The sequence below is a fragment of the Perca flavescens genome, chromosome 5, assembly GCF_004354835.1.
Source record: "Perca flavescens isolate YP-PL-M2 chromosome 5, PFLA_1.0, whole genome shotgun sequence".
Lineage (NCBI taxonomy): Eukaryota > Metazoa > Chordata > Actinopteri > Perciformes > Percidae > Perca > Perca flavescens.
This window is the reverse complement of record NC_041335.1, coordinates 13,638,805-13,709,057: the sequence shown is the minus strand read 5'-3', so window position 1 is coordinate 13,709,057 and position 70,253 is coordinate 13,638,805. Positions and strand designations below refer to the sequence as shown.

Here is a 70,253-nt window from a genome sequence, read left to right as displayed (position 1 = left end):
CTCTCCCACTGTCTGATGGGAGTCCTTATGGGTAATGTAGGAATCAGCAGCATCAGGGAAAAAAAAAAAAAAAGAAGCCAAATGCTAAAAGAATGTAAAAAGAAAACAGTCTGTCTCTGTATCCTCTGGTTTTTCCACGGCTTCCTTCACACTTTATTCCACTCAGCGTCTTTGTTTGTGAACAGGTGACCTGCAGGTAGGCAGGTTGAGTAAATTCCTCTGTATTTGGACCTCTAATAGCACAATAGTCCACCTACACCTTCTATAAATACAGATGGAGACAGACGATGGGTCAGCTTTCACTTCATCTACAGGTTTCTGTCTTCCTAAAGTCCCATCCCTTCATTAACCCCGGCAGACTCAGACCTGTCTGTCCCCCTTCCTCTGACGACGGAGAGCTCAAGCGGTCTGACAGGGTTTCAGGAAAGGGGGGGGTAAGGTCTTTCTGTTTACCTTAATAGTTTCAGACCTGCTTTCACTCTGGAGCAAATGATATTTGGGTCAGAAAACGTTTTTGTTTTGTCTTGAGGATCTCAGGATCGGGTCTCCGCAGATTTCAGCTTCTAGAAAAAGTTTTCCAACTCAACCAGCAGTGGTTTTTTTTCCCGATTTTAGCCAAGTTTTTGTGTATTACCGCCACAAATGTTCCAAAATAGTATTTCACAATACAGGTTTAAGTTATTCCATATAACACAGGATCCCTGGTCTTCTTTGGGGCCCACAAACCAGTTTTGTGTCGGAGGAAGCATCCAAACATAGTCTAAAGAAATCTGGACAATAATGATGGATTATAAGATGACTGGATACACCTGAAGACTTGGAGCTGGTTGTAGTTTTTTCTGTCTTGGTGAGGGGCTGGGCTTCCATAACTGAATTTGTTTTCTTGTGTTTAAGGCGAAAGAGTAAAGAATGATATTGTTTGTCTCAGGCGTCTCTGTAGATCGTGGATGTTTAAAACCCTAGCCGTAGTTTTCCTTCACTGGGGGATTTCGGTGGGGTTATTTCGGTGGGTCTAAGCAGGTCTCAGTAAGTCTTTTTGGGGGTCCTGGACCGGCTTTCTGATCTTAGGAGGTCTTGACCAGGTCGTAGACGTAGATGTGAAAGTCGTCGTCGAACTTGATGAAGTAGACGGAGGGCTTGGCCTCCACCTGGTGGATGACCATACCCGACCGCTTCCCGCCGTCCTCTTTGGCGTACTCCACCTGTTTGCCCACCAGACTGTCGACCACCTCGCCGGGTTCCCGCTCCGCCGCCACGCTGTCGTCTGCAGAGAGGAAGACAGAGACAGAGAGAGAGAGACAGACAGAGGGAGAGAGGTGATGTGTCTGGTAGTACTAACTCATGTAAAAACATTAGTTATAAAAACCTCTCGTTTCAGAGACAAATGACTAACTCAAAAACTAAAACTTTAGTTGAAAGACTAATAGTGAGCCTAAATGAGGTGCTGAAATGAACACTGGTGCCCAGCAGAACCAGTTCCAGTCCGCTGCCACTCACTGGAGTCGGGCATGATGCGCAGGTCTCCCTCCTTGTAGTCGTCCAGCAGCTGGTACATGTAGAGGACCGGGTCTTTCTCGTAGGTGATGTAGAACCAGGCGGTCATGATGGGAGCTCGAGCCAGCACCATCCCCCTCCACTCCTCCTTCGGCCCGTCCTCCGTCTCGAACATGTGCTCCACCGCTTTACCGATCATTGTTTCAGCCAGCATCGAGTCGCTGACACGGGCCGGAGCTGAGCCAATCACAGAGAGCGGGGTTAATACTGACATCATCAGAGTCTGTGCTCACTCACTCAACTCAACTGTGATAAGAGCTAAAGCGATTAGTCGATTGGGTTGTGCCGATGGACGATATCATCGTCGTAGTTTAATCTCAGTAATGATGGTATATTAGGTTATTACGGTCGCTCTGTTAAAAAACGCTCCACTGTACTGTTGTTACGCAGATCACGGAGATCTGATGTAGTTTAGACTTTACGGCACCGTAGTTAAGTGAAAGTGGGTCAAGTTGTAATTTATTGCCCCAACCAGCAGGCGGCAGCATAGCCATGTAATACTGTCTATTTACAGAGGGCATTTAAATGTATGTCTGATCTATGTAAACTGTTAGCCCATAGTAGTAGAAAAAAATATTTATGTAAAAGAGATATAGTAAAATAAAAAGTGCTTACCACCCCCATATATGAAATTAAATAAAAAATAACTAAGCATTTTGAAACCAGTTCCATGTCGAAAAAAATTGCTAACTATCAGTTAGCAAGAAGCTCATTTCAGTCCAACAACAAAACTGCGTCAGAGCTTCAGTGTGTTGAGCTGCAGTTCCTCCAACATCCACTAGATGCTGCCGTTATCAAAATCTGACTGTTTATCTATATAATAAAGCGGGACGCCTCTGTGCGTGTGCGTGCGTCTGTCTTTGAAATATCTCACGAACCGTTCATCCAATCTACTTCACACTCGGTTTCCGGGTACCCAATGAATTTGGGGTTTGGAGCAATTTCGACAGCATTGGAGATTACATATTACAACAATAAGCTGCTTGCACGCAGCAGACACGCTCTGGGCAACACACACACACACACACACACACACACACACACACACACACACACACACACACACACACACACACACACACACACACTCTCTGCTGGTTGATTAACGCAGATATATGCTGATTAGCTCTCATTACCGGGCGGGTAGCACACCGCCATGAGTCCATGAGGTAACTGTCTGATTAGGTACTCCACATTTTCATTGTGATATTTTGTGATTAAATTCTGAATCTTCCACGTTCTCTGTCAGGTAAATATGGTGGTACCATGTCCTCCTCTGATGTAGAAGTAGCCTACACTGTAAGTCAGTAGTAGGCTATACAGTGGAGTTGCATATTAAGTGGTCCGGGGTCCATCTGTAAGTAATTTTGGGGTACAATCTGGTTTTGGAGAAAGCTTCAAGCAGCAATACCACAGGCCAAGTAATCGGCTCGTAACAAACAGGCATGTTTTGAACGGGCACTGTACTAGTTGAAGTGGATGGGAAAAACCCCAAAAGTCTGTTCAGCGTGGTAAGAAGAGAACAGTGTTCCTCACCCACTCTGTCAGGAAGGACCTCCAGCTCCACCACCCTCTCATCACTGTGCAGCTCCAGGCCGTAGATGCAGTCGAAGCCGTCGTATTTGATCAGGTAGAGGGACGGGTTCACAGGGACCTGGTCCAGGACCGTCCCCTTCCACTGGGACGACTTACCTAAGAGGAAGCAGAGACACACACGCAAAGATGTATTAGCTACACAAGAAACTCTGAACCTAATCGAGTACTTTCTTTTGTGACAACGTATGTTTGTTATGAAGTTTGAGTGTAAACTAACTATATATTCCCCATCATGATCACAAAAAGGCTAAACTGAGAATAAAAAAAATCTAGATTAGAAGCACAACATATTGTCTTTCAATAGCTGATGTCAGACCCCTAAAACATCTCTTTAAATCAGACTTACTGCCCTCCTTCCAGATGTGCTGGATCCTGCAGCCCACAATATTCCTTCTGGGCTGAGCCAGAGTCTTACTGGGACCAACACTGGTCCTCTGTTTCCTGCAGGGAGACAGAGGAAAACACAGCAGGAGAGATATATTTAGAGATAAAGTCATATCTGGCCTCTTTTAAAAAAAACACTTTTATAATGAATGTACAAATGAAAAGGAGCTCAGAAAGTCTGATTACATTCATCGGACTTACTTGTGTGAGTTTTTCTTCTTCATCATGTTTGCAGACACACCTGAATGTCCTGAAACACAAACACAAACATTCAGCATCCCTCATACAGACGAGTGGTGCGTTCAAGGACATCGGAGGTCAGCAAAACATGAAATGTTCTAATGTGAAAAACATTATCATTTTTTATGACATCCATGTTTGAATATTGTTTGACATCCAAAACACGATTCTTTTTGTTTTTCAACTTTGAGAAGAAATCGGTCAGTGATCCCCAGACTGACATCGTCAAGTGTTTGATGTGTTTTGTAACTCACCCCCGTCTGGTCGGGGGGGCCGTGGGGCCGCTGGGCTCTTGAATGGGGTCTTCATTCATCCACCTGTAGGGGGGCAGCCAGCCAGGCCGCCGGTCCGGGGTTAAATGCTGGTAGTGAGTCTGCGTGACACCAGGCCGGGGGCTGTTTGTGTGTGTGTGTGTGTGTGTGTGTGTGTGTGTGTGTGTGTGTGTGTGTGTGCGCGCGTGTGTGTGTGTGGGGGTGAAGATGGAGGGAGGGGGCAAAGGGGGGAGGAGGGTAGGGAAAGGAGGGAGGAGGTGGTGGTAAAGTAAGGAGCACCAGGAATTAGGCTGGACCCTGGACAGGCTGCATACAGGCCGGGTAGAGACTAAACCCTGGAGACTGAGGCGACGTCACAGCTGATGGACGCGATGAGGAAACCGTGTGTTCAGCCTGAGGAGGGAAACCAGACATGAATATTAACTTATTAACTCACCATTTTCATTTCTTTCATACCTCATCACCCATACATTTAAAAAAAAATTTTTTGAATTGATAACATCAATGATTTTATCTTCTGAACAGATTATGAGTAAATGTCTTTATTCTAAAAGGCAAAAAACAGAAAGGTAGTAAAGAAAAATGACACCACTTTATTCAAGCAGAAAAACTGTATTTTTTAATATTTTTAATGTAATTTTCTATTCTATATTTATGTGTCTCGTCTATGTACCAAAACATCAAAGCAAATGTGTTGTATGTGAAAACCTACTTAGCAATACATTCTGATCGGAGTTTGACTCTCAGCTTGAGCTCTGACTAACCTGATTTTTTCTTGTTTATTATAGTTTATTTCATTCTATTTTATGTTTGTATCTTTTTGTATGATCTTAAATTTAACTGGCCTAAAAATGTTTTCATCCAGGTTCAACCATATGGAGCACGTTGTAAGTTTGAAAAGTGCTGTAAAAAAGAGAATTGTTATTGATTAATCTGCCAAAATTAGGCCTTAATTATGGTTTAAAAATGCCAAAGAACAGTGAAAAATCACTATCACAAGTTCTCGAGTTGACATATTCAGATGTCTTGTTTATTATTATTATTATTATTATTATTATTATTATTATTATAACAGACAAACTGTTAGATGAGTTACTATTTTCTGATTAATCAGGTATCGGACAGATTTTTTCATATGTAGTTTAGTGAAACTACTAAGCAGGTGTCTGAAACATCCCAGCAGAACGTTTCTCATCACTAACTTTATGTAAATTATGAGACTCATTCTTAAAACCACAACTAATGACTCTATCATCATGTCTCTGAAGCTCAGTGACGTCTTTAAGAACTGATTATTTGCATTATAAAAGGTCACCATGAGGCACAGAACAGACCTTGTGTAAAATAACAGACACCAACATGTCAGTAAAAATCTGAATGAACTTGAATCCAACAGGCAGCAGATAACCACAGATATAAACTGTCTCACAAGGTCACAGATGCTGGCAGCAAAAACACAGAATTCTGGGAAACTGCAGACATGATAACAAATAGGGCTGCAAAATATATTGTTTTTTTTAATCGTCATCACATTATCAACTGCCGCAATAAACACATCACGAAAGGCTGCAACATATCGCAAAAGACACTCAGAGATTTTTTGTGTTATCTGAAAGAAAATATCAGTTTAGTGATGCCTTTTATTTGTTTTAAACTCAACATGCAAATTTTTTGTATTTTAGCAGAATACTGAAAAGACAGAAAAGCATAACGGAGTGCACTTTAATATCTGATTATTTATTGCAAGTAATGTAACGTTATCACATATTTTCCTCATATAGTGCAGCCCTAATAACAACACACAGAAACACTCCTGATGTTCACAGATAAACTGCTTTATGGAGATAAAATAACCTTAGAAGAGCTGCAAGCTGCACAACAACAACCACAACTGCAACACAAACCTGCTGCTGCTGCTGCTACATGATCACATACATGCAGCGCTGCAGAAACACTACACCGCTGCAGCACTGGCTCAGAACAGACCAGGATCAGACCAGGATCAACGCGACCACAGAGGCCACATAACCGCGTTTCCAACAAGCACTCCACTTCACTTAACTTAACTTCACTTCATTCCACATTAGAAGGGTTGTTTTAGCGTTTCCATTAGCAAAAGTTGTGGATTGTACCCGTTACCTGCTACTTCTTTTGTTACCACCTCGGTTCCAAGCAAGCTGAGCCGATAATAGTAGCTAGGGCTGGGCGTTAAGGCCAAAATCTTCTATCCCTATATACAGTAGGTCATTACATATATCGAAAACAATATATACCAAGGGCTGGGTGATATAGAGAAAATCAAATATTACGATTTTCTTGACCAAATACCTAGATGTCGATATTGCGACGATATTGTATGGTTGCCTATTGGTGCTTTAACAAGATGTTATTTACACAATGACTTTTTTTATAAATAGTTTCCAGAAATGACTTAATGACTTGTTGGGTAAAGGTAAATAATAGAGCTGCTAGAACAGTCTGGTAAGTTCAGAAAATGACATCACTTTACTGTAATGCAGCCTTTAAAACCAGGAAAAGACAACACTTACCATATTACGATATCCAAAATCTAAGACAATATCAAGTCTCATATCGCAATATCAATATAACATCGCTATATTGCCCAGCCCTATATATACACTATGGAATAGCATGCTTTCTGGTAATTCAATGAACCAAAAGCTTATATCAAACCACATGGTTAAGCCTGTTGTATACTCCTGTGTGAACTAAATAGTTAACAACGAAAAGTACTCAATATTTTCTTATTTTAATAAGAACATAACATGCAAGGATCAGAACTAAAGCCTCGTCCAAATGACGTAAATATTGGCGCAACATAGTTCGGTCGTTGGTTTTAAGACATTGCGATATAGAAACCATACAGAAAAAAAGGTATACAATAGACATTTTGATATTGTTTAGGGATTAACCGTTTACCGTTAACAGTCAATAGGAATTTTGACCGATTATCACACACATCAAAGTGGCTACATGCGTCCACGACAATGTACAGAACATCGTGGCTGTGCGACGACTACTGTACAAGTTTTCCAGCTGTCCTCGGACGGGGAGCGTGTAAAGAACTGGGACTTTGTTGTCCGCTTGTCGGTTAACGGTAATGATTGGTTAACGAGGGTCCGCTATCGATCTGAAAAATATATCTAAAATAGCATCACTAATGTCGTTGGGACGATATATATCGTCATATCACCCAGCCCTCCTAGAAGATGGAGACGGGAAACCGTACAGACCACTGATGGGTCAGAGAGAACTGAGGGGTATAATGGTTTTCTGACTGGAGAATTGGCACCACCTGCTGATTTTGATGAATCAACTACCAATAATCGCATAACGGCAGTGAATGGAAACAAGATTTAATATTTTCTTTTGCCGATTTTCTTGACAATCGGTTACAATTTGCACTACATTTGGATGGAAGCCTTATAATATTTACATGTATCGAGGTTATTATCTATTATTATGTGATGCGAACAGAAATTGAAATGAAGAGACTATTACTTCAGATAATCCTTTTTGTTGATAAGATAGATGGATTAATCTGCTCCTGTGGTGTAATAAACACCTGGAGCAGTGTCCACAAAACATCTAAAGATTTGCCAGCTCCTGACTGGCTGAGTTAGGAGAAACTCCTAAAAATAAGGGTAAACCGTGACCTCTGGACAGTCATCATCATCAGGAACCAAAACAACAAACAAATTGTATTACAAGTTGTGCTGTGTATGATCGTATATGTGACAATAAAACTTGATTCATATTTCTTCCTTAAAAAAGAACTGAAACCAATTAGGGCTGGGTACCGAACTTCAATACTTTTTAGGCACCGACCAAATTGCCTCCATAGTATTGAGTATCAAAAAAATGCCTTGTCATTCAATACCAAATTTCAATACCTAAGGAGTAAATCTCATCGGTGTCAGTGAGCCAAAAGGCATGCAGCATGCTTCTACCAAGATCTAATAATGCTGCTGATTGGCTGTCTACACATCACAGAGGCATGCAGGGATAACTCTACGATAGCACAGAGACGGGGCTCCCGTGTGTGTTGTTGTATTTTGAGAGGGTTGACTACAGTGTGCGTCATTTGTAGGCCTACCGTAGTTAAAATGATTTCTATAAAATTGCTATTAAAAAAAAAAAATATATATATATATATATATATATATATATATATATATATATATATATATATATATATATATATATATATATCGCTCAGGAACAAGTATCTAAGTCACAGTATCGTATTGGTGCCGGTATCTAAATCTTTGACCGATACCCAGCTCTTTTGCTGACTCATTTTCTGTTTCTGTTTCTGTTCAACTAATCGATTAATAACTAATCACTTCAGCTGGAAACTAAACTATTTGATTTGAGAATAAATAGACCTACTGTTCCAGACTCCCCAGGAGAAAAAAAATGTCATGGTGTTTTGGGAGTGACAACAAGTCATCTTCACAAAATGATAATCGGTAATGTGTCGGTAACATTTAGGTGTCACTAACCTCACCTGAGTTTACAGGACAGTGTCTTGTACTCTGAACACAAAGATTTGTGTCTTCCTACATTGTGTTTGTACATCGGACATGATCCTCTACACACTGACACATGCATTCAATGTGTGTGTGTGTGTGTGTGTGTGTGTGTGTGTGTGTGTGTGTGCGTTTGTTTGTTTGTTTGTTTGTTTGTGTGTGTAGATCACATTAAAGTATGCAAGTCACATTACAATACAGCAATATATCATTAATGTGTGTTTTTGTAAATATAACTGTGTTTTTGGCTGCTGCTGATGAAGATGACCATTCAGAGGTCACAGTTTACCCTCTTCCTCCTCCTCCTCCTCCTCCTCCTCATTAACTGACCACCACACAAACCTGCCCTGCTGTGACACTACAACATAACTAAATATGTGCAGAGATAATTGGTCAACCCCTCCAGACGGCCGCCATATTGCACCAGTATTTACAAAACCCGCATCAGTGCAAAAAAAAAAAGGCGCAAGCGAACAAAGGGAGAGGGAGGTCTGTGAGGAAGAAAACACAGGCGCTAAGCTAGCTGGTTTGCGGTAAAACGTCAAACCGGACAAACGGCCCATTAAACGGCTCGTTCGGCGGTGCCAGAAGCCGCACTTTCTTACCGATACAGCAATCAGTGTCGCCGCATAATCCCGATCAACCGCCGTGGCTCCAAATTGATCCGCTCTGCCTCCGTTTGGTTCTTCGCTGCGACAAGCTAGCTGCGCTAAGATGGAGGGATGACGGAAGTCAGGCGACGCGGCCTCCAAAATAAAAGCGCGGATTTTACTGCAATGTAACATTTTTCTTTCTTTTTTTACGAATTAAAGGAATACTAAGCATGCGCTTTATTCAGATCGAAATAAAGACATTTGTGAAAGAAAAGTTACATATGCATTTTTAAATAAGTAGCCTATATATTTTATTATTACTACGACATTATAAGTGGTGGAATCATAGACTGTAAAAAACGAACATATCAACAGTCAATGGGTGGAATGTAAGTTACTCAAATAGCCTAGAGTACGATTAGGGCTGGGCGATGTGGCCAACATCTTCTATCCTGATATAGGTCATTTCATACACGATATAGAATGTTTTCTGGCAATTTAATAAGTAAATAGTCCATACGAAATAACCACATGGTAAAGCCTGTTTATAGGCTAGGCCTTCTCCTGTTCCTTAGCCTAAATACTTGAAAAATGGTATAGCCTAGGCCTACTTAATATTTTCTCATTTTATTAAGAACTTTAGTGGAAAATAAACATAACATGGAAGGATCAGTAGGCTATGTAAAACATTGTCAAAAGACGTAAATATTGTTTTTGAACATCATGAAACCATTTTCGAGTTGAAGAGGAACAATGTGGATTCCGTCCTGGTCGTGGAACAACGGACCAGATCTTCACTCTCGCAAAGATCCTGGAGGGAGCCTGGGAGTATACCCATCCGGTCTACATGTATTTTATGGATCTGGAGTAGGCTTATGACACTTATGATACTGTGGGAGGTGCTGTGGGAGTGGGGTGACGGGGTCCCTTCTCTCTGTACGACCAAAGCGAGAGCTGCGTCCGGTTTCTTGGCAGTAAGTCGGACTTGTTTCAGGTGAGGGTTGGCCTCCGTCAGGGCTGCACTTTGTCACCAATCCTGTTTGTAATATTTATGGACAGGATATCGAGGCGTAGTCAGGGTGGGGAGGGGTTGCAGTTCGGTGGGCTGGGGATCTCATCACTGCTCTTTGCAGATGATGTGGTCCTGATGGCATCATCGGCCTGCGACCTTCAGCACTCACTGGATCGGTTGCAACCGAGTGTGAAGCGGCTGGGATGAGGATCAGCACCTCTAAATCTGAGGCCATCAGCAGGAAACCAATGGAGTGCCTATCCAGGTAAGGAATGAGTCCTTACCCCAAGTGAAGGAGTTCAAATACATTGGGGTCTTGTTCGCGAGTGAGGGGACAATGGAGCGGGAGATTGGTCAGAGAATCTGCGCAGCAGGGGTGGTATTACATTCAATTTATCGCACAGTTATGACAAAAAGAGAGCTGAGCCAGAAGGCAAAGCTCTCAATCTACCGGTTAGTTTTCGTTCCTACCCTCACCCTTGGTCATGAAGGCTGGGTCATGACCGAAAGAACGAGATCCAGGGTAGGCTACAAGCGGCCAAAATGGGTTTCCTCAGGAGGGGGGCTGGCACCTCCCTAAAGCTGCAGACACACTGACCAGATGGCCGACCCTCGGCAGAAAAGGCATTGGACTGTTCAGTCTCCCCGAGTTGGTCAAAAAAGTGCCTCGGAACACACCAAAGCGACGAGACGTAATACGTCTCCATAACAGCAGTCGGCGCTAATCTGTATTGTCGCCCAAAAATGAAAACCAGGAGCTGATTGGACGAACGTGTCACGTGGGTCTGGTTTCTCCAGAAATTCAAAGACAGACTGTCATGGTGGCTTGTTCAGAATACGATCTCATATTGTACTAAAATAGCTCACCGAAATGTGTTTCTGAAAACATTTTAAAGCAGTTACACACCAACCAGACAGCCGACCGTCGGCAGAAAAGCCAGTCGGACTGATCAGTTGGGTCCCAGAGGTCCAAAAAACTGCCTCAGAACACACTGAGGCGACACTGACTTGAGCGTACGCTCTGCGCGTACGCAAAACGTAATATGTCTCCATAGCAGCAGGCAGCGCTATACTCTGTATTGTTGTCCAAGAAATGAAAACCGGCAGCTGATAGGACAAATGCATCACATGGGTTTGTTTTCTCCGGAAATTCAAAGCCAGACTATCATGGCGGCTTGTTCAGAATACAATCTCATATTGTACTAAAATAGTTCACCAAAACATGTTTCTGAAAACATTTTAAGCGAGAAATAGGCCATACAGTTGCTGAATCTGTCTTCATTTCAGATCGACAAAGGTCAGTTTAAAAGATTTTCGTCAGATTTTGAGAGTGAGTGGGGTGAGTCACGACTGCTCTGTCTCCGACTGAACATGTTAGGTTGGCCAAAATGAAGGCCAACAGCCCCTCAGACGGACGACGGTACGGGACACACCGAACAGACTCTAGTCACGACCTCGCCAGACTGTCCAAAGGCCGATTATCGGGTTGGTGTGTCAGTGGCCTAAAGCGAGAAATAGGCCATGCAGTTGCTGACTCTGTCTTCATGTCAGATCGACAAAGGTCAGTTTAAAAGATTTTTGTCAGATTTTGAGAGACTCTAGTCACGCTCATTCCGCTCCCCGTTTCCGGGTTAGTACTCTACCAATCAGATTGGTAATTTGAGTCTGACTGCCGGCAGTGCCCGCCCCGCCGATTATACATGTCAAATCGGCCAACTGTCCAACGGCTGATTATCGGCTTGGTGTGTCAGAGAAGCACAGTCATCCGTGAGGAGCTCGGAGTAGAGCCGCTGCTCATTTGCGTCGAAAGGAGCCAGTTGAGGTGGTTTGAACATCTGGTAGGGTGCCCCCTGGGCGCCTCCCTTGGGAAGTTTTCCAGGCACATCCAGCTCGGAGGAGGCCTTGGGGAGGATCCAGGACTAGGTGGAGGGATTATATCTCCAACCTGACCTGGGAACGCCTCAGCATCCCCCAGTCGGGGCTGGTTAATGTGGCTCGGGAAAGGGAAGTTTGGGGTCCCCTGGTGGAGCTGCTGCCCCCGCGACCTGACCCCAGATAAGCGGACGTAGACGGATGGATGGATGGATGGATGGAACCTTTTAGTTTTTCATATTTTTTTATTGTATTTCTTTCTTTGGCAGTACTTGCTTTTATTTCTATTTTCTCTTACTATGTTTGTTGTTATGTACTAAAACACCAAGGGAAATTCCTTGTAAAACTACTTGGCAATAAACCTTATTCTGATTTTAAATGTCTTGTTCACTCTAATTAAAACCATCAAATTTTGTATCACTGTTGTCAAGTGTTGCAGCGCTTGTGAGGAGGCTTTTATTTTGTAAATTATAACCGGAAGTGTAATTTATTATGCTGGTTGCCTTGACACTGGTTGTTGTGCAGGTTTGCGTTGAAGCCAAAAATTCTTCAACGGCCGAGTCCCGCCTTTCTGGCCCTTGCTAAATAGTGATCCAAGAGAATGTTGGCAGCTTGGTTTGCTTCTCTGTCTTCCTGCCAAATACTGAGATCCTCGGTTAACACGTTTTTCTCACAGACGGAGGCGTAAAAGTACAATCATTTAACTGCAGATAGTATTTGGCTTTTGTTATGATATTGAATTTACGACGCCGTCTGCTTCATACGTTGCTAAATTAATCAAACACCATCTGCATTGTAGTGTGGACGGTGGCACAGCAGGGGGCGCTCTCAACTGGTTAAATATGGGTGGGGTATAAACTGACCCAGAGTTAGATATTTCAGCTTTTAACTATGTAATCGAGAATCGAATCTGAATAAGATCTGATCTGGGAACAGCTTACGTTTCACTGTCACGAAAAGGCGTTCGATTTTTTATCCGAGACGGTCCCGTAGGGCGGCGTTTAAAACACTTTTGAATGATAATTAACGGAAATGGGCCGACAGCGCCGCTCAGCCGGGGAACTCCGGTGAATAAAAACACGGTGACAAACTGTTAAATTACAACCAGAGCGGAGGAATTTCGGTGAAAAACAAAAGCGACCGAGCCTTTAGCTAGTTTACCGCTGTCAACGCTACAGCTGAAGTCGATAGCGCAGACACATAGTTATAATTCACACAGCGGGACACCCTGGAAGAGACGGAGAAACCTCAGGAGGATGCTGAGCAATACGAACTTGATGTGAAAATCGTTACGGCAAGATGTGAGATGAACCTGGAGAAAACTGCGACCGAGGCCAACGACATAATGTTGGTCCGGAGCTCGGTAAGAAGTGCGCTAGCTTGGCTGGTTAGCAACTGTAGGCTAATGTTGGTCTGTACGAAAACGTCCATTTGAATTGAAGCTAATCAGTTGATAGCAGCTGGAATGTGTGGACAAATAAACAGATGTCATGGCCGTTAACGTTAGCTAGTTGTAAATTAAACGCTGGTAGCTAGCTAAATCAGAGGGGTAGCTAACGTTAGCTATAATGTGAGTCAATTCAATCGTTTTGTCAGTTAATTTAAGCTAGCTAGCTTACTAGTTATGTCAACTAGCTAGCTTCTGTTTACTTCAGGTGAACCTTGATAACGACCAGCGCTGATTCACGGGTCCAAGCATTAACGTTAACGTTAGCTGTCACTCCTTTCTGTTCGGAGAAAGGAAGTTCATATGTTACCTCAAGGATTTAGCTCAGAAGGCAGCTATAAATGCTTCTGTGTTTGCAATGGTAAACCTACAAGACTAAACCGTGTTAATTATGTTTATGTAATGTAATTGATTCCTCCACAGCTCCTTTTGTTGTAGAATGTTACAGTTTTAGTACAGTGCAGTCTTTGTGTTACGTTACAGATTTCAGTTTGCCTTCTGCTGTATTGTGTAAGCTCATAAAGTAATACATATGGGGTACTGGCCTGTCAGTGAAGGCATCATGCAAATGACAGTAGGGTTAACCTGTCTGCATAGAATCATCTCATCCATTCCAGCTAATATTAAGACTTTCCACTGTTTGTTGTGAGATGCAAAACACATTTAGCTTCGCATGCAAAGAGTCTAGGGCTGCAACTAACAAGTATTTTTATAGTCCGTTATCAGTAATTTTCCTGATTAATCAAGTCCACGTCTTTAAATATCTTTTGTCCGACCAACCGTCTAATCCCCAAAGATATTTAGTTTGCAGTTATATAAAACGGAGAAAAACAATAAATCCTCACATGGATGCCGAAAGATCGGTTTGCATTAGGGCTTATATATAAGATATATGATAAGAGACTAGATATCGTCTTAGATTTTGGATATCATAATATGGTGTTGTCTTTTCCTGGATTTAAAGGCTGCATTACAGTCAAGTGATGTAATTTTCTGAACTTGAATCTGACTGTTCTAGCTGCTCTATTATTTGCCTTTACCCACTTAGTCATTATATCCACATTACTGATGATTATCTAAGCCTAATTTATGGTCCTGCGTTAAATGACACCATGGGTAAGTAGGTACGTGTAGATACGGACCCTACGCCGTAGCCTGACGTGAACCTAAAAAAAAGTAACTACACGTCACGGTGCAGCCTGCAACAGCCCTGCATTTCCCCCTACTCATTTCCGGGCTCTCCTTCTCCATAAGGAAAGGGAACTTTTCCTGCTACAGCTTTTCCACCATTCCACCGTCAGAAAGCACAGGGGAGATACTTTGTTTCTCTCCACTGCTTGGTATACTTGCTCAGAAGCAAATCCCTGTCACTCTCTCACTCGCTCTTCCACACACTTCCCACGCACACATACACACACATGCCGGCTCTGCTATTCTCTTAAAGAGATACGCTGGTGGCTGCGTCATTCTAGTGTATCTCTTTAAAGGCTGATTTATGCTTTTGCGTTAAATCGACGCCGTGGGTACGTACATCGAGATGCTGACCCTATGCCGTAGGCTGACGTACGCCGACTCACGCCGCTCGGCCGTGGCTTGGTAGCGTTGCATTTCCCCCTACTCATTTCCAGGCGTAGACAAAATATATGAAGATCACTGTAGCCTTTTTTAACAATTCAAATTGTGCAGAAAGAATAATTCCCACCGGTCATTCTGACTGGAGACTATTAAAATTTTCGGTCCTCATCACTTTTTCTCATTCAGTGATCGGTAATTACCAGACAAAGGAAACATAGATCTACATGTACCTACGTACGTACTTACGACATGGATTAACGCAGGACCATAAAATGGTCTTATGTTTGCATTGACTTCAGATACATTTTACAGATTTCTGAACTTTCTGCAAATTTACTCTACTGATGCAACCATATGATATTGTTCACTGTGAAGCTACACAGCTCCATGATTTATTATTGGGGAAAGTGAGAGGTAAAGTCAGGGTTTATTTTGTAGTTCAGGTGTGCCAGGGCTGTCTTTAACCGAACACACCAACACGTAGGAATAAATTCACCAACACAGACCTGAATAAGGTGAAACTGCTGTTTTTTTTATTTGTGTAACTTGTGTATTTTAAACGTCCTTCCTACATAGAACAGAAACAGCTCTACTAATCTGTTGTTTGGACTTGCTGGACTTGTTGTTGTCTGCACCGTGACGTGTAGTTACATTTTTTGAGGTGCACGTCAGGCAACGGCGTAGGGTCCGTATCTACACGTACCTACTTACCCATGGTGTCATTTAACGCAGGACCATAAATTAGGCTTAGATAATCATCAGTAATGTGGATATAATGACTAAACTTACTTGTTTTTGTAACTTTAGATTTTACGACCGTACCTGCATAAGCATTTGAAAAAACATGACCTGTAGAGGTTTTGTGAAACTTTTAAGTGTTTTTTTATTTTTATTTATTTTTTAAATCTATTAACCACTACATCTTAAAATGAGAACATTAATAGAAACTTTCTTGATCACCAACATGAGAAGAAACGGTAGAGAAGTCATCATGCCCTAATGTAACTGTGCAGTGATTATGTTGGAGTAAACTGCTGGTGGAAGGTATTGGGGGAGAGCGGTAGAAGACATGAGTTTTGATCAGATTGTATAGGATGTAAGGTTGAAGGTCTCATGGCACTTTCAGGTTTTTTAACATTAATATGCGTTCCCCCAGCCTGCCTATGTGTAAACCGAGCCCTGGATATCCTGCGCTGCCTTCGAGGAAAAAGTAAGCTCAGATGGGCCGATCTGGATTACCAGAAGGTTATCTCCCCACACCTTGCCCCCCTCTCTCTCCTCCTCAATAGCTACATACACAGAAATGGCACATCCTGAAAGCTCATTGTGGGACTGGCTCTAGTGGCTGGAATTCTGCACAAAGGCTGAATTTCTGGAAAGCGACACAGATACAGTATAAGGGGACCACTAAGGTCTATATAAAAGCATCCAATGAGCACCATGTCATGGGACCTTTTAATTCCCACAGATGAATAGTTAATGTTTTTGTCTCTCTTCTCGCCACAGCACGGCCGAGCCAGAGTGACTCATGCAGTGGTGGTGATCTTCCTGGAGTTCTTCGCCTGGGGGCTGCTGACCACGCCCATGCTGACTGTAAGTTAACGCACACAGAACATCAACACACACACACACACACACACACACACACACACACACACACACACACACACACACACAGACAGACAGACAGACAGACACAGATCACTTCTTAAAGTAAAGGTTCAGCAGCCAGTTTCACTGTTCTGCCAGTAGGGCATCGTTTGGATTTTAACGATTCTGATTCCAATTCCGATTCTTTGTTTCAATTCAGTGCTTGTCGATTCCGATTCTTTGAGGGGTAGAAGTTGAAACATGCCTATTTTTACAAATAAGAGGAAAGTTTTATTTTGAGTCAATGGTGGTTTGCAGTTTTACAGCTTTTTCAATGTAAAATAAAGCCAGACTAGAGCGCTGCTTACTGTGCTCCAAGGCTGCAAAACAACAAGCGCCTGGCTGCTTCGGAAACCAAAACTTGCACACATTAAATTGGGAAGCGATGATCGGATTTGAAACCAAATCCTCTAAACGATTCCAAAAATGTTTGAAACCATTCCAAGTAGGAATCGGTTCTCGATGCCCAATCCTATCTGCCAGTCAGCTGGGTGTTTGTAGTTCAATCTCTCTGTGAAGATGTGGACAAGGACTACGTTTACATGCACATAATATTCCAGTTTTTGCCCATTATTCCGACTAAGCTGTTTACATGGCTGAAAGTGAAATATTCAACTAATATTCCCGTTTACATGTAGCCGTGCTAAATACAATGTTTTCTAAGTTTACCAGCGGTGGCGGACTAGTTGGGCTGTGCGAACACAGCCTCCCTCTTTCATTCCTTTAACCAGCTTCTTCAAAGAAAGGTTGGCGTAGCACATATCCAAAAACCTGTTGGTTTGTTTACAGCAATCATAGCAACCCACAGAGCTGACCATAACCCGTAAACCGACAAGAGGCCGTAAACTGAGACGCAAATTCCTAATGCGCTGTATACATGTCCAAAGAATGCCTCTAAAACCTTAATAATACCGGAATATCCCACGTCTTAATCAGAAAAGGCTATATTTGGAAAAGGGCCTAATTGGGAAAATCCAACCGGAATATGCTGTTTACATGACCTCTATCAAATTATATATTATAATATACAATATTTTCATATTAGGAACAATAATGGAATATTGGTGTGCGTGTAAATGTACTCAAGGTTCTTCTGTCAACAGTCGTTTTCATTTTTCCCATAAACAATTGCCTTTCCTCATTCAACAGCTGAGTCTTCTGCATTTGTAAGTCCTTTTATTAAATAATAGATTCACATATTTCATGAGTGTCTTAATTCAGTGCTCACATGGCAGTATGTACATCAAAAAGGGTTAGTTATTTTTTTTTCAATTACTCGCTTCAACGACAACATAACCAATCAAGAACAGCAAGTTCCACAACTGTCATATCACAAGGATTTGTTTAACAGAGCTCTAATGGAAGTTATGAAGGCTCTCTGGACATGGGTCGTCCACCTACCTGATGGTAACAACTAGGTGTGAAGAGATTTCGTCCCCACGAGATCTCACAAGATTAAACCTGACGATATTTCTCGCGATATCAGTACACAAGTGCAGAGCAGCAGCCTTGAAATTAGCATAGAAGATCCCCCTCCCGTTCTCCAAAGTTGACTCTGAGTTTACTTTTGCAGAGCAATAGCGGAAGATAAAAGCTACATGTAAAACACAGTGTTAGAACGTTAGAGAGTACCGCCGCTCTCCCTCTTTCTCCCTCCCTCTCCCTCTCCCTCTCTCTCTCTCTCTCTTGGCCGAGACTCACGCGTCTGCAGCGTGCAGTTCACCGTAGCGCTATCTCACACAGACCACTGTTAAAATGAGTCGGAAAGCAGACAGCAAAACATAACTTTACTTTTAATGATAATAATCAAAGAGAAATATTCTCCCTTTGTCCTATAATGGTCATAAATCAATACTAGAGTAGCCTACTTCCTTGTTTATTGCTGCACTTAATAAAATGCAGAGGAGGAGAAAAGAGCATCTGTCTTCACAAAAATCATCTAAGTGTTTGATGGTAATTTATTAGTGTTTTAGAACGTAATCAATGTGAAACAATATCAAAATAAGCTTTATTTCTCTGTCTAATGTACAATGACAAATTCAAGTAAAAAACATTTGGTCTCAACTACTGCCAGAAAACACTTAGTTATGTTGTAACCTTGGTTCTCTGTGTGAATGTTTTTCACTCTATCATACACAGGCCTGAATTACACACCATACATTTGGAATAAGTAACAGTGTTAGTTATACAGAAGAGAAGCCAGTTATCGGAGTTTGTGGCAATTTTTGGGACTTTGATTGAATAAAGGACTATTTTTCCAGTCTTATTTCTTCATTGTAGTTTTCTGTAAAATAGTGTTAAAATATCGTCTCGATCATGTGAACCCAATCTCGTGTCTCGTGTCTCGTGTCTCGTCTCGTGAGCTGGGTGTCTCGTCACACCCCTAGTAACCACTCCTATTCACTATAGAGAGTAATTGGTTGCTGTAGTTCTTACTACTTTTAATCTAAAACAATTTCAATGGAAGTGGTGGATGATAAAATGTACAATCCTTGTTCTCTGTAACTTCTAAAGTCAGTTCAAAAGCTTTAGAAGTCTGACTCTGTCAAATCAAAGTCTTTTTAGTACAAAATTCACTCTTTGTGCTTCCACAGACGGCTTCCTTGCTAAGCCATGACAGAGGGACAGTACCTCTTGATGAAACCCACTTGATTTGTCTGTATCACTTTAGAAGTCTCATATTTGTTTTTAACAACATTTTGAAGTCATTTTTACACTGAACAAGAACTGTGGATTTTTGTCCCCAATCTCTTACACTGGGATTGCTTTAAGAGGGGATTGTTTTGTGGCCAGTATGACCATGAGAAACCATTACAGCAAACAATGTACTCGTGGGCATGTGAGGGTTTCAGACGGACTGTAAAAAATGTGAACCGACAGAACTGGTTAATCCATCACCTGACGTAGACTAGAGCTGGGCAACATGGAGAAAATCAAATATCATCATAGTTTCGACCAAATGCATCGATATTTTAGGGCTGACTATTGGTGCTTTAACAAAACATATACACAATGAGCTTTTTGATAAATACTCATTGGGTAAAGGCAAATAATAGAACAGTGAGGAAGACTGGTAAGTTTAGAAAATTACATCACTTTACTGTAATGCAGCCTTTAAAACTAGGAAAAGACAACACATGTCATATTACAATATCCAAAATTTGAGACGATATCTAGCCTCATATATCGATATCGATGTATTTCCCAGCCCTAATGTAGACCAGTAAAAAGGCGACTGTTCTGTTACACTAGCCTCGTGAGACCGTCCTGATCTCACGAGCTCCAGTTTTCCACTCGCAGATCAGTCTGGCATCTTGAGGCAGAGACAATTTGGAGCCGTTAGCCAAACGACCGGGCCAATCAGCGTTGGTTTTGAGGTGGGTTAGGTGGTGATAGACCGATGGTTTATCCAATCAGCTAACCAGTATTATCAGACAGCGGTAGCCCTAATTCTGTTAGCCGCTCGCTAATGCTTTTTTTTTCTTGGATCCTTCTTTTGGAATATGGTCCGGGAACCTGAAATGGTGACTTTTATTCCTAAATTCTCGTTACACAAACGGCAAATATCCTTTACCGACATGTTGCTTGCATGCTGAGCTAACGAGCTATGCTTTGCCTGCAGCAGCAGGGGCGGTCTTGTGGTTGTATTTTCATACGCTTTGTGGATCTGATTGGTTGATTTGGCCCGTCTATCACCAACATAGGTGATAAACAGATGGTTCATCCAATCAGCTAACCAGTATTTCCGCCCCTTCCCAAAGGTTTCCCAACAGAAAGTTCCCAGATGGATATGCCGAGCAAATGCGAAGCAATCCATCTGGCGGAGTCAGGTTACTGTTACGCAACTTTCAGACTAAAAATAATACCAAGGTACAGGTGAGAAGATAATATCTGATCCATGAAGTCCAGTTTGAGAGGCAGATCCATGAGTTTAAAGGTTTATCAAAGACTAGAACACTCATACTTAGTCTTAGTGCTAATGTATCAGTCACAGTATGTGTTAGAAATGTGTGTGACAGTCATCATAAATGCATTTCCTTGGTTAATTTTCTTAAGTCACACAACTGACCCATTAAGATGCACTTTAACATGATCCACAGTCACACAAGTGAATGAAAATATAAGTAGTCACAGACTGACAGATGGTTGATGTCTAAATAGTGAGTTAAATAAAAATGTTTAATTTATTTTGAAAGACCTGTAGACGTGACTTTCTGTTTGGTTGTTTCAGGTCCTCCATGAGACGTTTCCTCAGCACACTTTCCTGATGAATGGCCTGGTTCACGGGGTCAAGGTAAGCCCTCTCTCGGCACCAACACATCAGACGCATTCATATGAAACGCTGCAGGATTCCTGTTGGGGATGTTTGTCTGTCACAGCAGCAGATATGAGAGTAAATGTTTTATAGCTAATAAAAAGATGAATCAGTGGCGATGGGAAGACGTAAACCTCATGGAACTACCAGCAGAATGTATAGTGAAGTAGAATAGAGAAATGAATGTTCACTAAAACAACATGAATGCAGTGTTTCTCCTGCATGTTTACTGGGGTTAAAAAGCATTATCATGAAATGATAAATTGAATTCATAAAGTTAGATACACTCATCAAACTTTCTCTCCTGATTCCGTTACCTCAACTCCGAAGCTGATACAGAGCACTGATCTGTTACCACTGCTGTCTTAAATTAATTAAATTAAATCTGGAAGCCCCACTGTGTGGAACTCACTGGCACCATTGTTGTGTAAAGGATGCTATGGCACTAAAACCTGCAGCCCTTCTTGAATGAACGAATGAAGAAAAGGAAACACTGGATTTTGTTAATGTCCATCACAACAGCCTGCAAGGCAATGTCATCAAATGTTTTGTTATTCAGTTTGCTATCATGTGAGACCAAGGAAAGCAGCTAATTCTCACATTTTAAGAACTATCTGTTTGGGATATTTAGGTTGAAAATGACTGCAACTGTTAAAACGATTATGAAAATTGTTTGTGATCATTTTTCTTTTGATCAACTAATGGATAAATCGTTGCAGCTCGTACATAAATTACATTTACATTTGAACATCGTGTGGAGACATGGAGGAAAAAATATTTTTGTCACTGGTTTTTTTTCTTGTTCAGGGCTTTCTGTCATTTCTGTCGGCTCCTCTGATTGGTGCCCTGTCAGACATCTGGGGCAGGAAGTCCTTCCTCCTGATGACTGTCTTCTTCACCTGTGCCCCCATCCCCTTCATGAGGATCAGCCCTTGGTGAGACTGTGTTTCTTTGTGTGAGAGACAGTTTATGCATAACTTGCACTACCAAGAAAAGATTTACAGCTATAAATCAGTTTTAAGTCAGACAGCAGCACAGTCTGAAGACGGGGGATGTAGAAGCAATATTCTAAGCTTTTTAAATTTAAATGACCAACTTTTATTATCATTTAAATGTGTCACCTGCAGTTTAAAAATATTTTTTTCATGTCAGCAGCATTAATGTCAAATACCAGTTTGCTTCCAAATGTATTATTCTTAAGAGCTTCTGAGCAGTCCTTTCCCAAACAAGTCTTTGTCGTTACCTCAGAGAAACCTCATGTCTAGCCTGGAAATCCAGACCCAAATCCGAAAGATTAAGGGTCTGGCATTGAGTAATGAAAATGGCCCAACTCGAGGGGCGGCACCAAAAATGCATTTGAAAATCTCACTGCACACCATTGGATAACACTATGACCAATCATAACAATACACAGGGTGACGTATCCAGAGTGTACCCATACACTTAGCTACCAGCGGAGCTAACTGGTAGATTAAACTCTTGCCGTATCCAGTCGGGAAAACGGCACAAATGTCCTTCTTGTAAAGGAACAATTCGCAATCTTGCAATGTTTACTAATGACTTAGACGGAGCAGCGCGGTGGTCATCTGTTTAGCTTGCCTCTGGCCCGCCTATATCCGATATACCAATGTGATCGGTGCAGCTCGGCTACAAGGGCATAGGTGATGAGCATCATTACTGAATGCCAGAGTGACTTGCTGAGCAAATTTAAAATTGTCCTCTCGTGAGAACTCTGGATTTCCAGGGTACCTCATGTCAGCCCATTAGAGACAGTCTGAATCCTCCTAAAGTCCACTAAACCTCCTGTACAGCTGCTGGTACTGTACATTTAGCAGACACTCCTCTGTGATCGGCTCTCTGTTGTCTCTCTCTTCAGTTCTGCTGAAGTCAGTTTGTTCCTGGAAATAATTTAAACTGATCCACTGGCATCAGATGAGATCAGGTTACAGTACAAACTGAGGGTGGCATGTTTATGAGCAGGACTGCAACTAATCATCATTTTTAAATATTGATTAATCTGCTGATTAGTTTTTTTTCCGACAAACGAACTCAAAGATTTTCAGTTTAATATCTATATATGTGCTTTTCTCTGTTTTATATCCCAGTAAACCGAGTATCTTTGAGTTTTGGACATTTTTCACTGTTTTCTGATGTTTCATAGAATAAAAAAGTAATTGCTTAATCTTAAAATAAAGTTATGGCTCCCTGGTCTGATCTCACTTGAGTCAATAGTTAGTGGAGGGTCTATTGGAGTTTGAACAGTCACATGTTGTTCATGTGAGCGGCTCAGGATCAGCATGTATGCTGCAGAGCAGAGAGCAAAGAACACTTTCCTCTCCTGCTTCTCTCACAACTCAGCGTCCCAGTGTTCATGTGCTCTTCATGTCAGCGCACAGTGTTTGCTCTGTTTTTAATTATTCATGAAACATGAGCAGTGTAGCATATCCCTCTAAAAACTCAGTTATTACACATTTAATGTAGCTCTAAAATATCATTTTATTGAATTGAAGTGATGTCATCAAAGGTCTTGTTTATTCCGACCAAAAGTCCCAAAATATTCAAATTACTATCTTGTGAGACCAAGAAAAGCAGCAAACTCCCAGATTTCATAGCGTGGAACAATCATCCTATTTGGTAGTTTTTCTTGAAAAATTACTTAAACAATAATTGATTATCAAAATAGCTTTCTTTTAATCCATTAATTGACAGTAATTATCCTTAGAATACAGTATTGTGCATCAATTTAAAAAGCAAAAAAAATAGGCAAAGTTTTATTCATAAGTCATAATTTAGTGATTTAAAGGAATCTAACCGAAAAGCACCGAACCCCCAACTGCTCGGGGCGCCTGTCCATCGACAGCTGCAGCCACCTCACTCTGACGTTAGTGCATGTATAGGTACTGAGCATGTGTGTGTAATTCAGGCCTGTGTATGATAACAACAGAGTGAAAAACATTGTAATTTTCCTTGCGGGATTAATAAAGTATTTATTATTATTATTATTATTATTATTATTATTATTATTATTATTAATTAAAAACCCTTTCACATTGTGGAAAGTTTATTTTTAATCGGTTCCTGATTTATGTAAATGACACCAAACGCCTATTTACACAATGTTTTTTTTTGCCAATAATCTGATTTACCATAATATTACATTATCAACATAATACAGCTCTGAGAATCTGCTTCTTCCTTTTCCTGAGAATCTGCAGCTTTTTTATTTTGAAGAATCTGGAAATTGAGGAAACTAGGATGATGACAAATGTCCTCCTGAAGTGTGTGTCTGTGTGTGTCTGTGTGTGTGAATTCTAATAATAGTAGATCTAATATCTGATGTTTTGATACCTGTTCTGTGTCCAGGTGGTATTTTGCTCTGATCTCAGTCTCAGGAATCTTCGCGGTGACCTTCTCGGTGATCTTCGCCTACGTGGCTGACATTACAGAGGAGCACGAGAGGAGCACCGCCTACGGACTGGTAACTACAGCTACATGGACAGCTTAAATCATTCAGCCTTTAGTCACTAACACAGGAAGTGGGTTGTCGCAAGACACTTTCAAAAAGAACGTCCCAGGTTTAAAGATAAAGCTACGTCACAGCTTGGATATCTGACTGAATGTTAAGTAATTATGTGTACATAATGGAGCAGCACTGCAGCCCATGTGCTTACTGTAATAGAATATTGTGTATATATAATGGAAGTCCTGCACATCTGTTTAATGGTGTTTCCTGCCATTATGGAGCTCTGCAGTGAACTGGTGTCACAGGCAGGACAGGAAGTACAAGTACAAATGGACTCTTTGAGTTGTCTGAGTGGTTTATGTTGAGGTGCAGAAACCTATACTGGTAGTGCCAACAGATTAAAGCTGCTGCAGTGCATTCTGGTCTCTGTCCCCCTGCTATGGGTGTATGCTGGGTGGATTGTGGCTCTAGGAAAAAAGTATTTGTGACTCTGACTCACTGGTTATTGGCTTAAGTTTTTAAAAGTTAAGGTCAAAAATACAAATACACAGAAGGCATACGACAGTATTAACTGAGATTTAAATCAGTTGGTACCAATGACTAATTGTTGTCTTTGAGACTAAGTCGGTCACTGGACCTCATCTGTCGTGAATAATGAAAAAGAAGTAAATGACAAAATAATGATTTTAAAATACACATATTTGAACTAATACTTTTTACACAACAAACAACCAAAGTCTTCTTTAAAAATGGGGGGTTTAAGGCCTGAAACCTTCCTTTTCAGGTTAGCCTGCTGTGCTTTTGCAGGTCGGCCCAGTTGTTTAGTCCAAAGTTTAGTTGAGATCTTTCACACCAGCTGAAACAAACTGCCACAATGTAAAGGTCAGTAAAGGTTTGTGTTTTTGTGTCTCATCAGGTCTCGGCAACCTTCGCGGCCAGCTTGGTGACGAGCCCGGCCATCGGGGCCTACCTGTCGGCGCAGTACGGCGACAGCCTGGTTGTCCTGGTTGCCACGGTGATCGCTGTGGCCGACATCGCCTTTGTGTTCTTCGTGGTCCCCGAGTCGCTGCCAGACAAGATGAGGCTGACGTCCTGGGGCTTCCCCATCTCCTGGGAGCAGGCTGACCCGTTCGCAGTGAGTTCAGAGACTGAAAACACCATAGTGTGACCACGCGGGGTCAAAGGTCACGTATAGTTTGTTGAAAAGAAGAGGAGGAAGAAACGTGTATTAGTCACACGGTTATTATGATGCTTTATAGCTTAACATATCATATTTGGCAGTTCAATACCCAGTTTGTTGTTGCATTTTTATTAATAACTGCACTGGCACAAATAGAGTTAATAATGCTTAATTTGGAAGACACAAGTAGATCATTCTAAAAACTTAAAAACCGAGACAACGCTGAAAGAGTGTAGCAAAAAATAAAGTACAAGTGAGAAAAAAAGTTATTTGGTCAAAGTGTAATATTTGGCAGCTGAATGGTGAGACGTTAACACTGCCATCATGCAGCAATGATATCTTTGGTAGTTCATGTAAATGTGTCTGCCAGATGTCAGCTGATTGATTGACAGACAGATGTAATGATGAGTTGCCTTGACAACTGATTGTTTTGTGTGTTCAGTCTCTGCGTCGGGTGGGGAAAGACACCACAGTGCTGCTGATCTGTGTCACAGTGTTCCTGTCCTACCTGCCTGAGGCCGGACAGTACTCCAGCTTCTTCCTCTACCTGAGACAGGTAACACACACACACACAGTCAGACAGGTGTACAAGTGCTTTCTTCTTTTGTCTAGTTGGGACAGTAGCCACCATCATGCGAGATGTCATGACCTGCTTTAATCTTCTTTTCAACTTCATTTGTTGACTCCTCCTTCTGGTGAAAATCAGGCTGGATGTTAAAATTGCTGTTCAGTGTTTCACCGTATCTCTCTGATGAAAGTAAATAACATCAGTACATTTAATGACCTTAATATCAGTGTTCAGGATGTTTCCCCCTCAGAGAGTTGATGATTTTAACCCCATTAGTGTTTGTTTATTCCTGAACATGTTAGTGTTTCTATGAGGTTCTGTCACTGGTGAAATGTAAATCATTCGCTCACTGTAAGATATTTTATTCTGTATTTCAGGTGATTGAGTTTTCTCCTGCATCCATTGCTGCCTTCATCGCTATGGTGGGAATCCTCTCTATAGTTGCTCAGGTACAGAAACAACCAGCCGACACCATCGTGGCAGTTTTGTCACAGAATTTATCCTCAGTCTGTTTTCTGTTCACGTATGGATGTTTGTGCATGTGTCACACAAATGTAAACTTTTTTCTCAGAGCTGGTTTAAATCGATTTTGAACAGTTCACTGCAGATATTTCATCTCATCATGGACAGATAGAGGGCTACCTTTTTAATTAAGTAATGTTTTCATCGCTCTCGCTCTCTCTCTGAGATTTGCAGCCAAATTCAAATTGCCTCTGTGTGTATAATTTAAAATGTATATCATTATGCGCTTGTTCAATCAAAAGATTTGATTGGCTTATATCGAAATAAAGTCTCCATTTACGTAGACTGATACCTGAACGGTATTCAGTTGAATTAATGCCAAACTGGGGCACCATCATGAAACCAAAACCAAACCATAATAGGAATTTAGGAATAGGAAAACACAGGAAGTGATTTACAGAGCAGATATGTTGCTGTAGCAGACAAAAACATGTAATTTAGTTTCAGCTGGACTTTAAAGGTGCTCTAAGCGATGTTGGGTGACGTTATTCTTGTTGACGTTCAAAGTATTTTCAAACAAAACGAGACTAGCTCGCCCCTCCCTCCTCCTCATCCCGTCCCTTCCCCCTCCCTTCCGTGCTTCAGAGCACTAACACAATTACTCATTGACTTTTGGAAAGATGTTGCAATTATTGAACTTAAAAAAAACGTGAAAAGTTAAACAAATCAGGGAAAACGCCTACAACTGTAATATACTTTACCCATTCAGTCCCTCCAGAAAAACGTGATTATGTGATCACATAATTCAACACGGGGGGCGCATTTTTTCAAATATGCCGCACTTTCGCCGCATAAATTGCCGATTTTCGCGCAAAATATGCGGTGCTTGCATGATCCCCGCATTTTTGTTCCAAAACATTTTCCCCTGTTGCCATGGGAACGTTATGAAGTGACGGAATTATGCGACGTGAACATCATCGTAAAGCAGGTGTTGGAAGTTGAATTTGACATGTACTTTGAGTCTCTTAAGTTGGTATCCAATAAGAAAGCTATCTTAATATCTGATGTCTAAATTAAGTTTAAAAAAGCAGGGTGTTGGGGGATCACTTTTTATTCTCTTTTTCATCAAACCGCAGTTTTTGCAAGTTCCCGCAATTTTTGCAAGTTCCCGCAATTTCATTGCATAAAATTGCATAAATATCCCGCATATTCCATTGCATTTTTTAAGAAAACGTGGTGCATAATCAAGGATTTTTGCCTGCAACAATCACAACAAACCTCTGCGTTTTTCTGGAAGGACTGCCCATTTGAACCTTTTTTTTTCATTCAGAACACAAGACAAAATAAGAGTTTACTTGCAAAAAGCAATGTGCAAAATAATTGGTTTTTCTCGGTTATTCAGTTTTTTTTTATTATCATAAACGGAGTCGAAATTGTAATAGCAATTTTAAAATTTTGATTAATTGCATTGCCCTATTATAACATAGTTTCATGTATTTGAAAAGTGTCCAACACTTCTGTTGTACCATAATCTCTCTCTCTCTTTCTCTGTCTGTCAGACTCTCTTCCTTAGTGTTTTAATGAGGACTATTGGTAATAAGAACACCGTTCTTCTGGGTCTGGGCTTTCAGCTCTTCCAGCTGGCCTGGTACGGCTTCGGCTCCGAGCCATGGTGAGAACACCCGCTGCTTTTTTACTTGATGTGACTTTTGGTCTTTTTCTCACAGTATAAATTTGTATTTTCTGTTATTGCTCAAATGAAATTATATTATATAATATTATAAAAATATTACTATTATTGTATATCATTCCTTCATTCACACTTGAAGACAAAACTAAGTGTTTGTTTGATTATGTTTTATTCATCTCTGTTTTAGGATGATGTGGGCAGCAGGAACAGTAGCAGCTATGTCCTCCATCACCTTCCCAGCAGTCTCTGCTCTGGTGTCACACTGTGCATCCCCTGACCAGCAAGGTCAGTACGTCTGTCTGTCTGTGTCTGGTAGGAAGGAGAACAGGAATCATGGGAGAAAGATGCGGATGTTGTGTCTTTGTGTTGATTTTTCTGTCCATGAGTATCTTTTTTTTTTTTTTTTTTTTTTTTATTTAAAGCATTTTTGAAGATTTTGTGTGTGTGTGTGCGCGCAGGTGTAGCCCAGGGGATGATCACAGGTATCCGAGGTCTTTGTAACGGTTTGGGTCCAGCCCTCTACGGCTTCATCTTCTTTCTCTTCAACGTGGAGCTGGACGATATGCACCCGGTGGCAGGACGACCCACGCAGAAAATAGAGGTACGCACACACAGGAAGTCTGCTACCTTACCTGAACCGTAAGGGTCATGACGGCATTTGGGGTTTGGGACGGTTTGTTGCTTAGAGCTGACATCACTGTTTGATCTAAACATGTTACCAAAGCATAAACCCATAGAAGTAAAATTACTTGAACATACAATTAGGGGTAACAATATGGAAACAAATCTATTATAACATTTAGTTGTATATTAATTACAATATTGATGTGTACTTATGGTGTGTATATCTAGATAGACATTTATTATTGTGCAGATTTTTAATCATGATTCAATTTGAGGCCAATCTTTGAGGCCAATCTTTGAAGTCAATCCATTCAGTTTTCAAAATAATTGTTCATCATTTAAACATTTAACGCATAATTTCTCTCTGTCTGCAGAAGTCGGTGATTCCTGGTCCTCCCTTCCTATTTGGAGCGTGCACCGTCTTATTTGCCCTCATCGTAGCAGTCTTCATCCCCGAGCACCACCGATTGGCTGAGGCCAAGACCTGCTCCACCCGCAAGTCCAGCAGCACCTCCACTGCACACGCTCAGAGCGCCAGCCCTCTGGCCACGCCCACCAGTGATGCGGAGGACATCGAGCCGCTCCTACAGGACAGCAGCATGTGACAGACAGCCGGGCCGGCCAATCGCAGCGTTGAGGTTGTGAGCACTGTCTGCTAGTCTCACCCCTTTCCGAATAAACCGTTTTCAGCTTTTATTTTTTGATTTCTTTAGATCCAGACTGTTCAGATAAAAGACTCAGGGAATGTTGGGCAGCAATCACACTGACGAGATTTATTTCTGTACAATATTTCTTCTCTGCCGTATGTTTGTCGCACAAATTAATTTCCCTTTTGGTTCCAACAAGTCTCAAATTTAGACTTAGTTTAACAATGTAGTTTAAAATATTCAAGGACTGGTTGATTATAGTCTGGTCCTTCCAGTTTTGGTTTCTTTTTGGTTCAGTATTAATTTTGTTGATCCAACAACCGTATAGAGAGACAGAAGTCATTAAGAGAAAGAAGAGGTAATGTTGCCTGAGATCAAACTAGGAACGTGGCAGTTACACGGCGCACATTTTAACCACTCAAACACAAGGACCTCAGCCTCTAAGTCCACCTTAGCTCCATGTCACCGAACTAGTTTTGGTCTTTAGTAGTTCCTCTAGTGAGAAGGTTGTGAGGCACATCTGCTCCCAGTGTGACCTTAACCTCCTTCACCTGGTAGATGAAGGAGACGTACTCGTGAAAATGTACCGCTTGTGATTTTAGTTTAAAATACTATGAATTATAACCCACCATGCAAATCACTTTACTCACGTGTTGTTGTTTTTTTTGTTGTTTTTTTTGCCGTCAGTCTGGTTGCCACCTAAACACTCTAGAGTCATGGAGTCTGCATCTGTATCTGCTGCACCTAACTCCACCTGTCGGGTCTGCAGAAGTCAGGAGATCAAACGCCCCCTTTTTGTACGGGACCAGCGGTGAGGTGGAGGTGTGTTGAAATCTCCACACAGCTGACCACCAGGCATCCCGAAACTACAGACTGTTGTTTTAACTGAAACTTTATACCAGGACGGAGAAATGGGGTAGAGGATGGTGGGGTCAGAGCTGCTCGGCATTGTGGGATATGACACAGGAGAGGTGAGACTGGTGGGAGTGGAGTTGTCGCCTGCAGGCGCAGGGGCTATTTTTCTATTGTTGCTGTTTATATTTTATCTCCACATTACTGACTGTTTGTACTCAAATAATGAGACTTGTGGTTACCAGGTTACCAGGTTACCAGGACACTGGACTGTCACTCACACTGAGCATGTGCAAGCTCTGACCAGCTGTGACATCATCATCCTCTCCTCCTGTGTGTTTCATATTGAGGAGAAAACTAGAAATAGAAACGTTGATATATATTTAAGAAATTAATTCAAACCGTTTGAAGTGCTTTTAGGTGCGCTTGTATGGAGCCCGCTAGGTGTCGTGAGGGGTGGGGGGTTTAGGGGATGGTATCTAATATGTAACCACGATTTACTGATTAGTGCTCTGGATTTAATATCAAGTTCTATATTTTACCTCCTCCCCTGATGGCAGTAAATAAGTTCAGTTAGACATGAGTCTGACAAAGACATTTATGAAGTGCTCCAGTTCTTTATGAACGGTATGACATCCACAGTATAATCTGTCATCCTGTAAAATGCTTTTAATGGATCTCAAAGATAAAACAAAGTTGTGTTTAACAGACAACACCTGAAGTATCTCTGCATATCAGAGTCCAACTTAAACGTTTATAAGAGATCCAGTAAGAGAGTGACCGGAAGCTGATAGGTTATCTTAAATCAAGAGCATAAATTACTAAATCCTGCACACCAATGAGATGTTTTCCTCCATGACATCCCCAGCTGGGCTCAGTGCGCTTGTTTCGCTTATGTCACTGGATCACATTTCAGTATCAGATCTATTGACATCTCCTCCTCATATCATTTTGTGTTCAAATACTTGAAGTGTGTCAAGCCTGTCTGTTATTTTCAAGCTCTGGTAGTGCTCCTCCTTCCACCTTCCTGCCGCTCCAGGTAGGACGAATCGAGCGCTCTTGAGTTACTGATGTAGTTTAAACATGTGTTTCCAATCCAGGCCTGACAGCCTGATCTTGATCTGTGCAGTGAGCGCTCTGTTCTCGTTGTGTTAAGTCTCACTCTGACTTTCAGAGCCGACAGGTTGTTGAGAACCAAATTGTGCCATTTGCTATAATTTTGTTTATCTATTTTGTTACTTTTGTTTTCAGATGGTTTTTTTTTTTTTCTTTAAGAGGTCAAACCACGTCTTTCCCCCTTTCCCTTCATAGTCAGAGCTGTTACCATGGCTACAGCCAGGAGATGCTTTATCCATAGCAACAGCTTTGTAACTGTACTGTATTGACGCCAAACTCCACCCAGCTGTCTAGATGGCCGTTAGTGTTCTTCTCTGGTGAAAGATGAACTAATCCGTGAAAAAGACGTGTCATACCTCACCCAGTGCAGGCTGGGACAGGATGCAGCCCCCGGTAACCCTGAATGGGATAGATGTGATGTTTAAAGGACTATATGTGGATATATGTTGATCATTTTTCATCTTTTTTTTTTAGATTATTTATTTAATTTTCTTCCTTCCAGACGACTATTTGTTTAACTTTTATTTCAGCCTGCAGAGGCTTGAAACTTTACTAAACTTCAAAATAATTTACTATTTCGCAAAAACATGGTTAAATATGTTGATTTATTTTATACTAATTTCAAAATCTACTACTGTACTATGAAGTAGCATATAATGTATACCGTGTACTGCTCTTTCTAAAAGCACAGCTATTGTTTAATTCACATTAAAACTTCTTAATAAATTTAAACATGAGTAGGCAGTGTTGCAAGACAAGTTTAGCGTGCGTGTGTCTTCTAAGCTACAGTATGTCCTTGAACGCACCAACGAGGAGAGACATTCATTTAATTGTTTTCCCGCACAATCTTCAATTAAACATTGAGTGTTTCACGTCTCTGCAGGTTGATTATTTTTATAGAAATTAACAAACCGAAAGGAAGGACCTCACTCGAAAAACTGATGAAAAATAATCTGCAGGAGTGGATCGTACATGAGCTAAAACATGCAAAACCTTTTGTAGCTCGACAAGTTCAAACCTTCAAGATGTTACATAAATCCATTACTGATATTCTGTCTGTTACAGATTTTTGTTTTTCCTTACACGTCCTCCATACATCACTCAGTCAAATTTATGTAAGTGGCATATATGCTGCACTCAAGTTATATCTAATGTGTGGGAAATACTAGCTTCTGACGGGAAGGTGTCTGTTACAGGTCTCAGTACTGACGTCACAAAAGAACCAAAACTTTATATAGGATGATGTCTGTTCAAAGTTTCACTCTGTATTTAGTTTGCCGTTTTTTTTTTTTTTTTTTTTCCCAACTTGACCTGAATGCAGCATCAATGTCGTTGCAATGTTCTAAAGATGATGGTGTGCAGCTTCATGAAGCAGAATCACGTTACAACTAGACAGGAGTCATCTAAAAATATATATATTTTTAATTTAACCTCAAGCTCTCCGTCAGTTCCTCAAACCAAACTTTTCGGACTCGACTGAGACTGTAATCTTTAATCTCCTGTTTGATTTTTCCTCTCTTTCTCAAAGATGATGTCAAAAACAGAAAGTTGGACCAACATTATATTTTTTTTTTTTTTTACACTCTGAGTCTGAAGCACTGCAGAGTTGTCACGCAATATCCCAGAATCCACCAGTGTTATTACATCCTGTATTTGCTGATATTGTCGTTGTCGTCCCGTTTAGCTATCTGTTGCTGCTGCGTCTCATAGGAAAGTTTCATCACTCCTCCGGACAACACTGTGTAGTTCCTACACATTTAGCAAACAGTGAAGATTAATTCTGCGCATCTCTGCTAGAGCTCCAACGATTAATCGATTAGTTGATCAGCATAAAATGAATCCGCAAATGTTTAAGTAATTTCTCAGTTTTCTGCTTCCAAAAGTCAAAGATTTCTTTCTTTATCATATATGATAGTAAGCTGAATATCTTTTGTGTTTTGGACTGTAGGTAAAATATAATCAAGGTCACCTCGAGCTATGGGACATTGTAACGGGTAGATTTCACTTCTTTTTTTTCTGAATTGAAAACTGACATTCTGAAAGCTTTCCGTGCTCATCATCAATCAGATGCTTACTCTTTAAGAGCTTTTGTAGAAAAACACGTTTATTTTTCGTCCTATTCAATCATTTCAACTTTCCGATGGAGACGTGAAGCAACATGGCCACCAGTTAAAACGGACATTACTGAACTGATGATGACCGAAGTTTTTTGAAACTTGTTTTTGTATGTCAGTACTTGTTACTGAATATAAATCTTTAGTTTTACTGAGAAGACTTATTTTAGCTGATAATTATTAGAACGGAAAAAGAAATGTACGCGGTCAAGTATTTCTCCTCCTCGTGTACATGATGCAGAACATTTGCTGATTGCTGCACTTTAACTTTCTTTTCAACGTGTGCCTCTAATCATTCTTCATGTTCATATCTGTTTTTATATATAAACAAAGAGACGCTGAATGACGTCTTTGTGTTGTGCATTTGCAGTTGCTTTTATCTTATTAAGAACATAATTTTGAATAATATCTATGATAATAATTATAATAAAGACAAATGTATGGAATTTAAAATGTGGACTGCTTTTTTTGGAGTATATTCATAGATTTTTTTTGTTTTGTTTTTTATGATAAATTGATAACCTCAAAATAAGTATTGGTCAAAGTACACTAATTCTCCACCACCAACTTTGAAGAAATTATTTGGCATTTGGGGAAATATGTGTATTTGAAATAACTGTCACTTATTTGCTTATGAAATAAGTGTAATATTAAATAATTTTTGCTTCCAGGTAACTTTAAAAATCAGACAATTAAAGCAAAATAACATCTTTACAAACATTTATTAAAATGAATAATAAAAACAGACGATCAAACTTCTCAAAGCGTCACACAGAAAAATCAGTTACACAACTAATACAAATATAAAAGTTAAAACACTTGGGAATAATCACTAAATGTGTTTGTAATTTGCATTTACACATTTTGTTGCAGAAATGAATCAATCTTTAATTTGTCTGACGTTCAGCCTCGTTTCTGTTTGGTCACATTTACACCTTCAACCATAAAATCCAGCTTCTCCCAAATATGTCTCCAATGTGTTTGTGTGGAGAAAACAAAACATTAAAACAAAATCATCACATTCGCTGCACAGACCAGATATACTGTACAGTGTGGTACTCCCAAGATTAACCGTTCAAAACATTAAATTGTGAAGTATGTTTGTGATCACGGTTTATAATGAAGCAGTGAACTTCAATGAGTTGACGTCAGATGTTTAAATGTTGGAAATCTGATTTTGGAATGAAAAGTTTTTTTTGAAATGCAGAAATTAATTTAAAAACAATCAAACATCAAATTTAAAAAGTATCTCATAGCAGGGATACATGCAAATAAACCAGATTGTGATGTTTCAAAAACAAAACCTTCAGTCATTCAACATTAGCTTAAAACTATGGAAGTTCATTACTGACAAGGGGGGGATAGATGAAATGTTAAAAATGACAAAAAAATCCAAAGTCAAACTTCTAAAATAGTAAAAACTTGTCAAAAGTATGATAATGGGGCATAATCTGGATTTTGATGTACGACATACTTTTGACTCACTATCTCATAATTTCATTTAAGTAAGTCATTTTATTTTATTTCAATTGACTTTTTAATCTATTGAGTATTTAAGAGTTAAAATGTTAGTGTTAACTTGTCAGAAGGTAGACTTAGTAACAGCTCAATATTGTTATTTGCAGATATTTTGTTGTACATCTCTGATCTTGAGGACTCTATTCCAAAAATTCTTATGATCTTCAACGAATTTGGCTCAATCTCCAGCTATAAAATTAACTGGAATAAATCTAATCTTTTATTGAACAACAGGCATGTGACATCAACCATTAGTGTTACAATACCAACCCAAAGCAAAATTACATATTTGGGCATCACCATACACACATCCCTACACCGAGTTTTCCAGGATAACTATTAAACTATATTAAATAGTGTTCAAAGGGATAATTTTGACTTATTTCGATTTTTTATCATTTCCATTTTTTCCTCCTTGGCAGGAATGAACTTCACAGTGTTAAGCTTTTGTCAACAGCATGTAGGCCAACATTACTTTTCTGCTAACAATCCCGTAATGCAATGCGCTGCCTTTTATAGATGTGAGTCCGATATCCCATGAATGAAACAGTTTTATTGTGATTTTGTATCTTTTCGCGCTGCTTTGAAAATGCTGCTTCAAATTATCTTTCAGTCTCTCACGTGATGACAGACGTCAGCTTCATCTTCCTCCTCTTCCTCACAGCAGGCAGGAAATGGAGACCTTGGTGGTGGATTCAGGGACTGTGTCTGGTGTAGGACAAACAACATGTCAGCAGGTTTATCTGATCATCTGTCGTCAGTTTAACTTAAACTCCACATGTTAAATGAGAAAACATTTTAATTTACAGTCAGAGCACTGTGTGTTTAATTACCCACAGTATGAATTATAATAATTATGACTGCCTTTCTTTAAAGTGTAATATATATGTATTGTTTTTCTTTCTATTTGTTGTATAAAATGTTTTATTTTGTTTAATGTAAATATATAGTTATATATACAAATACAGTTTATTTTTCAATATATGTGTCAATACACAGTTTGTTCTCCCCAGGAAAAAATAATATATTAAGTATTGATCAATTCCCCAGTCAGTTATAACTAACAAAGCTTTTTGGTTTTCTCACCTCTGTCCTTCAGCGAGCCGATGTACACCTCGATGAACTCCTTTTCTCTGCTGTCCTTCTTCACCTCCTCTTCTCTCTGCACTCTCCACCTGTCTTTCTTCTTCTTCTCCTCTTCTTTCTTCTTCTTTTCTGCGCTCGCACGGTTGTCTCGCAGTCGGATAAACCTGCCGGGGGACAGTAGACACAATGAAAACTGAGATCAATCTGACTACATGAGCGACACACTTTGGCTGGGTTTTGTCATGTTGAAGATTGAAGAACCGTATATTAGAGAGAGTTTGGCCAACTAGGGAATCAAATGTTCTGAGCTATCCCGTTATGCGATTGGTTCCGAGGTGGTCACGTGTTTTGTGGACTCCATGTTGGATACCAACATTCATCTGATTCCCATTGACATAGTGCAGGGAATAGTGGAAAAATTTAATAAATTATTTTTAAAAATGCCCAACTGTTGCACATTTGGCTTTCACAAGTTCCCCCGTGAACCAAAAAGGCGAAAAGTATGTGAGCTGAAGGTGAAAAAAGCAAAGTGGAGGGCAAATGACTACTCATTATTGTGTGAGTCAAAGTCATGACTTTTATTTTTAATTTAAGCTAGTCTGACTGATTTGGACTTGGACTTGTCTCGCTCTCTGCCACAGGTCTTGCCAAATAGGCCTATGGCTTTTGGGCTCGACTGAGTCCAGGTGTCTTTATTATGTTTATAATAATATTGTAGGGAAAGTGAAACACAGCTTGGACGGGGATGTTGTTCGGCTTTTCACAAGTTTAGACAGCTAGCTAAAGTTATGCCGACGTTTGCTAACGTTAGCACAACAGAGTTAGCCTAGCCTGCTAGGTAAATATTACAACTGCATTTGGAGTTTCCTATATACCTGAGATGGGTGGGTTTTTGTTGCGTTACACACAAAGCTAACTGGCTATAGTTAGCCTGTACGTATGCTAGCGGACATTAGCTAACGTTGCTGAGGCTTCTTTAGAAGCTCATTTATGATATAGAAGGTAAATATACACTGGAATATTTCCATAAGGGCCTTTTACATATTGACAAATGTTGATAATAACATGTATATGCCTGTTTATGGTGAAAATAAGCGATTTATTTCAAGATGGCATATTCGCCCCATAGGGTTACACTATAGAGTAATCTGATGATGGTAGCCAATATAGCGCCCATGATTTGAGTTGGCCAAACTCTTCATATATACAGCTCTGTGTCTGTTGTCGCCCCCTTGCAGGCAAAGAGTGAAACAGTTATAACCCTACCACCACCTGCAGACAACGAGCGCTACAGCTGTATGTGTGTTTTTAGTGTTTACATTTTAAACCTATTAAACTAATGCATAATTACTAAAATAATTTAACATGCAGTACTTGATTTCCGGGTTTCTGCACAATTTAGTCGGGATGCTGGTGAGCTCATCACCGCTGACGACAATCATCTTGAGTGTGGAGATGTTGCTGAGACAGTGAGGGAGGTAAGTCAGGTTGTTCTTATGGACGAACAGGGTGACCAGCTGCTCCAACCTGCGCACGCACACACACACACACACACACACACACACACACACACACACACACACACACACACACACACACACACACACAGAACCTTATATTTATTTTGCTTGTACATATAAAACCAAGTTCTGTAAAGTACAGCCACAAAGTATCTGTTAGCACTTCCTAATGATCTGCTGTCTAATGTTAAACATGACAGATGTTGTGGTCAGCTGGAAGATTCAAACAAGAACGGGGACATTTCCAGTGCACATCCAGGATCAGGCTTGTTGATGCTCAGAGTAATCAGATTACAGGTGGCGATGATGTCATCAGTTACCTGTCCATGTCCTGCGGCAAGTCAGTCAGACTGTTGTTGCTCAGGTCCAGCAGCTGCAGGCGGCTCATCCTCAGAGCACAGATGGGGATCGATGTGAACCTGTTTTCCGCGATGTCCAGGTGAGCCATCTGCTTTAGGCTGCTCAGCTGAGTGACATCATCAACACAATGACATCATCAACGTAGTGACAAAATCACAGCAAAACCAAAACTAACCGCTGCTCTGACAAAGTGAAGCACATTGAGGAACTTTCTTTTAACAATCACTGTCTTTTCGATTGTTTTTAACAAAGTATGGAAAAGTAAAAAAAAAAACGGTTCAGGATGAAACAGGATGTTCATCACATCCCCTCTGCATCACCTCAAAAGGCAGCTGGGACAGGTTGTGGTTTCCTGTGAGTTCGAGTCTCTCCAGGTTCTCACAGTTTCCGAGTTCTGGAGGAACTCTGGACAGACGGTTGTAGCTGGCATTTAATTCCCTCAAACATGTCAGTTTTCCTGAGGACAGAAGAGAAGAGAGAGTTTGTTCTTCAGCAACATTTGTTTGTTTTTCACAACTTATTTATGGAGGCTAAATAAACGCACACTAACTTTAGGTACACGACCTAGCATGCTCTGATTAAAGGAAAAACTTAAGAATAAAATGAAACCTCAATAATTTAAATTTGTTTAAGAAACTGGAACCCAACTCAGGTTTGTGACTGAAAATCAAATCTCTCTCCTCTAAAACTTGATCATGTAAAAATCTTGTTTTTCCCCCCTCACCGATCTCAGGTGGCAGCTCGGCGATGGCGTTTTTGGGGATCTCGAGCACCGTGAGCTGGGTGAACAGAGCCAGGTACTCAGGCAGCCGACTGATCTTTGTCCCACTGACGTGCCACTCTTTAAGGTACGTCATCCACTGCAAGTCCTTGGGGAAGTCCTGCACAAATATTAACTTTTATTAATATTAATTATTACCAGTTATGTTCTTCCACATGAACATTGCAGAATGTGTAACCAGCTTACCATCCACTGATCTCCTTCCAGCTGGAAGATCAGCTTCTGCTCCGGATCTGACCCTTTCTGATCCTGCTGCTCTGCTTCTAACAGAAAAACAACATGATCAGCAAATAAAGTTACACAACAACACATCGTCAGCAAATGACCTGCATACAGCAGTATTTACCTGCGTACACCAGTATATTTACCTGTGCAGGGCTGTATATCAATCAGTGTAGATCTCTCCAGGTAATGATGTAGCTGGTTGAGTTCCTTGGTCTTCAGTGCCTTACAGTAGATACGATACTGCCACTGCTGGTCGATCCTACAGACAGACAGACAGACACACACATACACACACATATACACACACACACACACAGACAGACACACACAGACGTGTTAATCTGGCATCTGCAACTTCATATTAATGTCAGATTAGATTTCAGACCAACTGGATGTTAATTTTCTATACTCATGACCTTTCTGCTCTCTGGAGACGCTGACCTGCCGTCACTGTAGAACCACAGCACTGATGTTGGGATATAAATAGCTGTCTGTGTTCATATTACTAAAATCAGCCCTGACCCTCTTAGAGTTTATGACTAACCAAAGTCAGCTGTGTGTGAGTCGGTCTTTCAGAAATTGTTCACAGCTGAGTGGAGATTTGAAAACATTAAAATAATGTCATGTTAGACTGCCTATACTGGACACAGACAGAAACATTTGAAGTTAAAAAAAATCAAAAGATTTTCACACATTTATTTTTTTCTTTACATTATGGTAACACAGAAAACTAGGTTGTTTTTTTTCATATATTTTTTTTTTATGTTTTTAAAAATGTTTATATTGCTAGAGTTGATAATTTGGCCTAAAACGATATTTATGCAGCTTTCATTAGTTCTTAGTACTGAGAAGAAAAGAAGCATCACCATCTTTGTTATAAAATATACGCTTCTCATGGTAAATTAATACAGCCAAGTTGGTGAATAACTGGCGGTGCGTTCAGGACAGATATAACAAATCATATAACGATATGAATGTTTGAGGTTGAGCAGAGGAGGGGAGTGGTGTCTGCGCTGTACATGATGCTGGGACGAACCCCTTCAACACTGGCTCCCATTCTGTCCTTCTACAGCGTCTCTGAAACCATGACTCTCCTCCACAGAGTCCAGACCACATTCACTCAGCCTCTCTATGTTGGACTTTTGATGTACTGTTCTCCAGGAGACACTGCTGAGTTGTGTAAACTGAAACAAACAGAAGTCATTTAAGAGTTAAGTTTTTTGGGGCACTTGGGTAGCACATCTGGTAGAGCGCGCACCCATATACAGAGGCTCAGTCTTTGACGCAGCGATCAAGGGTTTGATTCCGACCTGCTGCATGTCATTCCCCCTCTATCTCCCCTTTCATGTCTAAGCTGTCCTGTCACAAATAAAGGCCTAAAATGCCAAAAGAAAAATTAAGTTAAACTGAGAGCTGATTGTTGTGGTATTTCATCACTGCACAGACATCAGCTGTAAATCAAAAATAATGGGATTTACTTTGACATTTTGTCATTAGTTGCTGTTTAAATGTTTCTTTAGGTGGCCCTCCTTCCTGTTTCTGTTTAGCCATGGAGGCTATCAATGCTCAGGATTATTTTTGAGGACTTGAACTGAAAATAAAAATTTCAACTTGGAGATTAAAGCTTTAGTGCGTAACTTTTTGATATTAATAGATGTCTGTTACATTCAAGTCATTGCCAAATGAGTTGCTACAGATCTGTTGTGTAGGACTAGATGTTGATATCCCTCAGTGAATCATACTTGAGGCACCGATGAGACTCTGGGATGGTCAATTGAGTGATTGCACCCTTTGGGTTGTCAAGTGGGCGCTCTCCTTCTTGGGTGTTTTGCTGATAGGCCCACGACACCTCCAGAGGGTTCAGCAGTGAATCCCAGCGTCCCAGGTTCACTCCCTAGATGCCATCAACTCACTTGAAGGCCCAGGTGGAGTCCTTTCTTTTCACCCACAGCCACTGGCTCCCCTTTTCAGCAGCCCTGGAGAGGTCTTTGACTGCCTGCCGATGGGCCTTCCCTCGCACTCCCATCTCCCTGAGTAGCCTAGATGTTGAGGTGGCTACGAACCCTCTGCAACCTACTTCCACTGGGCATACCTTCGCATCGGCTGCAAGTTCAGTGTACCTCAGCCTTTTCCGTTCGTCGGCCTACTGCACCTTCCCAGGGCACGGTGAGCTCGATGATGTAGACAAGCTTGAGCGAGGCTGACCACAGAACAAGGTCTGGTCGCAGGTTGGTAGCTTCGATCTCAGCTGGGAAGCAGAGTTTCTTGTCCAAGTCTGCCTGCAGCTTCCTGTCCTGTGCTCTGCCCAGCTGCCCACTGTCTGGTCTTACGGTGGTGAGGCTGGCTTGACCCTCGCCCTCCCGAACAAATGGTGTCGGCCGGCACCGAGATGACGGGGGAGGAAGGGCATTCAAGTGTGAATGCCCTTCCTCCCCCGTCATCTCGTCGACGGACAAGTGTGTCCGTCGACTTTCCAGCACTGCTGCAAGACACTTTAGCACCTGGTTGTGCCGCCAGGTGAGGCTGGTCTTGCATCCCACTAAGATTTGCTTCAGTGTTGCTGGTCTTGGACCATCCATCCATCCATCTTCGTCCGCTTATCCGGTGTCGGGTCGCGGGGGGAGCAGCTCCAGCAGGGGACCCCAAACTTCCCTTTCCCGAGCAACATTAACCAGCTCCGACTGGGGGATCCCGAGGCGTTCCCAGGCCAGGTTGGAGATATAATCCCTCCACCTAGTCCTGGGTCTTCCCCGAGGCCTCCTCCCAGCTGGACGTGCCTGGAACACCTCCCTAGGGAGGCGCCCAGGCTGGTCTTGGACATAGAGAGCAATTAAGACTATTGGCGCCACACAACTCACACAACATGGCTATATGTCGTCCGGCAACTTTCCCACGCAGAAACTCGAGTAAAGATAATTTCCTCTTCTGAAGAGTCCATCATGTTTTTTTAATCCTCCGTGTTCTCCTTGGCTACTACCAACTGTGTGGAGAAAGGGGGGGCTGTGCGTGATCACGGAAGGCTTGTATTATGTGGACGCGCCGACCATGTTGTTGTCATTACTTAGAATTCCTCATGGGGGAAACAGAAACTACGCACTACAGCTTTAATGCACCTCAACTCACTTTGTCGTGAGATTTTTTTTTGCTGATTTGAAACGTTATTATTGTGTTACACATCATGGATCAATGGTGTCAAATTAATTCTCATTTTAAGTCAAATAAAAGAATAAAATAAAAATAAAAACAGAATTCGTGATACTACTGTTCCAGTGTGTTTTCTACTAACTTTAGTTGAAGTTCAGTTTGACCACAGTGTGTTTGACGACGCTGATCAATAAAACTTTACTCAATTTTAAAATTAATGTTTGTTACAGCTGCTCCAGGAGCAACCCTTTATGCCATAAATGTTTAAGTTCACCACAATTTTTACTTCAACACAGAATGGTCAGCTGTTATTCAGTGTATCAGGTCTATAGAATTTTATTTTTTTTTCTGTTATCCTTGTATCACTAATGAATGCATGTACGAGCATTTTAATTTTGTAGTTCCTCAATGTGGAGCCAATTTTAGATATTTGTATACTACTGGATAGATTATAGAACTTCATATGTTTTTTTTATGTAAAAAGTAACTACAAGTGTCAAACAATAGCGAAGTAAAAAGTACAATATTTCACTCTGTGATATAGTGGAGTAAAATTATCAATTAGCATGAAATGGTAATACTCAATTAAAGTGAAAGTACCTTGAATTTGTACTTAAGCACAGTACTTGAGTAAATGTATTCACATCACACTACTGTTTATGCCGTGACAGAGTGTGACAGCTGACATGTGTAACTGTGTAACTGCCTTGATCATCTTACTTGGCCAATGCGCTCATCTCGATCCTCTCCTGCTCCTTCTTCTGTTTATGTCTGTATTTCTTCACTCGGACCTCCCAGATCCCTCTGATCAGAGAGAGGTCACTCACCGGGACGTCCAGCTTCCTCACAGGACCCATCTCTGCTCCTGGAGGCAGGAAGAGGAAGAGAGGAGGAGGAAACCATCATCTCATGATGTTATTCCTCAAGTTGTGCTTTATTGTAACCTCTAAAGCCTGATTTTAGAAATACAGAATTTCAGTGGTTGGATTCTATTTACTATTAATCAAATCCTATACTTAAATACAATTTAGAAGTATTTCTATTATTATCATTTCTTTACAGATCAACAAAAAAGCTGAGAGATAGTGTGACTTTAGTCTTAGATCTTTTTCTGTGCCCACTTTAATAGTGATTTTCATGGAAAATGAAATTATCACAGATAAACTTTTAAAGACAGAATGAAGAGAAAAAAGTTTATTGAGTCTCAGTGCAGCATTCTGACCTTCATGCAGCAGTGAGTTCCATCACTCAGAAGACATTAATATGACAAACAAGGCTGCTGCTGGAGGCTCACATTTCTGATGAGTCCACATGACAGAAAAATTCACTCTGTCACTGAGAGCATCATGAGGGCTTTTATTTTGGAAAAAGGCTGACATTTTGGCCAAGCGTGGTACTGTACTATCCCACTCTGTTTGCCTTGTATATACTTACTCTTTGACAGATAATAAGACACCATGCAGAGAATATTCAACTATACATCCTATTTAAGCCTCAAAATAGCAAAGTCAGTTTTAAATAACTAGATAGATAACTTTCTTCAGCTTAATGCTGACAAACATAATGCTGTTTGTTTCATTCTTTTCGCCAGCTGAAAAAATAAACTTATGTTCAAAAGATTGAGATGATAGTTCACACTTTTATATTATTCAAGGTTCTTTATAATAACTTACTTTAGAAAGTGGTAGAAGAAGTACTCAGCTCCTTTACTGCAGTAAAAGTACTAATACCACACTGAAAATTCTACAAGAAAAAATCATGCTTTGAAAACCTTAATTAAGTAATTAAGTATGTGAGTATTATTAGCAAAACTACTAGGTAGTTGAATTTAATGTTAGAATGTAGAAATGCTAATATGCTAAACGTGGATACTAAGTGAAGGAGGTAGAACTCGACTTCCCATGAATCATCGGTTGTGTTTACAGTCGTGTCTGCTGGCTGGAGGACAAACTATCCTGCAGTTCAACTTTTTTCCTTTAAGAGCTGCTAATCTGTCTTCACCCTGCCTTTACAGATCACATACTGTTTATTGTGAGTTCAGTATGACCATAGATAATATAATATAACAATATTATAATAATATATTGTCACTGTCAGAATGTAATCCAGCTGTGATTACAAAAAACAATGATTCCTGTGTTTCTTACCTGTGAGTTCCTGCTAACGTCCTGCTGTCTGCTCACTTTCACCAGCTTGTTTACTGAGATCTGACGGTGTGTGTGTGTCTGTGTGTGTGTTTGTGTGTGTGTGTGTGTGTGTGTGTGTGTGTGTGTGTGTGTGTGTGTGTGTGTGTGTGTGCGTGTTTGTGTGTGTGTTTTGTGTGTGCGCATGCTATTTTTACCAGCAGAGATGTGACCCCTGCTGTGTGTCACATGATTCTGCTGCCTCACATACAGTACAAGCATTTATCTGGATCACTGACATCATCTTCTTTTTTTGTGTAAAACTCAATTAAAACAGGTAATGCAATGTCATAAAGACACTTCTCATTTCTGTTGGTGTTGTCATATCTTTCATGGAGTTACACAATTTGAATTGAGTTTCATCATTTAATTCTGATTTATCAGACATTAGATTTGTACTTCTATTTTGAAGCAGCAGGGGTGGAAGAAGTACGGTACTCAGATCTTTTACTTCGGTAAAACTAGTAATACCACAGTGCAGAAATACTCTGTTACAAGTCAAAGTACAGAAGTAGTAATTAAAGTACCAAAAATAAAAGTACTTATGCAAAATAATATATATATTATATTATTGTATTATAATAATTGATGCATGAATGTGTTATCACTTTAATGTTGCAGCTGGTGAAGATGAAGCTCATTTTAATGAATCTATATACTACTGGGTACTTAAATTTATAATTATAGGCTACATCATTATTAGTTGATTATATTTAGTTTTTAATAATCTAAATCTGTAAAGTAACAAAAGATATCAGAAAAAAATGTAGTGCAGTAAACAGTATAAAGTGGCATTAAATGGAAATACAACTACCTCAAAATTGTGCTTAAGTACATTACTTGAGTAAATATACTTGCCCCTGTGCCAGTTATTTCAGTTAGTGTGTTGTCATTTAACATGAATGTATTTAGGAATATTTTATTTTAGTTATTTAACCTTTATTTATCCAGGTAAGCTGATTGAGAACAAATTCTCATTTGCAACAACGACCTGTCACATCCACACAGTTACACGTTCATACCTGGTAGCTGCCCAGTACAACCACAGTCTGATCTGCTGGCCACTGAGCTGCTCCACTGAACTTTAAAAGAATGTCCAAAAAGGCCACCGTACAGAGGATTAGATTTATTAATTACAACACAACCTTTCCTCTTGCAACTCCATTAGGACACTTTTTTTTTTTTTTTTTACCCTACAAGGTGTTTAAGGCCTAAAAACAGAATATCTATTTCTGGACTTGAACTGGATTTGCTTCTGAGCTTTTTCCTAAATCTATAGATGATACTGGGACTAGTTAACAATATCAGCAACACAAAGACAAGCAGTTCAGATGGTTTGATGATTATTTATCTACTGGGATTCATTATTTTTTTTAGGTTTCAACGTTCCAAATAGCACATTAAATATTTGTACAAATACAAAAAGCATCCAAACAGCTGTGAGTGAAACAGTTGGTGCTTCTTCCATAAATACCGTCTGCATGCCATTTACAGTCAACGAAATGTAAAGACGTGAACAACACGTGAACTCACCTTCTTTAAATACATGCACACATACTGATGGTATGTTAAGCTGTACCACAAACAGGAGCTGCAGTAGTATCAGCAGCAGGAAGAGTATTACCAGTTTACACAACAGTTTGATAATGTGATACAAGATTATATATCTGCCATTTGGTTCATTATATATAAATGTTATCTTTAAAGAAATGTAAAAAATGGCATGTTATTTTGAGTTTATTTGAGTTTACCCATAGCAGTGAGTCGTGGTTATAATTATTTTATTTTGAAAGTGTTTCATGAAGCATTGGTGATGGAGGAAGTATTCAAATCCTTTACTCCTTTACTAATGCTACACTGTAAAAATACAGTGTTACAGTAAAAGTGTTATAGCAAATATTTCAACTGGACCCACAATGCAGACACAGGAGGTGGTTGAAAACCATTTTAATGTCAAAGAGAGTTGCAGGTGATCCAAACAGAAAAGGATTATTGATGAGGTGATTGATTGACATCTTCCTGAATCTTTTGTGAGCTGTTTGGGCAGGACAAATGAAACCTTTATCAGTCTTATTGGTAGAAAAGATTTGTGATGTAATAAACTCCCATCTTAAGCTGCGTTCCAGACACAATTTTTAGCCCGTAAGTTACGACTTCAAGTCACGACTCACGACTTGGTAGCATTCCAGGCAAAGTCACGACAAACCCTTCTAGCTAGCGTTAGATAGCGGCTACCTAACGTTGACATTAGCTAGCTAGCACTAGCTGATACTAGCGATTTCTAGTCTGCGACATATTTTGGGCTTCATTTAATAAACATAACCTGTAGTAGTACACAATCGTATGTGTATTGTTTTGATTACAATGTGCAGAAATACTTTACGTTGCCTATTTATGTCTATTTATATCTATTTCTCACCGCCAATCACCGGCGTCTGTACAGCATCAACAGGGGTCGCCATTGTTGTGTGTGTGTGTGTGTGTGTGTGTGTGTGTGTGTGTGTGTGTGTCACACACAGCACTCGTGACATTATCTTTCACCCCCAGTGGGAAGGGGGACTGGGAGTACCAAATATAGAGTGGATCTACACCAGCATGCGGATTTCCCATCTTCTGAACATGCTGAACAGCAACGATAAAGATGTGAGGGAGCTGGCTCGATCCTCCCTGTTCCTGGACTTAAGAAGATCCCATTAGCCAGGGAGTCTGATCCCCACTTCCTAGGATTCAAAAGAAAAAACAGTGGAAAGCTTGATACCCACTCTGCTGGTTTTGGGGTCTGGTCGGATTGGCCAGATCTGAATGACCTCTGTATCAGAACAGGAGTGTCACTGGAGTGGGTGCGGTCTGACTCTGGGACTGTGATGATCTCAGAGGACATTATAACTGACCCTCACACTGCCGTCAAGGCAACAGCCACATATGGTGGTCACAGTCACCTGCTAACATCTGCAGGTGCCCGGAGAACTCTGATGGATTTACACCAACATCAACAACAACAACACTGGACCGGACTGAGACTTCAGGGGAAACTTGCATGTCTTCCCTTTGCTGATCACTCTGTGTCCCACTCATTCCTCAACAACTCTGCACTCAATGAGGACATTCTCACATTCACAGTAAAAGCCAGATTACAAGTCCTCCCTACCAGACTCAACCTCTCTATCTGGTCTCCCACAACTCAAGTCCCTCATTGCTTGCATCACACCTCAGAACATATCACTGAAACTCTGTCTCACATCTTAAATGGTTGCCATGCCTACAAAGGTATGTACATAGCACGTCATGACAGATTAGTAGACCTCATAGTGAAAGACATATCAAACCACTTCCCTCCCTCAATAAGAATGTTCAAACATCATCAGGTAAAACCATCCATGTTCCCCCACTGCAGTAGTAATCCTAGTACTCTCTTACACCTGGTGGCCAATACACCAGATGTAGTTATTATCAACGAGGAGTCCAGGGAGGTGCATGTTTTAGAGGTGGGCTGCAGCTTTGATTCCAGCATGGAGGAGTCTTTCTACACCAAGGTAGTTAAATACCAACCACTCCTAAACACCATCTCGGAGATGGGCTATAGGTGCACACTACTAGTTTCCATATTTGGTAGCCTAGGAAACACACACAGGCTGGTAGTAAGAGGGCTGCAACAACTTGGGATGGCCAAAAAGAGGGCGAAACGGCTTGCAAGGTACTGTGTGTGTGTGTGTGTGTGTGTGTGTGTGTGTGTGTGTGTGTGTGTGTGTGTGTGTGTGTGTGTGTGTGTGTGTGTGTGTGTGTGTGTGTGTGTGTGTGTGTGTGTGTGTGTGTGTGTGTGTGTGTGTGTGTGTGTGTGTGTGTGTGTCATCAAATACTGTAACTAGGAGGGCACCTGGGTAGCTCACCTGGTAGAGCAGTCGCCCATATATAGAAGTTTACTCCATAATGCAGTGGCCGCGGGTTCGACCCTGACCTGTGGCCCTTTGCTGCATCTCATTACCCCTCTCTCTCCCCTTTCAAGTCTAAGCTGTCCTATAGTAATAAAGGCCTAAAATGCCCAAACAAATCATCTTTAAAGAAAACTGTAACTGGGAGTACAATGATCTGGTACGAGTTCACAGGTAGGGGTTTGAAGTTGCGAAAACACAAGTTACAGGTTGCCTGGAACGCAACATAAGCTACAGCCCACCTTCAACCTGAGCAGTGGTCTAATCGGCAAGAATAACTGAAATCATCTGTTTGGGTGTTCAGCATAGACAGTATATAATGGACCAATAGACCCCGTTGCTCTGGACGGAGACCAGTGAAGGATATTAGAAGCACTTTTACGGTGATCTCTTGCGTTATTGCGCAGCCTCCAACTGAGAGAGACAACACAAATGTGACATGAGCAACGTATTTGAAAGTTGTAAGTCTTCTGGTAGCTGTGCCAAGAGAAATCTCAATCATTCCCAATCTTGCAGAGACAGAGAGCTTAGGTATATGTAAGGAAATAACATAGGTATAGGCTAATTATTGCTAAACTAAAATGCTAGTTAACATTAGTAATTAAACCTAAACAGCTCATGTAAGTCGAAACTGCCTGCGAGCTTCTCCTGTACTATACGGTAATTCCTATGTGACACAATCGTTAGCCTATTTTTACAAAAACGTCTGCTACAGAGCCATAACGTGAGGTACAACTTTTTAACATCAAAGGCAGGGGACTACAGATGAAAAATAGCCTTTTGGCTAATTCTGGCTTTTTTAACCCATGGGAAATCATGTGTTTTATTAATTTGCGCTGTCCCCTTTTATAAATAAACTAAACTCAAACAAGCCTTTTATACATTGGCGTGTTTCTTTAGAACTAAACAATGGACAAATAGTCTTTAAACGCTTCAGATGTAAAGTTATTCGCTGTCAAGTGACGTCAATATGAATGCTAGTCAATGGAATGCTAACGGGAGGTGATCCCTTTGTAGCATCAAAATGGCGCCATAGGAGGTTCGAGTTCTGAAGCGAAGCTTACCCCCTTGGTGTTCAGAGGCTTTAATTGTGGCTGGCAATCTGAGAAAATGGGCCACAGGTGTGTGGAGCAGCAGGTGTAATGAGTTTGGCTGAGTAACAGAATGTAGGTCAGCCACACCCAGACAGAGGACGACAAGCACACAACAGGAAGGGAGTAGGGGGGAAACTGGAGAAACAAGGGGAAATAGACAAAGTAGGCCAACTGCAGATTCTAACCAAAAGTCCTCAATTCAAAATGTTCCTTCAGTAAAAGTAGGCCTGTAAGTATAATTGTGAAAAAGTAGTTAAAGTATTGTGTGACTGTTATAATATTATATCTCATTAGATTATTACTCATGCATTAATTTAAAAGCAGGATGTTGCTGTTGTAGTTGGTTAAGGTGAATCTCATTTTGAACCTGCATTGCAATTATCAACATTATTACAATGAAAAAAAATTACTTCAAATGTCAAAAGTTAACACAATAACTTTCTAATGGACTACTGTTTTCAGCTGTACTTGTATAAACTGTTGGAGTTTAATTAGTAACAAAACATCATGTTTTATAAACTCTTCACATGTTTTGTGTGTAAAACCTTAATTTGTGAAGTAACTAAATCTGTCAGATAAATATAGTGAATTAAGTGTAAAAGAGTAAAAGAAAATACTCAAGTACAGTGCAAGTACTTCAAAGTTGTACAGTACTTGAGTGAATGTACTTACTGTAGTTGCATTCCACCACTGCAAAGAGATTTGATGTATCTATCACTAGAGCAGAGTGACAGCACAAAAGAAGACCAACATGTGTGCAGTTTGCTGTATCTCTCCTCTTATATGTTGATTCATCCATTTTATTTATTTATTTATCTTTAAGGATTGCATCGTTATATGCCTTGATATGTTATATTTCCGTATCTTAACATACTGGTAGATCATGCTGGCTGTTACTGCCTCCTGTGTTATCTTCCAGATCCACCAGAGGTCTCTGCTGAGTCTCTGCAGCCGCCTGCAATCATCCAGCCTGAGGGATTGGCCCAAATAAAAGCTTATGGTGCCTCCAGTGGTGGAAAGTAAAGTAGGCAGCATTTACTCAAGTACTGTACTTAAGCACAGTTTTGAGGTACTTGTTCTTGTACCATCTTAAGTTTTTCTGCTACTTTTATACATCTACTCCACTACATCTTTAAGGTAAATATTGTATGTTTTACTGTACTACATTTATTTAACTGCTATACTTTGAGTTTACTCACAAAACATGACATCAACTCATTAAATGTGATGTATTGTTACAGATTGAAGGCCCCACAGACTCTCTCAAGTGTTTTCAGTCATGTGGTTGATTAGACCAATCAGGTTGAAGCTCTGCTGGGATTTATGTGAGGTCATCATGTACTTATGTCTCCGCAGGAATTGAAAAAATGTGTCCATGCATTTATCTTTAGTAGACTCGGCTACTGTAACGGTGTCTGTGAAGAGCCTGTGAATTCCTGGAAAAAATGTTGAACATGATAATAACTTGGGTGTTATTCTATAAATGATTTTATTGTGTGCATATGATAATATATATATATATATATATATATATATATATATATATATATATATATATATATATATATATATATATATATAAAAATAAATACCATCTTTTAGGAACCTTTAGGGCTCCATAACTAAACATTCTAAAAGGGACCATTTTGCATATTGAGTACTTTTGATTTTGATAGTTAAAGTACATTTTAAAACATTTTTATTCTCCTCTGCTGAATAAATAAAGTTATTTACATGTTTACACAATCTTTATATTCCTTGATTTGGTATGTTTACATATGAATGAATAATTTAATGAATTAAGTAATGACATTTTTAATATTGTGTCCTGCACATACCTATACCTAGAATAGCAGCTCTCAGCTGTGACACTAAATATCTTTGGCTTTTATAAACAAGATGTAACTTGATTTAGGATGTCTGTACAATGTGCACATACTATATGTCCTTCATTTTGGTTTTGATAGAATATTTTTGAGCCGCATTTCTTTAAACTTCATTAACAGCACAAATTATTCCAGTTGATATATCCGTCTCCTCTGAAGCTCTTTTGTCTGTAGAGAACTGTGTGATGTATTCCACAAGAGTTCTTGTCTTCTGTCCTGATACTGCCCGCTGTGCTACCTTCCAGACCCACCAGAGGCCTCTTCCTGCCTTCCTGAGAGCGGAGTCTCTACACCTACCTGCAATCGTCTTATCAGCACGAATGATATAAGATTTTCTCTGCTTCAGTTTCACGCTCATCACTTTGACTTCCTGTCTGAGCTTTTTGTCTTTGCTCTTCTTCAGTTAATATTCAGTGTTTTGCTGTATGTTTGGTTTCTGCCTGTTGGCCTAAGAAGCTTACTGTCTGATACAGTAGTGGAAGGAACTAAGTACAATTTGCTCAAGTACTGCACCTAAGTAAAATTTTGAGGTACTTCACGCGAACTGCTGATTTGTTTTTACACCCAAAACATCTGATTAACTTATTAAATTCACATGAACAGTGATCTCCTGAGTAAAAGTCCTGTGTTGTTGATCAATCCATCAACAAAATACTCAAACTGTAATTGAGAATTCAGTTTAGTTGTATGGGAACCTTGAAGGCTCCATAATTCAACACTATGAAAGGGGCCAGTTTGCAAAGTGTCCACTGCTACTTTTGATACTTTACGTTAATCAGTGAGCTTCCTGTTGTTCAGTGTGGTTGTTTTAAGAGTCACATACCAGCAGCCGTGTGACAGACGGCTGTTTGTATTTGTGTGTGTGTGTGTGTGTGTGTGTGTGTATGTGTGTGTGTGTATTTGCTTCACACCCTGGGGCAGCATCATATCACACCCCGAGAGGGTTGAAATGTCAAACATGTTATTACCCAACTGACACACACACACGCTCTCTCGTAAAGTGTGTTCTGAAGTTCATGACATAATTGTAAAAGCAGATCACTTTCTGTTTCTACACACATGCCGTACCTTCATGGTCTACAGGATATATATATATACACACACACACACACACACACACACACATGCACAAACCCAACACGTGTGTGTTATTTTTCTTCAATGATTCAGGATGTAACAGCTGTCAGGGAGCAGACTGAGTGCTGACTGTGTGTGTGTGTGTGTGTGTGTGTGTGTGTGTGTGTGTGTGTGTGTGTGTGTGTGTGTGTGTGTCATCACTCTTGTGCTCTTGAGCTGTCTACAATCATGTCACATAGTTTTCATCAGCAGTTTGAACAGTTGACATGGCAATCTAAACATTTGCATTTGAATTTTTTTCATTTGTGTGCACAGACAATAATAAGAATAGGAACAATCACATCACATGGAGATCATGTGATGTGACTGAAAGAAAAGAAAAGAACAGTTACCAAAACAGACCTTGAGGTGCACTAAACCAATATTAAAATGTTGGATTATCTTCAAGTTTCACCTCTGCAGGCTGATTTTCATAGAAATTAACTGTAATCAATGTAAAAACTGATGGAAAATCATCAGCAGTGATATTAAAAGCACATCATTTGCCGTTGATGGCCTAAAACACGGTATAGCCCTTTAAAGAGTGATGAGAGGTCTACAGTTAGTGGGATGTCTTCAGCTCGTTCTGTGGTTTCTGTAAACTTTAACGAGCGGCTTGTATTCCCAGCTGAGACTCCACACTGATGCTAAAGCTAAACTCACTGTCTGACTCCAAATTAAAGGAGTCCTCCACAGACTCTGACACTCTTATAACTCTCAGACTCATTGTGGACGGATTAAGAATAAATTAAAAAAAGGATCCAAATCGATGCAGCAGGGACCCAAGATATCATCTTTTTTATTTCACACATTTTTCTTCCTTGTCAAAAACTTGCGTCAACATAACCCATAATGCAACTCTCCCTTTGACAGCTGTGTATGAGATTGGCGTGTGTTATGCCAGGAGCAGCCGTAGCCTCGAGCAGAGATAAGCAGCGGACTACAGAGGTCTCACTTCTTTCCAACTGCACACCTCCAGATTTTTTAAAATTTTCAAACTCATGGTCCTCAACCAACATTGACTCAAGTGACACTTGAGGACATTTATCAGACAACTGTCTCCTGACACTGTCCTGCTCTGTGGCCTGAGGTCTTCAGACTTTTGTTGTTAATTTGACTTCATTTAGCGACTGTGTGACAGTTTTTCTTTAGTTTCTAGAAGATTTGGTGTTTTTAGGTTTTCTGTTCCTTGTTTCATTCATTGTGTTTGAGTTTTCTGTGCCCCTGTACCCCCGCCAGTACGTCTTCTGTTGTACACTGGTTTTGTATCTACCTGCTCCAGCCTGCCTTTAGCTGAAGCTCAGTTCTTTTAAATTGCACCCACGGTTCCTTCACTTGCTTTCCTTCATGGGAAATCATGGGAAGAGAGAGGGAACGAGGAAACATGTTTTAGAGGGAGGAGACGTGGGCTGCCTGCATCTCATAACCCTTAAATTGCCTCCTCAACTCCTCCACTTGCTTCACTTCCTCGCGTCTTAGTCCCTCCCACCGAGGAGGAAAGGGTGAGACACGAGGAAATCATGGGAGAAGAGAGGCAATGTGTTTTAGAGTGATGAGACGTCCTGTCCTCTGGAGCGTCACATTGATTCCTCAGCTGTATTTGCAGAGTTAGCAATTCCTTCAGCTGCACGGTTTCCGGGAAGACTGCTCTCATGTATTCTCGCATACATCTCCTCTCTGATCCCTCCTCGATGCTCGCTCGGCAGTCCTCGGGACAGAAATAAGAGCTTTGAGACGGCCTTCACCGAAGAGGGACGGAACATCTTCCGGTTCGGCCGAGGACAGAGGAGTCAAATAATGGTTATGAGATGCAGCCATCCTTTCCTCTGAAGCATCACGTGAATTTGTCAGCTGTATGGGCGGAGTTAGCAAAGGCTTTCTGCTGCACGGCTTCCCGGAAGGCTGCTTTCGTATTTCCTGGCTAATAGCTCCTTAATCCTTGATCCTCGGCAGGCATAATAGCTTTGAGGTGATCTTCAGGGAGGACGGCCAGAACCACTTCCAGTTCAAGCAAGGAGCTATCAAATAAGAGAAGTGAGATTCAGCTTTTGTGTTCCCAGTCCTTGTTGTCTTGTTACCCCTCTCATGATCCTGGGTTTTGTTTAGTTTCCTGTTTTATTTTGTACAATAATAAAATAATATTTGCTCATATTATGCTCATTTTCAGGTTCATAATTGTATTTAGAGGTTGTACCAGAATAGGTTTATGTGGTTTAATTTAAAAAAAAATATATTTTGGTTGTACTGCACTTTGCTGCAGCTCCTCTTTTCACCCTGTGTTGAGCTCTCTGTTTTAGCTACAGAGTGAGACATCTCACTTCTGTTCCATCTTTGTTGGGAGTCACACATGCACAGTAGCTATATAAGCACTGCTAGCTAGTCAGTTGCAGAATATGAGGACGTGCCACACTAGCACCTAGTTAGAGCATTATAACGTCTGTTACAAAGTGACGAGCATTCGTCACAGAAGTAAAGGCTGGACTACAATAGAGCTGCTTGGAGCAGTTTGTGAACAGTGTTTTCTGTTGGAGATGGTAAGTCCCTTTGGGGTGGACTTTGGGCTTTTTCACTTTGTAAACCTTTAACGTGCACAAAAAAGATAAATAACACAATAAAGGAAAGGGAAAAAGCCAAAAAGCATAATATGAGCACTTTAACTAGTCATTTTCGGTGCCTGAAACTTAACTTTCGACGCCGCATAAAGCTCACTTTTCCTTGCCTAAACTTAACCGTAATCTCCGTCGAAATGACCAGCAGCTCGCAGTGCTCTGTACCCAGCTCACAATCACCTATTCTTGGGTAACTGAACCACCAACAATGACCGGTAGCTCGCGGTGCTCTGTACCCAGCTCACAGTTACCTATTCTCAGGTAACTGAACCACCGCTGACCTGACGGAGCACCATGCAGCGCGTCGTAGCTGGTGTCGGGGAGCTCTGTAGCAGCTTAAACAGCTAGCAACTGCCACTCTGTAGCATGGAGCTCTGTAGCCGATGTCATGTGACCAGTCAGTGGTCTCCTAGTTTTCGTATATCATATGTTTTAGTGTGCATAACTTTTCGTACGTTATCCTACGAACCCATTCATAAGAATGCGTTGATCTCCAGATGTGTTGATTTTGAAGGTTTGTGATAAACTAAAGGATAAAGTGTTCCTTTATGCTTTGAGAAAATTCCCCTACTTCTTTAGCTAAATTAAGTCTTTAAAAACCCTCTTGGTATAGCTTGAAAAAGCATTGTCACAAAAGTGAAAAATGGCTGTATTTCTGACTCAATGAAGAGTTGACATATTAGAGATACGTGGTTCTCACAGGACAGCTAAGCTATAAAACATGATTATCTTATAGAAGGTAATGCATTGCTGTAGATTAAACTACCCAACAGTATATAATGGAGTTAATAAATTATATATATATAATAATAAAATTAGCACAACCTTAAACATCTACAGCAGTAAAATACAACATACACATTAATGCAGCAGTAATATTAATGCACAAACATCAGATATAATGGGAAACACTGACAGGAAGCATTTTACTGCACAATCAATGCTTTTACCTTAAATATTTAAGTACATTTTGATGAAATGGAGCTCAGCGTAAATTCTTGCAGGAAGACTTCTAAACGTAATCACATTTCTCTCTCTTCTAAAACTGAACAGCTGTTAGAGGCTCTCACTTGTATCTGACCAATCAGAAGCTGCCTTGAATATCACGAGCCAATCACAGCATGACATTCCTGTTTTAAACCTGTCTATCTCTGCTGCTCAGTTGTCATTTCAGGCTAAGAGCAACCCTCCTCCTCCCCTTGCTCCTCCAGTCTTCATCTTGCACGGCTCCTGGTTCCTCCTCCGGCAAGACTGCCATCGGCTCCTTGGTTCGGTATTCGGGTTCCTCACACCACCATCAGTGTCTAGACTCCATCGGGGGATCAGCTTCTGGCTTTCCAAACCCCTAAATAAATATATAATTTCATAATGATGGAGTCTAATCTCCAAAGACTGTCCATGTCATATCATGCATTCGTACAATAAATCTTTGCATATCTGCAACGAAGTGTCTCCTGATTGAAATACTTTTACTTCGATAAGCTTTTCACTGCAGGATTTATACTTTTAGTGGAGTAGTTTAACAGTGTGGTATTAGTACTTTTATTGCAATAAAACATCTGAATGCTTCTTCTACCACAGCTCCATTGTGTCAGTAGTCCTTACAAACTACTTCATACTACTTTATAAATACTACGAGCTGCTTCATCGGCCAATCAGAAGGGAGACTTGAACCAAGTCAGGAAATAAAAAACTGCTTCTATAAATAAGTTAATTCACACCTCTGAGCTCTCCCTCCATCCTCCTCCTGTCTCTCTCTCCATCACTCCTTCACATTTCTCTCACTCCCTGTGTGTCCCTGAAGACCAGTTAGATTCCAGTACCGTGAGCTCACTGGGAGAGAGATGGGCAAGAGAGCATCAGACAGAACAGAGAGAGAGGAAAACATGAATATGTTTACTGACAAATTGACAGGCTGACGGGAGTTTCATATGTAAAACATTTTTTGTTGAGTGGGGAGGGACACACACACCCACACACGCACACACAAATATAAACAGCATTCTGTCATAACCCACCCTGTGAGGCTGGCGGACGCTCAGTTGAAGCTCTGAAGGTTTGTGTGTTTTTTTGTCAGTAAATCTAAATTATTTCATATCAAATGTCATTATCTTTTAGTGTTTGGAGGTTATTTATTTATTCAAAGAAATGTATTTACTCTGTTGTTGTGATGTAGTTACTGGTTTCTTTTTAGTCAATAACTTCATAACGTCCATAACAGCTCAAGCATGAAACTAATTAGAAGAATTATAACTTTTTACAGTCTAGCGTCGGTTATAGTTCAATCTGCAGCTGTGCGGAGGTATTATGTTTGGATGGATTTAATGGCACATTAGTGGGATTATTCAGGTTTGTTGGAGAGTTTTGTATGACCATCATTTCTGATAATTTAGCTACCTGTGAAATAATGCAAAACTTTTTTGAAAAGTAAAGGTAAGAATAGTAGCAACATTGTAATATCATTAGTATCAGTGGTGGAAAGTAACTCAAATTTACTTATCTACTGTAGAGTAGTACAATTTTGAGGTACTTAATGTCATTATTTTTTTTTTCATTTTCTTGTATGTCCAAACCAAAGTAGCTAAAATTTGCTGGCTAAAAAATAAAATACAGTTATATATATTATGATATGTACGCAGTGATAGGGGTTAATCTGCCCAATGAATACTTTTTATTTAATATACTTTAAGAACAATTTAATGCTAATACATCTCCACAATTTTGAATGTAGTAATTTCACTTGTAATGGTGTGGTATATCGAATTTCACGCACTATGCAAGTTAGTACATATAAAAAATGTACTGCTTGCTAGTGTACTAATGGAAGTGCACGGCTTGAGACACACTTTTACTTTAGTAGTGGATCTGAGTACTTCATCACCTCTCGTATTATTGGTAGTACTACAGTAGTATTATCATAATCCCAGTACAATAAAGCTTTGCAGTTAACTGCATGTTAAAGTGCAACTAAACACCAGCTGAAGGTCTTACAGGGTGCGGTCATTACTGTAGGGAATTGTGTCTAAAATAAGGCCCTAAGACCTTTCAAATCTGACTCCGATTTATTAATTCCCACGCCTTTTCATCAGACTTAAGTTTACCAGAACACAAGGATCAATCTGAGATGAAGAGTTCAGTTAAGCAAGTTTACTAAAGTCCAGCATTTAAATCACAACACACGTGTGGATTCCCAAAATTACATTAAGTTTCAAAGTCTCTGTCAAATTATGAACACCGTCCAGCCCAAATCCTCATCTCTTATCCTCTTTGCTTGAAGGCGTTCCTCTCCTCTCTCCAAATTCTTTTTCCTGCTCTTACACACAAACACATAACGCATGCTCAAAAGCTCATACATGTTTAAAAGGAAGAAAATCCTGACATCCTTGGATACGTACATGTAAATAAAATTATATAGTACACACAGAGGCACACATACCGATAGCCACACACACACACACACACACAGAGTTCTGTTTTACTAACGGTGTGGCCAATGATCTAACCCCATTCCTTATAAGGCCTGTCTGGTGCCACTTATTCTGAGCTGTAGGATAAGAACACACACACAAAAGCCTTCTCCTACACTTTCCTGAACAAGTCTATACATGGTGAAAATAACACACCTAGATTATAGAAATATTTCTACAGTACTCTGTGACATCACTGTTTACAGGTGCAACAGACTTCAACCCTGTGGGCAGTGGAACAAAGCCATTCAGCTCAGTGTGAAGTTCCTTTTTAATTAGTCTCTCACTGCCAGACCTATCTCCACAGCGCGGTGGAGTAAGGTATGGCTACACCACAGATACATTCTAGGATAGGAGGAAAAAACGCTCTGGGTTGTTTGCATTTCTTTAATCCAATCACAATTGTCTAGGCCGGCGCTGAGCTCCGGACGCAGCGGCGGTGGCTACCAATCGGTCCCAAAACATCCCAGTTAGATAAATGGCATAAAGATATTTTTTGTACTGAACCACCACAGAACCAAGCAGGTCTCCTTTGTTGCACAATCCAAATTTTGTTCATAACTTGCCATTTTCAGCGTGTGGCTTGCTAGCTCAATGTTTGTTGTTGTTTACCGAAGCGAACAGAGTTTGAGAAGGGTAACACACAGAGCGGAAGGTGAGGGGCAAAGCCTGACATCCGGCGCATGAGCCACGTGCCAGGTGTCAGGCTTTGTCCTGGAAATGTACTTCCGTTGATCCAGACTACTCTTTAATCAAAGCATCAGTACAATTAGTGTTGTGTTGTTGCAGATGAACTTGGCTCTGGTCCACGACAGACTGCACATTAAGACGTTCTGGGAGAAGAAGATTAACACTGAATGTCAACATGTTGAGAGCGAAGAGCAGAGAAAGAACAAGAGCGCGCTGGAAAAGTAAGAAACACGAAGTTATACAACCTACTGTAAACAACCTCCAACTATAATTGTCTCAATGTAGTAAAGTAGTAATAGTAAAAGAAAAAATACTCAGAATGCTGGGCCCCGTGATTGCTTTACTGTTATATATAGTGTTGTTACTGATGTGTTCATGTGTGATTAGCGACTAGATTAGCGTAAACGGGCAACACGATGCATTGTGATCCGATCACTCAAACAACTTACCGAGGTGGTTTGGGATGCATTTGACCAAATATCTTTTGTAGTGTAAACGGTCGGTGACGTGTCCTGATGTGGCCCCGACAAGGACATAACAGGAAAATTGTTGGATTATGCTGACAGCGATATCTCCCACCTAAAGGCTAACCACCTGGTGCACACCTACAAGCTCACCTCCCATGCTTTGATCCAGAAGGAAAACCTATTCTGGCAAAGTGTCTCTTTCCTGAAGATCTATGGAGGTCCTTGAATGTGACACCTGTGATCAAGCTGAATGTGGTTTGAGTTGTCTTGGACACGTGGCCGCATGGCAAATAGACACATCTAAAAACAGACGCTCTCATTACAAACTTGTCTCTCAGCGAGCTGGAGGACATACCAGAACAAACACTCGACCCTGCAGATAGTCTGGTTGTTAAAAGGTCTCAGTAATGATGAGCAGAAACCTGAACTCACCTCGTAAACCCGTAGACTGACAGAAAATACACAACCTTCAATCGTTTTATAATCACATATATTTATTATAAGATGTTTCAACTACTGTCACACAGAACATGCGGCGCATACAAAGTCAATGCAGAGACCTGAATAGACGCAAATTCACACTGTGCCATCATTCGCGTGATGCCGTGTCGCATAATCTTATCAGTGTTTAGATTCTCCCGCTGTAGGTGCTTCTCATGTAGCTTAAATTGCCTCCTCGACTCCTCCACTTGCCTCCCTTCCTCATGTGAAAATGTGTTTTAGAGACTTCCTTTCCTCTGAAGCATCACGTGAATTTTTTAGTTGTTTGGGCGGAGTTAGCAACTCTTTCAGCTGCACAGCTTCCAGGAAGGCTGCTCTCATGTATCCTCGGCTATAGCTCGATGCTTGCTCCTTGGTCTTCGGGGCAGAAATAAGAGCTTTGAGACGGCCTTCACCAAGGAGGGACAGTACAACTTCCGGTTCAGCCGAGGACCGAGGAGTCGATGACCTATCAAATAAGGGTGATGAGATTCAGCCCTGCTGTCCAACATTGTTGAATTGTTAAATTGAGGAAACAATTATTGTAGCCATGTGGGCAGGGGGAAATCACAGAGTTGTGTGCTCTTCCAGATGACGTTAGCAACCTAGAAACGTCAGTGTTTGGTTTTCCGAAGTATCTGGGACTTCCACAACAGGTAAAAAGCAAATAGAGTTAAGTTAAAAAGTTGCTTAAGGGATTAGGGTAGACGAAAGTGCATACGGTGCTAACAGACAGACAAACCGGCAACACGCACAAACAGAACAGTCCCAGGTGTGATAGCAGTTCTTTTTCAGTGGCCACTTGGGGTTATGGATTTGGCAGCTTATGGATAGCAGCTGTTTTTTAACCTCCTCCTACCAGAGGGTAGTGGCGAGAACAGAGAGTGACCAGGGTGTGTATTGTCCTTGAAGATACAACTGGCTTTCTTCTGCAGTCTACCACTGTAGATGTCTGTGAGTGAAGGCAATGGTGCTCCAATGACGCGCTCAGCAGCCCTAACCACCCGCTGCAGGTCCTTCCTATTTTCTGTGCAGCTGGAGAACCACACATTGCAGCAATACGTTAGTATGCTCTCTATCACTGACCGGTAGAAGTTGTTCAGCCGGTGGAGAGGGAGGTGAGTGAGTTTTAGCTTCCTTAGGAAGTATAGCCTCTGTTGTGCCTTTCCCAGCTGGTGAGAGATGTGCGTAGTCCAGGTGAGGTCAACCGAGGTGTGCACACCAAAGAATTTAAAGCTTTCCACCCTCTCTACTTCCTCTCCATGAATGGAGAGGGCAGAGTGCTCAGTGCACCTTGATCTCCTAAAGTCCATTATGATTTCCTTGGTTTAGGAAGTGTTTAAGTCCAGGTTATTTTGAAGACACCAGTTTGTTAAGTGCTGAACCTCTTCTCTGTAGGCTGACTCATTGTTGTTAGATATCAGGCTACTATGGTGGTGTCGTCAGCAAATTTGACAATGGTGTTATTGGGGTATATGGTGGGGTATATGGTAAATATGGAATAAAGGAGGGGGCTGAGGACGTAGCCCTGGGGTGTGCCTGTGTTGAGTATGTATGAGGGTGGATGATGAATGCTTCCCAAATCCGTACATTCTGTGGTCTGTTACTGAGGAAGTCCAAAATCCACATGCACAGTGAACTGCCCAGGCCAAGGTTACTCATTTTTTTGTACCAGTTTCTGGGGAATGACAGTATTAAAAGCGGAGCTAAAATCCACAAACAGCATCCCTACATAGGTGTTGTCATTGTCTAAGTGTGTGAGGGCTGTGTAAAGGGCTGTGATGATAGCATCCTCTGTTGATCTCTTTGCTTTGTATGCAAACTGTTGTTGTTCATGACCAGCAAGGATGCCAGATTTGATGTGAGAGAGGATGAGTCTCTCAAAGCACTTGGTGATAACTGGTGTTAACGCAACCAGGCGGTAATCATTGAGGCATTTAACTGTGTTTTTCTTCGGCACTGGGATTGTTGTAGCAGATTTCATGCAAGTGACAGGGACTGCAGCCTGCTGTAGCGAGAGATTAAAAATGGTGGTAAAAACCTCTGTTAGCTGGACTACGCAGTCCTTAAGGATTCTTCCGGTGACACCATCAGGGCCAGGTGCCTTCCTCGGGTTAACACGCAGGGCAGACCTGACCTGATGTTGGAGAGGGCAGAGGGTCATCCTTCCCTGGTAGTGCTGGCTGGGTGCAGATCGTTCTGCTCCGTTTGTCAAAACACAAGAAGAACTGGTTCAGCGTGTCAGGAAGCATAGCCTACTATCTGTGGTGTCAGTGTCTGTGAAAGTGTCCTTGTAGCCAGTAAGAGTTTTAATTCCCTGCCACATTTCTTTGGAGTTGTTAGTGGAAAAGTGTTCCTCTATTTGCTGTTTGTACTTGCGCTTGGCCTCTTTGATGCCTTGTCTCAAATTTTATCGAGCCTCTTTGTAGGTCTGCAGGTTCCTGGATCTGAAGGCCACAACTCGTGATTTGAGTAGATATTACAAATTAAATGTAAATGTAGCAAAATATGTATATGCAATACATGAATTAATAGTTTCTTACCATTAACCCAACATTTACTTTCATCCACCATGCTTCTGCGTAATATGACGGCAACTCCACAAATAGTGTTCAATTTCACTGACTTTCTGAGTCTTTACTCCGATTTAAGAGGGCTTTCCCGTGAATTTTCCCAGTCGGAAATAATTTGTTGTCCCAAAGTTTCCCTCTTTATTCCGGTTCCCTGTCTACTCCAACTGTGCCTTGTCTTGTGATTAGCTCCTAGTGTATTTTTACATGTCTGTTCTTTGAATTTTTTGTCTGTGTGTTTGTTGTGATTTCCAGCGTTGCTAATTGTGTTCAGCCTTGTCTTAGTTTGTTATACTTGTGGGAGAATAAGCTCCTGTTCCTGTATCCTACCTGTTGCTGTCCTGTCTGCTTTTGGGTCCAAACCCGCACACACACCAGATCCACCCATCTCTAGCACAGTTTATTTATTAGCCATTCTATCTGCACCCCCAAAGGTTCTTCTTGTGTCATCCCGTCATTACATTATGATGGGATTATCAGGCGTATGTATACATCCTCCTATTAAACCTTCACCTCTTTGCATTACACCAGCTATTAGCCCTATCCCTCCTAACTCCAGTCTTCTCCTCCTCTACCCCCACTTAACCTCACACCCACCACCTCAACCCTTCACACCTAATCCCCCTGCTATCCATTACACTGTACCCCTAATCCCCCACCTATCAATACCATGTATCTCCTAATCCTTCAGCTATCTATTACAATGTAACACCCAACTCCACAATTATCTTTTTTTCAGGGGTTTCAAATGTGGGCAGAGACCAAAGCTACCTGGAAACCCCCCTGTGGACACATGTCGCTCTTACATTTAAACTGCTTTTAGAAAATGAGTCTTAGTCTATAAAAGCTGTTTACTTTTGTTTAGTTTAATAAATTCAAACTAAAGTCAATCAATGCTTTTACTTTTTAGTAGCTAGTCTGAGGACTCTATGGTCTGTCTGTCTGTTTTTGTGTCTGCCTCTGCTGAGGTCAGGTGGCTTATCAGCAGCTAAAAGGACAAATGGAATAATCCAGAAAACTCGACAGGAAGGTGACGAAGACACAGTGAGGACAGCTGACAGTGAGGGTTAGGTTACACAGCGTGTCTGTAGTCTCTTTGTCTTTTGTCTACACGTTTGCAATTTTTATCTCCTGCACGCATGCTTACACGCAGAGTGATGGTGTGTATTTGACTGATCGTGAAATGAAAGAGTGAAGTGAAACGCTGATGTGACAGTGATAATACCACAGCTGTCACCAAGATACCAGATCTGCCTTGACTAATAAAGGGCCTGACACACCAAGCAGATGGCCAACAACTAGTGGCGACGAAGGCCAACTGTGGCGTCACCTCTCGTTGTTGCACGTCGCCTTTGTCTTGGCCAAAACATTTAAATAGAACAATTGTTTTAGATGTGATACTGAAACACTGCGAGGACCAATACGCTGCAAAGATCTAAAACTCTGAGGACCGAAAACACTGCGAGGACAGAAACGCTGAAAGAACCTAAAACGCTGCAAGGATTAAAACACTGCGAGGAAAGAAACACCTTATTTTGACTCACCTTCTCTGTGTTTCTGCAGGCTGTTAAATAAAAGCTATACAACATCTGTGTTCGAAGCTGCTGAACATAAGTAAAGAAAACCTTCCTCTGTGTGTTTCCAGGCTGAGGGCGGAATGGCTGGTCCGCCTGGAAAAAAGAACCAAACACCTGAAGAACCTCGACAAGTACGCCAGGAAGGTCAAGGTGGAGAAGTCTGCCGACCAGACAGGAGCTCAAACAAACGGGGATGAAGAAGATAAACAGTGACTTCATAATATTAAGAGCAATAAAGTGACTTTTTGGCAAATAAGAACTTTGATTCTTTTGTATTGAAGTCTGTAGAATTTAGTCTTTTGTTTGCCAGAATTTGGATATTGTGTGCACATAATAAAAATAAGGGTAAAAATCCTATATCTTGACAACCAACAGTTTGCACAGGTTTTTTTCACTGTACAGACAATATGATAAACTTTATTGTGATGACACAACAGAACACACAAACAGGGTCATAGACAGGATATTATAAATACTGAGATCACGATTTTGAATCCCTTCACATCACAAAACCGTCTTGACAAATGTTTAACTAGACTAACATGATGTTCATTCGTTTAATAGTTCAGTTATGTTTTCTGTAAATCAGTCGTTCCCACAGTGGGTGCCTTGATTGATCACATCATTGATCATTTTTGTGTGTTTTTAAAGCTACAGGAAATTCTGTGTTCATTTTGACAAAATTGGTTTCCATGAGCACCGCCACCCCATTAAGATCTTAAAGGAACATGTGTGGTGGCAAATTTTATATTAACCATTTGTTTAATGATATAACCATTTGTTTAAAGATCGTTTTATAACGCCACAAGATTTAGCTTCTTCATGTGTAGATTCAAAAGACTCCAAGTGAAATAGTTGGCAACCGTGAACTATAGCCTAGAGAGTTATTTAGTTTTACTAGCTTGAAGCTCCTCACATTGTTGACTTTTTGCTTAGATAGAAGTGGAGAAGGCCGATGACTCGAAGGGTTTCTGTCTCCTGAGATAAAACTGTTGTTTAGGCTAATGTTAAGAACAGAGAGCAGAGGGGAAGGTGAGACAATGGTTTGAATGTTAGTGATGTTCTCTCTTCAACTATGAGCATGCTAAAGTCATTTAGAGGGGAGGCTTAACAGAGGTCTTCACTATATGATGTTTTGATGTTTAGATTTTAGGTTAGAAAGACATTTTCAGTACCTTTGAAACTGTTTTCTCCATTTGCAAATGTAAATAAATACTCAAAGACCAGAATTTGGTTTAATTCTCAAACAGTTGTTATTTGTTTTGATTTTATCATGAATATCACTAACGCTGCTGCTTCAAGGAAAACTTCCACCCCACACGCTGACTTATTGGGACTTTATCTTATTCACCGTAAGCCCCAGAGTTAGACAAGTCGATACATACCCGTCTCATCTCCGTGCGTGTTGTAACTCTGTCTGACGCCTCCAGCGCTAGCTAAGCCAAGCACAGATCTTGGAGGTAGCCGGTTCCGAATAAGTGACAAAATAAAACATGTTCCTGTTTATATGTTGTGATTTGTATAGTCACAGGGTTTACAAATAACAAGGTCACTATGCTTTTACTATCTAGTAATTGTTGATTCTATTATTCCAACTCTGAGTGAACTCCAGGTGAACTCTCTGCTCCTCACCACAGGGCTTCAGGTGCTGCTAGCAAATCACTCCGCCCAAGTAGCGGAAGTAGCAGTGCTTTGCCTTTCTGAGAAAGACGTGTGTATAGTTTGTATAAGGTTAGAAGCCGGCTGTGTCTCATATGACCTTGTTATTTGTACACCCTGTGACTATACAAATCACAACATGTAAACAGGAACATGTTGGCGTTATTTTGTCACTTATTCGGAGCAGTAGGCTAGTTGGAACTGGTTACCTCCAGGATCTGTGCTAGGCTTAGGTAGCGCTGGGGGCATCAGACGGAGATGAGAAGGCTATGTATGGACTTGTCTAACTCTGGGGGTTACGGTGAATAAGCTAAAGTCCCAATAATGGAAGTGAGTGAAAGAAAGACGCTACCATAAATACAATTTTTCTTTTTTTAAAGAGATGCATAGCGTTGAAGTAATGTATCTAATTTGTGGCTCTGTAAGATTAATAATTGTAATATGATGATGGTGAATTTGATTTAGCCACCAATGTAAATTCATATATTGTTGTAAATAACGTCTTACAATGTATTTCATAAATAAAAGACCTTTTACATACCTGAAATGAATTCTATGCATCTGTTGAATGGCCAACCGAAGATTGACTAGTTTTCGATGGTGTTCTGTCACTGTCCCTTTCAGCTTTTTTTTTTTTTTTTTTTTTTTTTTTTTTATTATGCGGGGCATTCTTTTCTTTTTTCTCTTTGCTGATCCTGCCACAGTATCAGCCATAACAATAAAATATAACATCAAAAAGAAAAATCTCCTCCTCCTTCCTTTTAATTGGCTAATGTACGACTTACTGCCAAAATTTACTTGGCAGATAAAAACAAGACAGGTTCTGGCTGCTTGTGGAGACAGATATCCATCCACTGCGGTACTTCGCCTTAACAAACATGAGTGTGATGTGCCTCTCCATCATCTCTGAAAACAATAAAACCACCTGTCAATGGATTCACACCTGCAGCTTGTTCTCTCTCCACATCAACAGTAGCCTCGGGTCATATTAAAATACTTTCAACCTGTTTTGTTTGTGGTTAAACAAATAGAAGCTAATTTTAATTTTAAAGACAGTTAAAGAAATACATTAAAACATATTTGCCTATTTAAATGTATTGATTATTTTAACTTAAATGTATCTGTAAATCTGTAGAGCACCTATTGGCTTTTATTCTGAGTGATTGAGAATGGGCCAATATTATTTAACCGTATATAATATAATATTGCATCTAAAACTGTTAAAACCAATAAGCATCTGTTTACATATATGCATGTTATATTGGGGGTTGGGTATATAATATATAAAACAAAAAGAATAAGTGTATTTCCCAAAATATTGAAGTATTAATTTAAAGCATTTTTTTTTCACTCTAAAGAAAGTTTTGAATCTTTGTTATGGAATCAATCAGATATAACATAAGTATTTTATTGTTCTGTTGACATTAAAACTCTTCAATCCAACTGATAAATTAAATAAAACATTTACTTTCAGAATAAAATCTCAATCTTCTTAACACAATAAGAGTCCTCTTGGTGAATGATACAGTGATATAATGTGGTCAGTACAGGCTGTGCATAGGTAAAATGGAGGTGTTTTTGGTCTTCTCCAGCAGTTTCTCTTTCAGTGTTTGTTTCTGGACTTCGTGCCAGACGTATCGAGGGTTTTCTACAGGTGGAGGTTGTCCCGTCCCCGTCCACTCTACCTTTTCTCCGTCCTCATTGCGTTGGACGTGGTCGGGCACCAGCGCCACCAGCGTGTTGAAGCACACGCCGTCTGTCTTCCCGTGCTGACGCCCGTTGTGTTGCAGGCTGAAGACACCCAGCGTGTTGACGTCTTGGTCATAATATGCTGACGGCATGGCTTCCTGCACCACCATGTTGGCCGCCCACGTCACCGCGTGAGTCTTTACCGCCGCCGCCGTGGGAAGGTGGAGCACCGGGGCTGCAGGACAGAGAGGGTTATGTAGTATGGGACAAAAAAATTGATTTGTCTGGAAGATGAGCAAAAACCTTCTAATAAAACTGCATAGGTTTGGTACTAATAAATAACTAACTAATTACAGAATACTTTTTGCAATATCTTACTTTAAAATATAATCATATTAATGAAACAAAAGTTCTCAAATATGAAATGTTTTCTAACAAGCCTGAGCCTACAGGCCTCTGACATGTGAGGGTGTATTTACATCATACTGAAGTTATTGTAATTAGGATTCTAATTAGTGTTTTAACAAATACTACAATAAAAGGTCCCTATAAGTTGTTTAGTATATTATCTGTTACTTCTATGACAAAAGTGAAATAGGAACAGCATAAACTTGGTAGAAATAATGTAAGTAGTAAGTAAAAAAGCTTTTATGAAGAATTAGGGGAAAGTAGAGCCACAGACAGAAGGACCAACGGCTAATAATCGTTGTAGAAATCTTAATGGAAAACCGACACATAACTTGAGACGACAACTGTTTTTTGTATTTCTTTTGGCAATAAAGAGTTAAGTGGAAAAAAAGAAACTTGACTTGGAAAACACTTCAACAACTGATTTTCATCAGCAGCTCAAGCAGTGAAAATCAACCTGAAACCTGAAGGTAATTAGTTTTTTATTTTATTTTATGAGCAATCAGTTACCTTTGATAAGCAGGACCCAGATCTGTTCCTTAGCGTTGGTGAAGACCAGGACAAGTCTCTGCACAACGTGACGGCAGCTCAGGTCTACAGGTAACGTGACAGGATGGCAGGGATCCTGATGGTACCTGAAAGCATCACAGCAGCCAGAGTCAGGGTCAGTATTCAATATATAAAAATGTGTGGGTTTGGTAAGAACAGTCATAGATTTTGTGAAACCCTCTTGTTTTCTCTCATCTCCAGATGTTTCAGAGGGATATCAGTTTCATCAATATGTGTTCAGGACATCTTTAGTCTAGCAGAGAGTTTAATGTCCTACTTGAGTCCGCAGTCAATGAGACGGAGGATGTCTCGTCCTCTCAGAGGGAGAGCAGACTGTCTGTCCCACCAGGAGGCCTGAAGAGACTCCTGATCTGCTGCTGACAGACCTTTTAGACTCCCACCTCAGAAACAGAGAGGAGGTTTACTTCATTAAAATCATCATACATTTAAAAAAATACCATCTGTAGTTCCTCCCAGACTCACAATGAAGGATGCACATTCAGTTGTATTATTTATAATAAAACGTAATCTAATTTCAGGGAACACACTATCCCTGTTAGTTTTATGTATGTATGTTTTAAGACACATAAAAATAACCTTAAAAGATCATCTCCCCCACCCACCTGCCCACCTAATGTAAAAATCCAGAATCTATGAATATGTCAATATTTCTAAAGTTTCTGTGCAACACAGTTTCAGGTTTTTTAATGGAGACTGACAGTGTCATGCTCAGTTTGGTTAATTATGTTCATGAGGGTCCTCATAAGAACAGAAGTACAAACGTGCGTGTAGGCTATGTGTGACCTCTGACCTGTGACTTTAGCAAGGAAGTTAAAGCGGATCCACTGCGGTCCCTGCTCCTGGATCAGCAGCAAGGTGATTGGCTCACAGTCAAACCCCGCCTCCTCCTTCACCTGCAGACAAACAAGAATGGTAACTCAGGTAACCCGGACAAGTGTGTGTGTGTTTATGTGTGTGTGTGTGTGTGTGTGTGTGTGTGTCTCACCTCCCTCCTCAGCGCCTCCTCCAGGCTCTCCCCCACCTCCACCCTCCCGGCAGGCAGGTACCACTGCTTATAACAGTCCGGTTTTGCCTCCTGCACCATCAGCACCTCCTCCTGATGGACAACACACACACACACACACACACACACACACACGTTTTTATAGACCCAACAATTAATGAAATAATAATGCAAATGATTGGCAGATAAATTGATAATGAGGTAACCTTCTCATTGAAGATGACCGCGCAGACAATGTAGGTGACGGTCTTCCTCAGAGTCGCCGGTTTGCTCTGCTCCAGGCCAACGTCACAGGCGGTGACCTCTGACCCCTGACCACTTAGCAGCCTCTCCACCTGCTCCTCCACCTGCCGCCACCCCTTCTCCGTCACCTCCATGTCTGCATGTACATGGGAAAATAAATACGCTTCTCAGAATCTCAAAATGTACGCATAACATCTCAA

General features: G+C 40.7%; 5 protein-coding genes and 1 long non-coding RNA gene across 8 annotated transcripts in view; 3 read left to right on the top strand and 3 right to left on the bottom strand.

The window, feature by feature from the left end:
• Positions 1 to 433: 433 nt before the first annotated feature.
• spinb (spindlin b) lies at positions 434 to 4,241 on the bottom strand. The gene is made up of 6 exons (XM_028578705.1): positions 4,029 to 4,241; positions 3,736 to 3,784; positions 3,497 to 3,591; positions 3,091 to 3,246; positions 1,498 to 1,731; positions 434 to 1,264 (listed from the first exon to the last, which is right to left on the bottom strand). The coding sequence occupies exons 1-6, from the start codon at positions 4,081 to 4,083 to the stop codon at positions 1,065 to 1,067; spliced, it is 789 nt and encodes a 262-aa protein (XP_028434506.1). The 5' UTR covers positions 4,084 to 4,241; the 3' UTR covers positions 434 to 1,064.
• Positions 4,242 to 13,050: 8,809 nt separating this feature from the next.
• mfsd14bb (major facilitator superfamily domain containing 14Bb) lies at positions 13,051 to 34,225 on the top strand. 2 transcript variants are annotated; one of them, XM_028578289.1, is made up of 13 exons: positions 13,051 to 13,439; positions 16,605 to 16,691; positions 20,980 to 21,042; positions 21,871 to 21,998; positions 24,427 to 24,541; positions 25,443 to 25,661; positions 26,149 to 26,262; positions 26,652 to 26,723; positions 28,296 to 28,408; positions 28,614 to 28,711; positions 28,885 to 29,027; positions 29,425 to 29,688; positions 30,385 to 34,225. In XM_028578289.1, exons 1-12 carry the CDS (start codon positions 13,383 to 13,385, stop codon positions 29,653 to 29,655), a joined length of 1,440 nt encoding a protein of 479 aa, XP_028434090.1. In that variant the 5' UTR covers positions 13,051 to 13,382; the 3' UTR covers positions 29,656 to 29,688; positions 30,385 to 34,225. The 2 variants fall into 2 exon arrangements, with proteins under 2 accessions (XP_028434090.1, XP_028434089.1); XM_028578288.1 differs by having other exon boundaries at positions 29,425 to 34,225.
• A 1,474-nt stretch (positions 34,226 to 35,699) lies between these two features.
• On the bottom strand, positions 35,700 to 44,667 carry lrrc2 (leucine rich repeat containing 2). Of its 2 annotated transcripts, none has more exons than XM_028579090.1 (10): positions 44,561 to 44,667; positions 43,134 to 43,278; positions 39,413 to 39,528; positions 39,231 to 39,307; positions 38,988 to 39,144; positions 38,584 to 38,720; positions 38,224 to 38,369; positions 37,758 to 37,910; positions 36,384 to 36,547; positions 35,700 to 36,005 (listed from the first exon to the last, which is right to left on the bottom strand). In XM_028579090.1, the coding sequence occupies exons 2-10, from the start codon at positions 43,268 to 43,270 to the stop codon at positions 35,956 to 35,958; spliced, it is 1,137 nt and encodes a 378-aa protein (XP_028434891.1). In that variant the 5' UTR covers positions 43,271 to 43,278; positions 44,561 to 44,667; the 3' UTR covers positions 35,700 to 35,955. The 2 variants fall into 2 exon arrangements, with proteins under 2 accessions (XP_028434891.1, XP_028434892.1); XM_028579091.1 differs by having other exon boundaries at positions 39,231 to 39,304.
• Positions 44,668 to 49,689: 5,022 nt separating this feature from the next.
• LOC114556161 (uncharacterized) lies at positions 49,690 to 51,113 on the top strand. Its single transcript, XR_003692641.1, has 3 exons — positions 49,690 to 49,848; positions 50,539 to 50,756; positions 50,861 to 51,113. It is a non-coding gene; the product is annotated as an uncharacterized LOC114556161 (long non-coding RNA).
• A 6,138-nt stretch (positions 51,114 to 57,251) lies between these two features.
• Positions 57,252 to 64,694, top strand: LOC114555428 (protein FAM240B). The gene is made up of 3 exons (XM_028577796.1): positions 57,252 to 57,286; positions 59,487 to 59,608; positions 64,550 to 64,694. The coding sequence occupies exons 2-3, from the start codon at positions 59,487 to 59,489 to the stop codon at positions 64,692 to 64,694; spliced, it is 267 nt and encodes an 88-aa protein (XP_028433597.1). The 5' UTR covers positions 57,252 to 57,286.
• A 2,838-nt stretch (positions 64,695 to 67,532) lies between these two features.
• nudt18 (nudix (nucleoside diphosphate linked moiety X)-type motif 18) overlaps positions 67,533 to 70,253 on the bottom strand; it is a 3,802-nt gene continuing 1,081 nt past the window's right edge. The window contains exons 3-8 of the mRNA XM_028577379.1: positions 70,017 to 70,189; positions 69,793 to 69,903; positions 69,598 to 69,700; positions 69,064 to 69,187; positions 68,748 to 68,872; positions 67,533 to 68,064 (exon numbers count right to left, since the gene is read on the bottom strand). Of these exons, the coding sequence (XP_028433180.1) occupies positions 67,682 to 68,064; positions 68,748 to 68,872; positions 69,064 to 69,187; positions 69,598 to 69,700; positions 69,793 to 69,903; positions 70,017 to 70,189 (1,019 nt within the window). The 3' untranslated portion in view covers positions 67,533 to 67,681. The remainder of the gene's footprint in view (positions 68,065 to 68,747; positions 68,873 to 69,063; positions 69,188 to 69,597; positions 69,701 to 69,792; positions 69,904 to 70,016; positions 70,190 to 70,253) is intronic.

What these genes read in the sequence shown, in the direction of transcription:
- spinb (XM_028578705.1), bottom strand. Translation starts at nt 4,083, where the DNA reads ATGAAGACCCCATTCAAGAGCCCAGCGGCCCCACGGCCCCCCCGACCA. An exon ending in GGTCCTTCCTGACAGAGTGG is followed by an intron (nt 1,732 to 3,090) that starts GTGAGGAACACT and finishes TGATTGGCTCAG; the next exon opens with CTCCGGCCCGTGTCAGCGAC. An exon ending in GCGCATCATGCCCGACTCCA is followed by an intron (nt 1,265 to 1,497) that starts GTGAGTGGCAGC and finishes TCCTCTCTGCAG; the next exon opens with ACGACAGCGTGGCGGCGGAG.
- LOC114555428 (XM_028577796.1), top strand. Translation starts at nt 59,487, where the DNA reads ATGAACTTGGCTCTGGTCCACGACAGACTGCACATTAAGACGTTCTGG. An exon ending in AACAAGAGCGCGCTGGAAAA is followed by an intron (nt 59,609 to 64,549) that starts GTAAGAAACACG and finishes GTGTGTTTCCAG; the next exon opens with GCTGAGGGCGGAATGGCTGG.
- lrrc2 (XM_028579090.1), bottom strand. Translation starts at nt 43,270, where the DNA reads ATGGGTCCTGTGAGGAAGCTGGACGTCCCGGTGAGTGACCTCTCTCTG. An exon ending in TTGCCGCAGGACATGGACAG is followed by an intron (nt 37,911 to 38,223) that starts GTAACTGATGAC and finishes GTGCGTGCGCAG; the next exon opens with GTTGGAGCAGCTGGTCACCC. An exon ending in CGGCTCGCTGAAGGACAGAG is followed by an intron (nt 36,006 to 36,383) that starts GTGAGAAAACCA and finishes GTCCTACACCAG; the next exon opens with ACACAGTCCCTGAATCCACC.
- mfsd14bb (XM_028578289.1), top strand. Translation starts at nt 13,383, where the DNA reads ATGAACCTGGAGAAAACTGCGACCGAGGCCAACGACATAATGTTGGTC. An exon ending in GCCTGGTTCACGGGGTCAAG is followed by an intron (nt 21,043 to 21,870) that starts GTAAGCCCTCTC and finishes TTTCTTGTTCAG; the next exon opens with GGCTTTCTGTCATTTCTGTC. An exon ending in GACCCACGCAGAAAATAGAG is followed by an intron (nt 29,028 to 29,424) that starts GTACGCACACAC and finishes CTCTGTCTGCAG; the next exon opens with AAGTCGGTGATTCCTGGTCC.